The 72,089-nt window shown below is 41.1% G+C and overlaps 2 protein-coding genes and 1 pseudogene across 4 annotated transcripts; 2 read left to right on the top strand and 1 right to left on the bottom strand.

Annotated features, from left to right (window-relative positions):
- The first annotated feature begins 5,085 nt into the window (after positions 1–5,085).
- LOC308417786 lies at positions 5,086–6,245 on the top strand (annotated as a pseudogene). The gene has a single exon. The product of its transcript is annotated as an uncharacterized misc_RNA (transcript).
- Positions 6,246–7,844: 1,599 nt separating this feature from the next.
- DDIAS (DNA damage induced apoptosis suppressor) lies at positions 7,845–18,443 on the bottom strand (the record flags this gene model as incomplete). Its single annotated transcript, XM_080911666.1, has 4 exons — positions 7,845–10,139; positions 11,243–11,360; positions 12,147–12,308; positions 18,331–18,443. The coding sequence occupies 4 exons, from the start codon at positions 18,441–18,443 to the stop codon at positions 7,845–7,847; spliced, it is 2,688 nt and encodes an 895-aa protein (XP_080767792.1).
- Positions 18,444–27,061: 8,618 nt separating this feature from the next.
- On the top strand, positions 27,062–70,095 carry PRCP (prolylcarboxypeptidase). Of its 2 annotated transcripts, none has more exons than XM_080911636.1 (9): positions 27,062–27,226; positions 47,456–47,596; positions 51,339–51,440; positions 54,565–54,746; positions 55,411–55,562; positions 56,693–56,862; positions 62,957–63,121; positions 64,069–64,256; positions 69,140–70,095. In XM_080911636.1, the coding sequence occupies exons 1-9, from the start codon at positions 27,071–27,073 to the stop codon at positions 69,345–69,347; spliced, it is 1,464 nt and encodes a 487-aa protein (XP_080767762.1). In that variant the 5' UTR covers positions 27,062–27,070; the 3' UTR covers positions 69,348–70,095. The 2 variants fall into 2 exon arrangements, with proteins under 2 accessions (XP_080767762.1, XP_080767761.1); XM_080911635.1 differs by having other exon boundaries at positions 55,411–55,568.
- The last annotated feature ends 1,994 nt before the right edge of the window (positions 70,096–72,089 follow it).

The following is a 72,089-nucleotide window of genomic DNA, read 5'->3' as shown; positions in this document are numbered from 1 at the left end:
ATCCACCATATAAACAAACTCAAAGAAAAAAAACCACATGGTCATCTCACTAGATGCTGAGAAAGCATTTGACAAAATTCAACACTCCTTCATGTTAAAAGTCTTGGAAAAAGCAGGAATCCAAGGCCAATACCTAAACATAATAAAAGCAATATACAGCAAACCAATAGCCAACATCAAACTAAATGTTGAGAAACTTCAAGAAATCCCACTAAAATCAGGGACTAGACAAGGCTGCCCACTCTCCCCCTATCTATTCAACATAGTACTAGAAGTCCTGGCTGGAGCAATTAGACAGCAAAAGGAAATCAAAGGGATACAAATTGGAAAGGAAGAAGTAAAAACATCACTATTTGCATATGACATGATAGTGTACTTAGTGACCCCTCAAATTCCACCAGAGAACTTCTACAACTGATAAACAAGTTCAGCAAAGTGGATATAAATTTAATTCAAACAAATCAGTAGCCTTCCTCTACTCAAAGGACAAACATGTGGAGAAAGAAATTAGGAAAAAGATACCCTTCACAATAGTCACAAAATGAAATACCTTGGTGTGACTCTAACTAAGCAAGTGAAGGACCTGTATGACAAGAACTTCAAATCTCTGAAGAAGGAAATTGAGGAAGATCTCAGAAGATGGAAAGATCTCCCATGCTCATGGATTGGAAAGATCAACATTGTAAAAATGGCCATCTTACCAAAAGCAATCTACAGATTCAATGCAATCCCCATCAAAATTCCAACGCAATTCTTCATAGAGTTGGAAAGAGCAATGTGCAAATTCGTCTGAAATAACAAAAAACTTAGAATAGCGAAATCCATCCTCAACAACAAGAAAACATCTGCGGGAATCACCATTCCTGACCTCAAGCTATATTACAAGGCAATTGTGTTAAAAACTGCATGGTACTGGTACAGATAGGCACATTGATAGATGGAACAGAATAGAAGGTTCAGAAACGAGCCCTCACATATATGGTTACTTGATTTTTGACAAAGGAGCTGAAAACATTCAATAGAAAAAGGACAACTTCTTCAACAAATGGTGTTGGTTCAACTGGCACTCAGCATGTAGAAGAATGAAAATAGACCCTTTCTTATCTCCTGTATAAAGCTCAAGTGCAAGTAGATCAAAGATCTCCACATTAAACCAGGCACACTGAAACTATCAGAAGAGAAAGTAGGGAACACCTGAGAACACATAGGCACAGGGGAAATTTTCCTTAACAGTACACCAATGGCTTGTGCTCTAAGGCCAAAGATCAAGAAATGAGACTTAACGAGATTGCAAAGATTCTGTAAGGCTAGGGACACTGTCAAGAAAACAAAATGGCAGCCAACAAATTGGGAAAAGATCTATACCAACCCCACATCTGATAGAGGTCTAATAGCCAATGTATACAAAGAACTCAAGAAGTTAGACTCCATAGACTCAAACAACCCTATTAAAAAATGGGGTACAGAGCTAAACAAAACTTCTCAATTGAGGAATATCGAATGGCTGAGAAGCATCTAAGGAAGTGCTTGACATCCCTAGTCATCAGCGACATGCAAATCAAAACAACCCTGAGATTCCACCTCACACCAGTCAGAATGGCCAAGGTCAAAACCTCAGATGACAGCAGATGCTGGTGAGGATGCGGAGAAAGAGGGATACTCCTCCACTCTTGGTGGGGGTGTAAATTGGTACAACCACTCTGAAAATCATTCTGGCGGTTCCTCAGAAAATTGGGCATGGTACTACCTGAAGACCCAGTTATTCCACTTCTGGGCATATACCCCAGAGATGCTCCAACATACAACAAGGATACATGCACCACAATGTTCATAGCAGCCCTATTTATAATAGCCAGACATTGGCAAGAACCCCCAGATGTCCTTCAGTAGATGAATGGATACAAAAATTATGGTGCATTTACACAATGAAGTACTACTCAGCTATTAGAAACAATGACTTTATGGAATTTTTAAGAAAATGGATGCACGTAGAGAATATCATCCTGAGTGAGGTAACACAGTCACAAAAGAACAGACATAATATGCAGTCACCAATAATTGGATACTAACCCCAGAAAGCTCTGAACAGCCCAGTAATAACTCACAGGCCATATGAAGCTCAAGAAAAACAAAGGCCAAAAAATGAAAGCCTCAGTTCTTCTTAGGAAAAACAATTGTATAGCACTCTCTCAGAGTGTGGTACACTTGGACCTTAAATCATTAATAATCCAAGAGCTAAGAATATAGCCTTGTGGCAATTTTTTCTATTCAAAGATTATTATGCTTAATCTATACTCACCAAGAAAACTGTTTCCATGTTATGTTCTGTCCTACATGTACTTTATGCTTCTGGAAACAAGTGGGATTTCAATGCATGCTATCAAACCTCTAAAAGAATTAACACTGACAAAAATATTCATATCGTGTTATGTCAAAATGCCTTAAAAATCTGTATATTATCCCTCTTTTTTAAAAATAAAGTTGTAAGAGAAAAAAAAAAAAAAAAAGCCTATCTGGGTTTTCTTGTATCTAGGAGCTATGGTAGGCCAAATAGAGGCTCCTAACCCTGGTGGTCATTGTGTCTAATATTCTCAGGACGGTGCTTCTCCACTGTCCAGCATGGCAAAATGAGCTGCCTTTCTGCTTATCCATTTGCTGGAGGGTCACTGCTCCCCCATACAGTGGGTCTGAAGAGTGAAGACTGTGGACTTGGAAGGAGGAAAGAATTGCCTGGCTTACCTTTTTGGTTTCCTGTCCCGTAAGCGGGAAACTTCAGACGATGGACTGTTCAGTCTGATCTGTGTGACGTCTCTAGTTGTGCTCTTGTCTAGTATCCTTTTCTTCCTCCAGAGATGTCCGCAGACATTCTTGTTTCCCTCAGAGACCGGTAATATTATTATTTTTCCTCTGGCTCCTACAAAAACACTCTCTAGTCCACTGTTTTGTCAGGAAACCACCATGTTTGTTTTTCAGGAACCCAGAGAGAACCCTGTTACTCTTGCCCTTCTCATCCCTTTTGGCTTTAGCCCTTTACAAACTCAACATATGCCAGTCCTAGTCACTCAGGCCCTGCACAGCCTCTTCCATGTAGTCATCTCTTCCAGTGAATCCACTGAACCTTCCTACAAGCTTTAGAGTTCCTGATGAGCCGAATTTCTTATAAGCATTCCTCGAAAAGACACTTGCATGCACATGAGTCTGTCTGTATGTGCACTTGAATGCGGGTGCCTGCAGAAGCTGGACAGGATCACCGGGTTCCCTGGAACTGGAGGTACAGGTGGCTATGAGTTGCCCGATGTGAGTGCTGGTTCTTCTCCAAGAGCAGCAGTTGTTCCTAAACTGCTGAGGCACTTCTGCAACATCTTAACTAAGCAATTTAACCTTATTATCATAGAGTGGGATAATTTGATATGGTGTCTCCTGTTGACATAATATAAATGCACAACATAAAAGCACAAAACACTTCTGTACAAAGTCTGAATCTAAACAATCTTTAGAGGCGACTTACTGGAAATACTGGGACTGGAGGACAAGGATAGTATAGAGGATCAAACATACAAATCCAATGTAGGACACATTTCAAAAGTTATTCCATAAAAGACAGCGATATGGAAAGTAACAGCTAAGGCATTGGAAGGACATCAAAGAGACAACCAAATACTAACACTCTAAGGTCATCTATCACAGAACATAATAGTCTGGATTATTTGATTATATACACTAAGCCTAGCTTATTAAACAGTGGGCTATGAACCCATTCAGGGTTGTCCAATTTAGTGTTGGGAGTTAAACAATTTTGGTAGCACTAAAGTTTCAGGGGAAAAAAGCGAAATTTATAAGAAATCCAAGGTGTTTCTCACAGTGCTTGGCTGTGTTTGTAACTTCAAAGACCAGTAAAACTTTGGCTTTGAACATATACCATGCACGTTGACCTGTGCATGTTATGACATCCAATGGTAACAAATGTGAACTAGTATGAACTAGAGTTTCCATTGCTCATAAACAATTTCCTGCTCTTACAGTTTAATTATAGAAACCCAAGACAATACTTTCCTATGATCACTCTTAAATAAGTGACAAGTTAATGTATATTTAGATTGCAATGTAGAATGTTTGAAATTGCTGAAACTTGGGTTTCTCATTATCAAAAATATTTGTTGTGCATCTTTGTGGTGTATGCACATGTAGTTACAAAGGCTAGAAAAAGGGTGATGAGATCTGAATCCAAGTCTCTTAATTATAGTGCACACGGTATTAGCCACGGTCATGTCTCCAAAGACTGTTAAGTGACTTTTAGCCTTGAATTTGTATAGAATTTCCAACCATCTCTGAAATAATCCTAAAAATATCTGCCAGTTTTTTTGTATTTATAAAAGGCAGCATGCTCATGATTAACAATTCTAAAATCAGAATATCAGTTGTGAGAAACACTAAAAATGCTTAGTACTCTAGTACCTCATACTCACTTAGGTTCTGACCTTCATGGAAAGACAGACATCTGTACCACTGCACTTCCTGTGTAGTACTGACCTGCTGGTATATGTCTTATCCAACAGATTAGAACACTTGAGAATGGATTACCTTTGTTAGCCTTGTATTAGAACCTGAGTTTAGCAGTTGTGTCCCCCACCTCCCTTTCTGTGACAGGGTTTCTCCCTGTAGCCGTAGCCGTGGCTGTCCTGAAACTGGCTCTGTAAAACCAGGATGTCTTTGAACTCAGAGATCCACCTTTCTCTGTCTCCTGAGTGCTGGGATTAAAGGCTTATGCCATCACCTGCTCCCCTCCCCGCCTCCACTGGTTAAGCAGTTATGTTCTTATTTTAGCTAACAAAGATTTTAGTTTATGTAGAAGCCCATGATCCATGCTCCTGAGGACAGGAAACTGCTTTTGCAGTGGCATCATTGGCTGCAGACTCAGTTGAGAAAGAAGTACATAGAAGAAACTCAGTCGCTGAGTGGTCAGGTAGCCTCCTCTCGGCTTTTTTCCCTCCTGCCTAAGGATCTCCTATGGAGAGCTTCAACAGTGCCCAAAAGAAAGGCTGCAGGTGATGCCAGTAGGAGCCAAAGAGATGATCAGCCTGACTGTCTGCTATGCCTGTGCCCTTTACAACAGAGTTAAAACCTAAAAGAGCATCAACTTCAAGGAAAACAAAGACCACAAATGTCGTGGAAGAAAATAAAGATGCAGGTACCATAACAATTCCTGAAACCAAGCCAGAAGTTGGTAAAGATGCAACATGGAAAATGCTGAAAATGGAGAAGCCAAAATTACTGAGGCACCCATTCCTAAAATGGAAGCTGAGGAAGTAAAAGAACAGATAAATAAAAACACTGAAATTGGAGGAGAAAAGAAAGAAGCAGTGGCAGCAGAAGGCAAAGATGATGAACTAGAAGCCAACATTCAAGATGTGGATAAAAATGAAGATGGAAAAGAACAGGCGAGGAGCCAGAAGATGGAAAAAGGGAAGAAGGCCTAAAAGAGAAACCAGGGGCATCTGAATGTGAAGATGCAAAGAAGGCTAAAGATGATGAAAAGAAAGGAAACAATGAAAAAGAAGAAGACAAAGAAGACAATGGGAAGAAGGAAGAAGAAAAAAATGACAAAGAGGGGGAAGCTGAAACAGGAAGAACAGAAAGAAGAAACTAAGGAGGGTGATTGGAAATGCAAAGAGGAGGAAAACAAGGAAGAAGGAAAGGAAGGTCAGCATGAGGAAGAGGGAAAGGAAGGTCAGCATGAGGAAGAGGGAAAGGAAGGTCAGCATGAGGATGATGGAAAGGAAGGTCAGCATGAGGAAGAGGGAAAGGAAGGTCAGCATGAGGAAGATGGAAAGGAAGGTCAGCATGAGGATGATGGAAAGGAAGGTCAGCATGAGGAAGAGGGAAAGGAAGGTCAGCATGAGGAAGAGGGAAAAGAAGGTCAGCATGAGGAAGAGGGAAAGGAAGATCAGCATTAGGAAGGTCAGCATGAGGAAGAGGGAAAGGAAGATCAGTATAAGGAAGATGGAAATGAAGGTCAGCATGAGGAAGAGGGAAAGGAAGATCAGTATAAGGAAGATGGAAAGGAAGGTCAGCATGAGGAAGAAAGAAAAGAGAAGGGTGATGAAAAAGAGGAAGATAGAAAGGAGGAAGAAGAACAAGAGGTTGCTGCAGGTGAAGGAAATGATGAAAACAAGATGGAGGCAGAAGCTGAAAATAAAGACTTCAAACAAGATGGAGAGAATGAGGAGCCTCTGAGCATTGTCTAAAACTGCCCTCTGTGAGATCATAATTTGGTAACACGTACCTTCCTGTTGTAATGCTAATAGAGATAAATATTTTTATCAGATATTTTATAAACAGTGCTTTTCCTTATCATCATTCAATCTCAGATCATCACCATACAGGTTATTAGTTGCAAAATCCCTAACATGACACCTTTATTCATTTTGTGATTATAGTAGTGCAAAATATAAAATGTAAACTTGCAACTTTGTGAATTTCATTGTGTGTAAGTTATGTATTAAATCTTTGAGTTTCAATTTTATTCTTATATGTGGTAATTTTGCAGAGTAAGTGAATTCCAAAAGAAAGAGTTTGGCACAACTTTGCTGTAGTTCTCTAGGTTGCATTTATAAAGATCAACTAATTTCAGGCAATGCTAAGAGTTAGAATTGCCATTACCAAATATAACTGTATTAGTAGCTTGGAAAAAAAATAAAATTTTAACTTCATTTTTGAAGAAATTTGAATGTTTATTTCAGGAGGGCAGTTTTGATTATATGTGTATGCACAAAGTTTTGCTGGATTTATCGTAATTAAAAAAAAAGAAGTACATAGAAGGTTTTGGTGACAAAACACTCCACCCATCCCCCCCCAAAAAAACCACTAACAGCTTAGACAGGAAACAGCTGCTGAAGTGGAGTTCTCCACAACTGAGGGCTTGCAGGGTGTGAGCTCTCCACAACTGAGGGCTTGCAGGGGTGTGACTCCACAACTGAGGGCTTGCAGGGGTGTGAGCTCTCCACAACTGAGGGCTTGCAGGGGTGTGAGCTCTCCATAACTGAGGGCTTGCAGGGGTGTGAGCTCTCCACAACTGAGGGCTTGCAGGGGTGTGAGTGGAAAACTACATCTTTTCAAAGTGGAAGAAGAATGAGTGTGCCCATGCTTCGCTGACTATACAGGCCACACAAACTTGCATATTTTTTTTCTTTTTTGGGGGTGGGGGCCTGGTAGGTCACAAAGGGAGCAGGCAGACCTGGAAGGACTGCAAAAAGAGGGTGATCTGGGTGTATGGTGTAAAATTTCCAAATAATTAATAAAAAAAATTATGACAAAAAGATTTCGATTTGTAAAGAGTTTATTTCTTCTGGTTGTCTATATTTTAACAAATACTTTTAAATATACAAACCCCAACATATTAATACAGTCAATGTAAGCAAAGTGCTCAGTTATCTAAATCATAGTATTCTGGGGAAAATTCTGGAGGAAAAAAAAAAAAAGCCACAGGGGAAGCCATGGAAGATCCAACAACACTCAGTATAATCCGTCCTCTATGAATGACTTTCCGTAAGAATTCAAAACAAAGACTCTGTGTCAGTGAGAGCAAATCTTTCCAAACAGATTTGCCATTAGTTAAAACTCCTGGGAACTGGGTTCATATTACTTTATATGAAAATACTTTTGGTGACCAAGTACTTTTTGTATCAGACACTAAAAGTATGAAAATGGAAGGCAGCTTCCATTTGACTTCTGAAAAGCCATCCCCAAATAGACTTTTCCTACTTTCAGCCTGATCATTTGTAATCACACTTAGGACACTTTTGGTTTTGCAATTATTGGTAGAAATATAGTCTTAAACTTCTTAATTAAATGTTGGTTTTATGTGTGACTTTTATCAGTTTCTTCCTTGGTAACTCTTTTTCGTCAGGGGAATAATGGGCACCAAGGCATTTTCTTAAACACGTGACTCTGAATCCAAGAATATCTGAAAGAAACACTTTTTTAGTGGTGGGGGGTACCCATTCAGCCTCATCATTTTCAAGGCACTCAGCAGCAGGGTCATGGTTGGAAATCTTTGGTTGTGTCAAACTAGATATAACAGGACTTTTAGGTTTCTGGATAGAACATTTTATATTCTTTAGACAGGTTGGGGTGGCTTGATATTTGCCAGTTAGAGGAGAAACTTTTGTGTTTTTATAATTAGCATTAAGATTTGGATATAAGGAACGCAGTGTTTTGGAAGCACCATTTAAGCCAAGAATTCTGTGGTGGAAGCCTGCAACTGGAGTTGACTGTGAACATGGAACAAAGTCTTGGCTTTCTTCAAAATCACACTCTGAGTCTGACTGAGACCGTGGTCTTGGACACCCTGAGGGTGATATGCTTTGCAAGGATAGTTTTTGTGAAGGCTGGCTGCAGTTCTCATTTATTGGAAAATTTTCTGTGCAAGATGCTTCCAGTGGTAACAAAATATCCTGTGGTAGTTTGGTAATTTCTGTTCCAATGTCCTTATCTTTAGCAATACCATCAAAAAGATCAGCAGAAGCATTGTAGCTACCTTCATAATCAGCATAAGAACTTTGTGTTAAGTTACTATTGCTAGGCCTGTAAGGCATTGCTTTCGATGTATTTAGACTTTTTGGGCTACTGCTAAGGGTCTCTAAAGGATATGTGAGTTTCCGGCATATTGGGAAATTGTCATCTTGCTTTTCCGACCATCTATAATTCTGCTTATTTTCTGACTTGTGAAGATCAGAAACATCACTGTATTTTTTAGAACAGTTTTGTACTGCCAATTTTCCTTTTGTTTCTGAATATGTTTTGTCTCTACATCCAGTAAAATAGCTGTTGCTGAGATCAGAACAGTCACTTACTGAGGTACTGGGCCTGCATGAAGTTTCCTTCCTTTGTTGCAGGATCCCACTAGTCCTCTTTTGGGTAACAGAGGCTTCCATATCTTTTGAAGATGTAAACAGAGCTGATGAGCAAGTATCTGGTAGAAAATACTCGAAGACATCGCTCCCATTACTGCCTATAGAGACAGCCTCTGCTTGCTTGTCTGGTTTTGATTCTCTTCGAATTTGAGGACTTGAATTAGATTTACTGTTGTAAAAGAAGGCCTCTTCAGAGTTTTCTTGCATCATTGCTTGTGATGACCTTAAGCCGAAAGGTGGTGTATTTAAGGCTCTGGTATTTCTCCATGGAGTCAATGATAATCTGCTGTAGTTTTTGTGGCATTTATCAATGCTATTATCTATACCCTGTTTCCTAGTCTTAGCTTCTGTCTCAGTTACAGCAATCTCACTTTCAACAGCTGCTAGAAACTTGTTCAGGCTTTCAGAGAATGGTAGATCATCCCAAATCAAGGAGTCAGAGTTCTGGGAAGTACTCGAAGTTTCTTCAGGTTTCAGTGATGACAGTGAAAATGCAGAAGACCTCTGTTGCAGAATGGTGGTAGTAGTTGCTTCATGATGCTGGTAACATGGGATATCATACTGGGAATAATCATCTTTTTCTGTTTTACTATAGCATTCTGAATTATGTTCCTCAGAGGGTTCTTGCATTTGTGAAGAGAAAACATTCGAGTCAGACAGTCTACTTTCATGACAAATTGGACTCAGTAAACCTAATTCTTCACCCAACATTCCTGTTGTATTATTCTTGTCCAAACAAGGCTCTATAAGCTCTGAATGAAGGGAATCATGGCAGTTCTTAGAAGTAGTGACCTTGGAAAAGGAGATGTAGTGTCTGTTTTGGTGAGGAGTACCATTGGCTATAATTTGTTCTGAAGCTGGAAAGTCATCATTAGATGTTACTTGTGAATCCGTAGAAGTCAGTTCAAGAGATGGCTGCCAGAATCTGAAAAAATCCTCTCTGCTACTAGACTCCAAAACCGAGGATGTATCCCCAGAGTCATGTACGCTGTTGAGATCACTGTCGGAGTGCTCTGAGGTAAGTGACTGGCTGCTGTGTCCCTGAGAGCCACAGTGATGTTGCTTTTGTAAAAGCGGCTGAAAGTAGTCAAGGACAGTGAAGCCTGCAATCTGTGGGTCAGGCAGAACCATCTGGGAAGCCACCAGTGTCCTGACTTCTCTGCACTTACAGCAAGGCTTCTGGAAGTTCCTGGGATCTGAAATGTGTCCACATACATTTCCAAAATTCTATGAAAGAAGTAAATGAATTTAAATGAGAACAAAACAACTTTCTCTTGGCTCAAGGAGGGAACAGAAAGAAGGAATTCAAAGGTTGAAGGAAATGACAATCTCAGTAACTCTAACTCCTTTACTATTACTGAAAGAATAGCACATATCGAAGACTATGAACTTAGGCAGAGACTTATTTTCAGTTTCAGCAGTTATAGGAATGCTGGGTTCCTAGATATGCTTCCTAACTCCTCCATGCCTCATCTGTCTCATTTATGAAATAAATACAATCACACAATACTTAGCAAACAGCAGTAACTCTGTTATAAATGATGGTACTATTATATCTGTGAAAGAACAGAAAAAGGAAACTAAATTATGTAATATTTTAGCAAAGTAAAGTTCCTTAGCTCTTGGTTTATCTTAGTCTTTGGGTTTTCCTTAGTGCCCATTTGGTAGTGCCATATTCTCTATTCTCTCTACTACACCCCATTTAGAGTATAAGCAAATTCACATTTTTACTTTTTAGTTTAGATCCGTTTGTTACTACTCCCTTCAGAGTTGGTACATTATATTTAATCTGAGAACATTCTTCTGAAGTTATTCTTTTTTGAGACAGGGTCTTATTGTGTAGCCCTGGGTGGCCTGGAACTTGCTGTGTGGCTCAGGCTGGCCTTGAACTCATATGTAACCAGCTGTGCCTCCCAAGTGCTGGGAGTAAAGGTGTGGGTCACTGCAACAGGCTTTGATCTATTTTAGTCAGTATTCAGGTATTCACCTTTAAGGTTGTTTCTCTCCTTTTATAGAAGATATGGGTATTTATTAGGTAGTCTGTATAAAATTTAGAGTAAAATAAAGATAATCTTCTAAAACCAAACATCTAATATTTCTAATTCATAATAAATCCTCCCTTTTAAAGCTCTGAAAACACTGAATTGGACTTCTTTGGCTTTTGAAATAGGGAGTTGTAACCTATAATGTTTAAATAGATCACATGTAAACTATTTTTATAGTTTCAAGTGCTTCTATAGGCTTTCCTATCTATGTACTTCTAAAAACAGCTTGGGAAATTACAATCATTTCAGTACAGAGGACATTTGAAAGAAAGATGCTTCAATTACCGTTACTCCAAACACAAAGCTTTGTCCAACAAAACACTTTTCTACTGCTGTGGTCAACAGGCTCTGAGTTCTATCGCTGTCCAGGGCTTCTAGGATTTTATTAGAATCCTCAAGGTACCTTTGAAAGAAAGTAAAGTTTTGTAAGCCTTGAAATTTTACCTTGCAGTAAAATCAGAAGACACGATTATTTTCAAATATGTCATGAACCTTGTCAGTTACACAGAAGATTAAAATATGATCATGGCAATTTGTTCCTACTAGGTTTCTGCAGCACAAAAGGAGAAAAATATTTAAAGCTCCCCCTCCCAAACCCAACTTATCAAGTGTGACCAGATGCCTGCAAGGTCTGGGAAGGAAGCTTAGTGGACTAGCACATGTAAAGTTTGCTCTACTTCAATATGCAGCTCTGAATGGGGAAAGCACACGGTTATTTACTCTTCAGAGTCCGTGATTATACTAAGTGAAAGCAACTGTGAAAGGAGTGGTCTCTGTGGTCCTTCAGTGTGCCCTAATGTACGATATCAGCACATTTCTTCAGAGAAATGACAACGTGAAGAGGGAAGGTTGACAATGAGAAAACATTTCACTTGTGTGGGTTCTTAAGGTCTCTAGGCTGTGTCTTATTAGGTCAGGCTCAAGGGATGGATCTGCAGTGTCTAACCTGGATTAGTTCTGTAATACTTTAATTACAGAATGGTTACTCCAAACTTAAAACATGATTATGCATTTTTGAGAAAATTTCCTTCTCCAGCAGATATCTTTTAAGGAAACTGATGGCCTCAGATAAAGTCTTAAAAAAATTTTTTTTAAGTAAATGCAAAATATCCTCAATACAAGTATTTCCAAATACTATTAGCAAGATGAACAAGCAGTCAGGTAAAAAAAAAGTTTTAAAGATTCTTACCTGTGTAAATCAGTAGCAGTGAGTCCAAAATAGGTATCTAAGCAGCTCCCAAATACAGTAATGACAAGTAATTCGTTGGATTCTGCCACTTTCAAGGACAGTTTGTATCTGTAATTGGTCCTTTCATTGTCACCAGTAGAGCCACATTTGGGACAAGTAAACCTAGAAAAGTGGGAAAGCATAGAGTTTGCAACTGTTTGTATACAAATAATCTTAATAAAGGGTGTTGTGTGAGAGAACTGGCCCCCACTGTTCTGTAGCGAGGGGCAGCTTGGAACGCCAGGAGGAGGGAGTACACTCGTATACTACACTCAAGTCAGCAGACTTCTCTGTAGATATAAGTAGTACTAAGCTGCTAAGAAACTGATGGGAAACAGCATAACAAAAGAATAACCCTAAACTAGGAATTTATTTGTATTTTTCTGAAAATTGTTAGTTTTTAAAAGATTTACTTTTTCCCCGTGTCTGTGTCTGGACCTGTACTGGGCATGTGAATGTAAGTGTCCTTGGAGAGCAGAGGTATTAGATGTCCTGAGGCCAGAGTTATGACCTCTCCAACTCCTCCAAATTAATTCATCAGGATAGGTTAAGAATATTAGATTATAAAAAATACATAACAAAAGCACACAATAAAACTTGTTTTCAACATAATATGCAATTGTAGCCAAAGGGTAGTAAAAATACATATCAAGTATAAATTTAATGTTCTATACTGCTTGGTCTTGGAATAGTTATTAATGTTTAAAATCTTGAGGGCCTTGTGTGTAAAATCCAATGCAGAGGAAAGGTGGAACTAGATAAATGAAGAACATTATGGTACAGATTTTATCAAACTAATGTGTCAGTCTCCCTCTTACTGCTGTAACTACAACTTCTACTTACTTGTATTCTATTCTTCACTGCTGAGCTACAGATCTAGGTGAAATTTACTACTTTAGTTTGTAATAGCTGATAACTGTTATCTTTATTTTTCATGTTCTGGAATACTGACCTTTTAAGCAATGGTAATTGGAGATAAAAGGGGTTCCCTGAGCTACACTGTCTGGTCCACAGCTCTGACTACCGTCCTGGCCCCAGGAACACCTTTCTTGACAATCCCCTGCCTGCGGGGACCACCTGCTGGTCCCTGAGCTCCATACTCCTGCCTTTAGCCCCTCCTGGCTCCCCAGGAGTACTGCTATCAAGAGGAACATCTAGTCAGATGGCTAAAGGCTATTCTCAGAACAATCAACAAGAGCCAGGACGATATGACACCACCAGAGTCCAGCTTTCTTACTACAAGCCCTGGATATCCAAACAGAGCTGAAGCACAAGAAAATGACCTTAAATCCAATCTTATAGAGAGGAAATTAATAAATCCCTTAGATGCCAGAACATACAATCAAATGGTGAAGAAATGAATAAAACCGTTCAAGACCTGAAAATGGAAATAGAAGCAATAAAAACAAACAAACAAACAAAAACACAAACTGAGGGAATCCTGGAGACGGAAACCTAGGGAAGAGGACTACAGCCACACCCTTACCAGAAGAACACAAGAGATGGAAGAGTCGCAGGCATAGAATATGCAATTGAGGGAACTGATTCATGAGTCAAAGAAAAGTTTAATCTAAAAAGTTCATGGCACATGACATCCGAGAAGTCTAAGATACCAGGGAAAGATCACCCTTGAGAATAATAGAAACAGAAGGAGGAAACTCCAGTTCCAAGGTCCAGAAAATATTTTTAACAAAATCATACAAGAAAATATTCCCAAACTAAAGAAAGAGATGCCTATAAACATACAAGAAGTTTACAGAACACCAAATAGATTGGACCAGAAGAAAATCCTCCTGCCACATAACAACCAAAACACTAAATGCACAAAGAAAGAATATTAATAGCTACAAGGGAAAAAGGCCAGCTAACATTTAGATCTATTAGAATTCCACCCAATCTCTCAACAAGCTCTAAGAGCCAGAGGGCCTGGGCAGATGTCTTGAAGACTTGAGACCACAGATGTCAGTAATCTACTATACCCAGCACAACCTTTAAACTTTATCTACCCACAAATACAGCCCTACAAAGAAAGATACTAGAAGGAAAACTCTAACCGAAGGAGGTTAACTACACCTAAGAAAACACAGATAATAAATAACTTTATATCAAAAGGGGAGCGCACACCAACCAACACCACCACCAAAATAACAGAAATTAACAACCACTGGTCATTAATATCTCTCAACATCAGTCAACATCATCTCTCAATTCTCCAATGAAAAGACAAAGGCTAGAAGAATGAATAAAAAAAAAAAACCAGGATCCATCTTTCTGCTGCATACAAGAAACACAAATTACTGTATTTCTAATAAGCTCCCATGTAAAACTGATGAAAAAGCAAGGGCATAGAAAATATGTTCAAATCAAAGGCTGGTGACAATTATTTAAATCTTGAAATAGTCTCAGACAGGCCAAGCTGCCCGGAAAGGACTCTTCAATCTGTTGAGTGGCCTGCAGGTTTGTAATGTGTGCTGGGTTCCAGCTTCCACCCATGCTGGGGTAGGTTTTAGTGATAGAACTGCCTTTGAGTCATTTTTGCTGCCTCTCTCATATTCCCTTAAGTTATCCCAGTAAAATCCACTGGCTCACAGAGCTGGAATCTGGAGGAATCCTTACTTTGGTCTGTCATCAGTTCCATATCTGGGGTGAGTAGACATTTCTTTCGGTCTCTCCAGGAATAACAGTGCCTAACAACAAGCTATGATTCTCATTTGCAGTCAGACAAATCAACTTGAGTGTGAGACAGATCTTAGACTAAAGGAGCTACTTACTTGCCCTATTAAGTTACTCCGTAGACAATCAGCATGTTTGACCTGGTTATATTTCTGACACATAGTATAGACAGCCTATGTGGCTAAATCTTTAATAATTTTGGGACAATATACATTATATTCTGAATGAGTGCATGTACACACTTGGTGGCTAAGTATTTATATAAAGACCTTAAGTAACTGCTATATGAATGTCTTTTCTGTTTCATAGAACTCTTCCAACTGAAATCTAACTTGGACTCCTAATGCAAAAACAAAAATGCTGAAACTAAGGTGAGGTCTCAGAGACTATTACACTTAGACATACTTATGGCCACTACTCTAATCTCCCTTGTCAGATAATGTTGAAAGACTACAAACTACAGTTTCTGTGTTTGTATGCATGTGGGTGTCTCTGGAAGACAGAAGTTGCTGTTGCTGTCTTCCTCTATTGCCCTCTAACAAGCCCTCAGAAGCACAGAAGTACAGAAGTACTTGTCCAGGGACAACACTGAAGATATGTTTGACCTCACAGTTACCAGGATGAGCTTCTTTTTGGCTACCATGCCTTCAAATTCATCTGCACTAAATTTGTAAAGCCCCTCTTTTTAGAAATGTGGATCTTTTGGTGGCCAGGGAACTTGATCTTGGGTCCATGCAGGGCCTCAACCACATGGTCCTTATTCTCCAGCTAGTGTGAATGAACATGATGACCTGGGCAGTGTGAATCACAGCCACTGTGCCCCAGGGCTTCCTCAACATACTTGTCTGGAGGCTGGACTGGGACAGCATTGAGATAAGAGATATGGCTATGAGTGTTTGCAAGGTCCCTTGGGGAAACCCATATAGGCAACAGGCTGCACGCACTCCCAAGGCTGCTTCTGTTCACTGTCATAGAGTATAAGAGGAACACCTATCTTATTCTGGTTTGAGATAAAAGTTTTTCATTGAATCTGGAGCTCACTGATCAGCAAGACTACCTGTCAGTAAGCTACAGGCATCCTGTCTCTGCTTCCTTGGAGTGGTACTGTAGGCACACAACTGCTTTTTACAAAGCATGGTGTGGGGTTCTGAACTCTGATCCTTGTACTCTGATGCTTGTACAGCAAATACTTCACTGAGCCGTCTCCTTAGCCCTTAGGATGTAATGGAAGTATCTCTACTCCTTGATCTAAAAGATTAAAATTACAGAACCCTTACTATGGCTGCCATTGCTAAGGATTTGGGGTTGAAACAGGATTTGCAGGTATAGTTGGGGAACTCATCACAAACTTGGTGGCTAAAGTAGTGTTGTAATGAGAGAGAAGAATTTCTGTATTCTGTGTTGGCTGATTTCTACTAAGAAAAAAGGAACACAGAAGTGAAAACAGAAAAGGTTAAGTATCATACTTGAGCTTTGTGGTATTATCAATGTAATATGAATAGGCACAGGTTACTTTCCAGTGAATTAAATTTCCACAGGTAAGGACCATGTGCTATGGGGTTTTACCCATCTAAACAGTCCAGTTGGAGCTCTTTTCCTGGGGTTTTTAAGTGGGACTTTGAATATAAACTGCACTGTTCAGAGGCAATGTGGTGAGTATGAACGTACCATTGTTTGGCCTTGGATTAGCTGAGTGGGATTCGGGGCCAGCCACTTCACTTTCCTACATCTCAGTTGTCTACAAATTTGTCTATCAACAATGGCGTTCATTCCATAAAAATCTCTCGTATTAAAGGGACGAATGTCTGCAAAGCTTTTGGCATCATGCCCAGCACACAGGAAACATAAATTGTATAAACTGGTAGCACTAGTCCTAAAAAGCTAACAGTGGTGTTATTATTATTCAACCCAAGTTTTGTGAAAGATTAAAGATAAATCCTTGGTCTACTGGGTGATCTATATAGGCTTGTGATCCTAGTACTTGGGAAGCAGAGGCAAGAGGATCACAAGTTCACGGCCAGCTGGGCTATATAGTGATATTCTAGCTCATTTGGAAAAGACCACAAAGTTTAAAAAATATTCCACAACTGTATATCACATCTGTTACTGATATTATACAAATGTCCTGTGTGTACGTGATCCAAATAAAAATTCCAAGAGGCAGATGTTTTTTGTCCAGTTTTAGGACCAAATTATGTTAGTGATTGGGCAAGACTACAAAGGTCTGACTGGATGGCTAGAGCTTAGATTCTCCCTACTCGGGATGCTTAGCTAGAAGGACTGCTTCAAGTTTGAGGTTAGCTTGGGATATACCGTGAGTTTGGGGCCAACCGAGGTCACAGAGTACAATGTTATCTAAATCTCCCGCCATCCAAACAGAACGGGGCAGGGGTAACGTCAAACTCAAGCATTCTGGCTCCACAGAATAATGTTAACCACCGCAATTTACTGTAATAGGAAAAATAAACTTGTAAAAGATTTTCAGCAAAAATAGGTGCCATTTTAGAAGTCCTCATATTATACTAGATTTCTGTGTTATTTTTATATACCTATTCCACACTGTAGATAATATTATTTAATCTTACAAGTATGTAATTACACTTACAGAATCTATATCTCCTGCCTGGTGTTGTACCATTAGTAGATGTTAGCAACCTATCTGCAATCTTATGCAGCACGATCTTGAAACATTCCATAGTGTTTCTCCCCATACCCCATCCAATTCTAACTAGACAAGTGACTAGTGAAAATTATTAGCTCACCACTTTTATTTAAATATTACTAGGCATTACTACCATCTTAATCTTATATCTAGACACAAAGTTATCAAAGATAGGTAGTCTAAATCTTGGGATCTCAACTATACTTGGCTACAATGATTCTATCATGGTATTCATATTTAGTTGAACAGATTACTAAAATTTGAACACATCTGACCTGAATTTCTGAACTTCAGAGTACTTGCAAAAGTTTCAGAGCACTGACATAAGTTGTAGACTTTGAAACCAGGTTTACCATATCAGAGCTGTGAATTCCAGAACAGCCTCAGCTGCAGAGAACCACTCACTAACAAATATACATTCATTTTGGAGCCTTTGTATTTCAAGTCCAGATCAGGAATACTCAATCAACAAGGTCTATTGCAAATATTCTGAAATCTCTAGAGTCCTGGAATCTGAAACATGTCTAGTTCTGAGCATTTCATGCATGTATTAGTAAGCATGGTGCCACCTACTAAGTTTACATATTTATATATATGTAAAACCTGTGGACCATGAAAAAACACAAATACTCTTAAAACTTTCCTCTAGAAATTGGATTACTACTTAAATCTATTTTAAGACTAGCAGAAGAACCAACTCTGAAATTTTCCAAGATATTCTGATGCTCTGGTATGGAGAATTCAGTGTGCATTTGCCGAGTCATAGAAAGTATCTTCTTGTATTTCCCCATATACAGTTTTTCCTTTTACCTTTTGGACTCAAGGATTATCTTAGAGAAACACCTTTGGCATGATGGGTATATAAAACTCGAATTCTGGAGAGCAATTACTGAGGCAAAAAGGAATTTCCGTCTTCTGTTCATGTGTCTATAATTTGTCCTACGAAAGAAAACAAACATGAGGTTCAATGCAAATGTTAAATCACACACGAATATCATTCTCCCACATCCCCAGTGGACATCTTTACTGTTTAGTAGATCATTAACTTCTCCAAGTACAGCTGGAATTTCATATATCCGAATATAATTCTTATGAAAACCAATCAGTCAATGTTATTTTTGTTTCATTACCAGTGAAGGCAGTGTCAATATTCTGGCTTTTCTTTTTAGTACTGGGGGATTAAATCTGAGGACACATGCATGGTAACCAAGTACTGAACTATATCCCAAGGCCTGCGATGATGCACTGAAAAACTACTTTCTTTTTGGCTGTTCAATTATTAAAAGAATTAAAAGAAACACTGAATGACTACTAAGTAACTAGACTATTCTAGTAATTTATTCGAGAAATCACTTAACTTGTTCAAATTTTTTACAAAAGATACAGAAGTTGTGGTTACAATTTTAATGGGAAGGATTTTCCATGAACCAGCTTCTTTCTCCTCCCTGTACTTTTGGAAGTTCTTCCTATTTTGTCCAGGGTCTTGAACTCTTGGGCTAAAGTGATCCTGAGGAACTTGCATTATTTGAGAAAACAGCTGAAAATGTCTTTAGTATATTTATTTTATTGAGTAGAGTTTTACAGTTGAAGAGAAAAAGGAGACATTTAGCAAATAAGGATGGTACCTGGTCTAAGAGGTCAGGGTGGTTTGTTTGTTTTACAATCTTTGTTTCTACAAGCATGTTGAAGACATAAAAGCAATGCTCTCTTCTTCTGTAATTTCATTTTAAATTCTTTAAACTGTACATTGACTATTTCCCCTCAATGATTAACTTATATTCAGCATAAAATAAATGCTTTCAATAAAGAAGTCTATGTTTTTTTCAGTTATATCAGTTTGTAAAAACGTGTGATGTTCCTGGGACTAAAATCGCTAAATTCTGACAAAGTGAAATTCAGTTAGGCCTAGCTGTTCAAGGATCATTAATAGAAATGTGTTAACTGTAAAGATTTCTACATATCCTGTGTCAAGACATAGCATTTCCATGAAGATAAGATTTTCTCACTGCTTTTTTCCAAGGACTTCTCACTGGGTACATAAACTAGACTTAAGGGTAGACCTCACACCCAGCAGTTGATGGTTAATACAACATGAGCTTTGTTTGGGCATTTTGCTTGTATATTATGGTTTCTGAATTTTCGTGGTGTTTGTGTGTGTGTGGGGGGGTGCACATGTGTGTGTTTTTCTTGTGCATTTAAAAAATTCTTTTTATTTGCTTGTTTCTTTTTCTGCCGTTTCCCCCTTCAATTGAAAATAACGTTTTTTTCTCATGTAATATATATTGACTACAATTTCCTCCCCTCCCCTCCCAGTTCCTCCCTACCTCTCCTCCCACCCCACACACTCCCTTTCTGTCTCATTAAAAAACAAAATGGGCTTCTCATAATAAAATAAAATACAAAAATTAACACGTTGGACAAAACAAAAAAAGAAGGAAAAGTGCCTGAGAGAAGGCCCAAGAAAGAGAAACCCACTCATTCACACACTCAGGAATCCCATGAAAACTCTAACCTAGAAGCCATAACATAAACAAAGGACCTCTGTATCCTCTGTACATGTCATCTTAGCCTCTGAGAGTTTATTCGTGACCTGAGCTCATCATCTCTGGCTCTGGGAGCACTCTTTCTGTTCTTCCTCTTCTATAAGTTTCCCTGAGCCCTGAGGGGAGGGATTTGATGCAGATCTTTTATAGGGCTGAATGTTCCAAGGTTTCTCATTCTTTGCATATCTATTTGGCTGTGGGGTTTTCTTCTCATCTGATTCAGGAGGAAGCTTCTCTGCTGATAGTTGAGCAAGGTACTGATCAGATAGTAGCAGGATGTCATTAGGAGTCATGTCATTGCAACCTGCTATCAATATTACTTAAAACAGTAGTACCTGGTTTTATAGTAGACTTCTGGGTTTGTTTGTTTTCTAAAGAGAGAGAAAGGTGTGGCGTTGGTTGAGTGAGGAAGAGGGAAAGATCTGAGATGGAGGAGGAGAAATCATGATCAGAATATAAAGAATGATACATAATATATAAGTATATATAATATAAAAAATGTAAGAAAAAAAGTTGTTTTCAACTAAGATAAAATTTCCCATCAAAGCTAAAAAAGGAAAATTGTATATACTAGTTAAATATATATACTCAGGGAGGGAGTGTAAAAACCCCAATCCTTTATTATGCTTGTTTTGAAACCATGAGGCAGCCATGTTGATGAGACTTCATAGGTGATGCTTCTGACATTTCAGCCATGTGGGTACTAGGAATTGAACATGAGTCCTCAGGAAAAGCAGTCAGTGTTCTTAACTATTGAGCTATTTCTTCAGACCCCCCTTTTTTTATTTTGTTTCCTTGGTATTTATGTTCTAGTCATTTCTTAAGGGAGCAAAGAAAGGTCTTGCTTCTTGCCTTCTGCTGTACTGAACGGTTCATATTTCTTTGCTGCTTTCCATTCATCCACACTAGTGCAGAGTTCAAAAGCTGTCAGTCCCAGCACTAGGGTTGCACACATGCACACAGCCAGATTTTATATGGTGCTGTGGATCTGCACTGAGGTCCTTAAGCCTGTGTAACAAGGGGTCATACACTGAGATAACTCTCTAGCCCTGTAGGTTTGAAACTGTGATTATGTCGTGGGCCAATCTTTAGGAGGTCCAATACAGATTCTATATTCTCTGCAGACATGCCTCTGCTGTTTAAGAAAAGTAGCCGAGTACCAGGCAGCGGTGGCACACACCTTTAATCCCAGCACATGAGAGGCAGAGGCAGGTCGATCTCTGTGAGTTCATGGCCAGCCTGGTCTACAGAGCAAGTTTCATGAAACAAGGGTTACACAGAGAAACTCTGTATCCAAACTAGAGGGAAAAAACACAACAACAATACACAGCAAAATAAGGAAAAGAGAAGAATATGAGCCCAAGATCCAAACAGTAAACAGTGTTCCTTCATGGACTCTTTCAGCTCCTGCTTCTAGGTTCCTGTCTTCGCCTCTCTCTGTGAAGGACAAGCCAGATAAACCTGTTCCTCCCCTCATCAGAAGATTATTTATAAATTGTATTACATAAATACTTTAGACGGGTGGATTTATAATTTAACTAAGACACTGTGCTGTATTGTGGGTACATATGTTTTCCCCTCAAGTACTAGGGATTGAACCCTAGACCTCATCCACATTAGGCAAGCATTTCACCACTGAGCTACATTTACAACCTCTATTTGAGACATAAATTTCCCAAGGCTGGGCTGGAATTTGTGATCTTCCTGACTCAGCCACCAAGTAGGTGGGATTACAGATCTGTGCCACCAGGCCTGTCTAGATAACACAACTCATCAATAAGGGAAAAACTTAATATAAGCAAGGCATTTTGGAATTAACTTTTAAATTATGCAATAATGAATTGCTATATTTTAAGGTTGGCTGTTGCCTTTTATTTAAGGGTTTATTGCCCTCTAGTGGATCAATTTTGTATGTTAAAAAACAAAACACTGTACCTTAAGACTTGAAATGAAAGAGGTCAGTCAGTTTATTATTAATTGGTGTTTTATCTGGTAAACCCACATGGTAAAAAGCCACTCCATTCATATGGTAACCAGTCAAGAGTTTGTTCTTCTCTGTCCAATCATGCTTCCTTCATGATAGTCTCTCTCTCTCTCTCTCTCTCTCTCTCTCTCTCTCTCTCTCTCTCTCTCTCTCTCTCTCACACACACACACACACACACACACACACGTGTATATACTACTTGACTGCAGTGAATGTGTATTTGACAGATAAAGTACAAGGACTGAGTGACTGAGTAAGCACTAACACTGGGATAACATTATAGACGTCACAGCTGGCCTGCCTTGTAATTTTTGATTCTTTCTCTTTTGTTGGGATGGCTGATGGCGTAGCATTACATTTCTTTTAGCTCTATCAGTCAACAAAACATGTCCCAACTTAATAAGCTCAATATATCTACATACGGTAATATACTGTACAGTTGCTAAATGCCAACTGTTGTATACAGGACAGAGGCAGAAAGACACAGTTCTTTCCTGGTCACTAGATTTAAGTTCTAGTATATGAGCTGACAAAAGTGACATGACTGTGATAAATTGTAAGTGAAATATACACAATACCATGAGAAAAACAGAAGAGGAATACTGATCTGGTTTGTGCTTGGAGGTGGGGGTGGGGTGAGGAGAGAGTTAGGATAATATAAAAAAGTATTTTTCTGTCAGAGATGGTATTAAACTATCATCAACAATGTTACATATCTAAAATATTTTCTAAATGCATTATTTCTTGGGGGAATGATTTATTTTATTTTTTATTTATATATATGCATTTGTCTCTATATAGGTACACCTTTGTGCAGGTGCCCATGAATCTCCTGGAGCTGGTATTATAGTAGGTAACACTACTGGATGTGGGTACTAAAAATTGAGCCTGGTTCTCCTTAAGAGCAGCTAGGCCTCTTAATAGCTAAGCCATTTCTGCCCTAGATATATAGCTTTTATAATAAGAAAAGGGTAGTAAAAATACTAGCTAGGAAACTTAGCAATAACACACAAGGAAAGCGCCTCCTAACCTTATGCACATAAAAGTAGAAATAAGTCAGTAGGAGAAAAGTGTGTTATGGCACATAGAGAAGAACTAATTTTTCTAGAGACTGCCTAAGTTGGCGTCTAAGAAGGCTCTGATAGGCTTAGTCTTAAAGCTCTGTGGGGGAACTACACCATAACCAAAGGTGCTTCTAATTTATCATGGAACAGAACTAAATACAGCTTCTCCCTCCTTCTCTCTTTCTTTCTGTCTCTCTCTCTCTCTCCCTGTATGTGTGGAGTTATAACTGCATGTTAGGATAAACTGTAAACAGAGAGGCATTAATGAAGGGCTACAGGGTGGATCAATTAATATGTAGAACATCCTCTTCACTCCAGACATAGTTCTGATGAGGGCACTGAGGCAGGAAAGAAAGGAAAAATGTAGGAACAGGAGAAGGGAAAGAAGCCCCTCTCCTTGGAATCTAGTTTGCCTTTTTTTTTTTTAAACCTGAGTGCAAAAACTCAAAGCTACTGTACTGATAAGCCAAAGCTGAGTATGTAAATATATATTCTGAAGACTTTTCAAATATGTATTAACTTACTTCTAGCTAGGATTTATGAGTTTTAACAGGATCACACCTTTTTTTTTTTCACCCCTAAATCTAAGCAGTGCATCTCATAAGACCATCTTACGGTTGGAATTACAAAAGCCTCATAAATTACTTCCTTGGATTCATGTAAACCAGCCACAAGATCATTTACAGCAAGACACTGTAAACACACGTTAGCATCTCCTGAAGCTCACCGTGTCTTGGAATTGTAGTTCCGTTCTCTTCCTAAATGACTCTATCTAACTACTTAGTAAACTCATCAACTTTGCTCAGTCCTTTCTGAGGCACAGTCAAGGATCAGGTTTACCTAGTGGGGGCCCCTAAGGAAGAAGAGAATTTCTCAGGCTGCTGGTGGATATGCACAAAAGGCAGAAATAACACTTACAGCAGAAGGCGAAATACTGTTGAAACATTAGCCAGGAGAATTTTGGAGCACACAACACAGCATTTCTATGTGTGGTATCATTTCTGGGCTATTTCTAACAGTGACAGAGAAGGGAGCATTTGAGGTAGAATAAAACCAAACAAACCAGGACGTGGTATTCAAGAACTGGAAGTTAGTTGTGGATCAGGCTGATAACGTGTTCTATTCATCAATATGTATCAATGAAACAACGCAAAGACTTCCACATGTCACTTCTTAAAGGAGAGTCAACTGTATTTAGAAGTCTCATTAATTTGAAGTTTAACAAGTAACAAAAACTGAAACCTGTTACGTCTTTCTTGTCACAAAAGTCTCTCAATTTTAGTAAGTAATACTATTTCTAACTAATCATATGGCCAGGTACCTAAGACTCTCGGTCTCTCCCCCACACGCCATGTCATACCCAACATGTACACACACACACACACACACACACACACACACTTTTTTGAGACAGCATCTTTCTATACAGTTCTGACTATCTTGGAACTCACTGTGTAGACCAAGTTGGTCTTGAACTCAGAGATCTATCTGCCTCTGCGTCTCACCAGCCCTGCTTATTCCTTTTTAATATTTATTCTTTTTAAATTTCATACAATAGATTTCACATTTCTCCTCCCCCACCTTCCTACCCGCCCAATTTCAGGTTCTTTCACAAAAATAAAAAAACAAAGCTGGAAATGGTGGTATAAGCCTTTAATCCCACACTCAGGAGGCAGAGGCAGGGTGATCTCTTTGAGTTTGAGACCAGCCAAGAACACATAAAGAGACCTTGTCTCAAAACCAAAACCAACCCAAACCTATGTGCTTAAAATACTAGGACTCCTCCCTCCCTTCTGCCTCCCCTTTCTAAACCATGTCATATCCACCAACTTAATATCAATTCTTTAGAGGGGACGCTCCAGGTCCATGGTTATTTCTGGACCCATTTTTTTTTTTTTTAAGAGATAAGATTTTCCTCTGTAACCCTTAAGTCTCTTTGTATCCCTGGCTAGTTTCAAACTAGATTCTCATGACTTGGCCTCCAGAGTGCTAAGAGTATCCACATAGGTCTCCATACTCAATTTTTGCTATTCTGTTTAATTTTATCCAAGGGGGGGGGGCGATGATACTTACCCTAGGACAGCAGTCTCTGTTTTTAATTGAAGTCATCCAAAACCTGGCCCTTCTTGGCATAATGGGAGGCACTTAAGTATTTATCTGAGGAATAAATAAAAAATGACAGAGTGCTCCATGATTCAATTTTGAAAGCTCAAGAAATGCTTTAAATCCAAGATGCTTTTAAAAATGTTTTCAAAGTCAGCCTTGGTGGGACATAAACTATAAATCTAGCACTTGGGTGTTAGAGGTTAGACGTTCAGTTCAAGGCCAGCCGTGGGTCTAAAATCCTGTTAACTCACACACATAAAACAAACCAAAGGCTTTACAAACTAAGAGCTTAATTAATGAGTCCGAACAAGCCTTGGGTGTGGATGGACTAAAAAGTTTGGGAAGCTGAGACGGTGGTGCCTTTGAGGAACATGCAAGATAACTGGGGTTGGGGATAATTCAGTATGTCACAGAACAGAGAGTGCTTATTTCCTGCACCGAGGGAGCGGCAAACAAGACCAAAGAGCTTTAAACCTAAGTTAAGGAATGTGGACATAAAACATCTGGACAAACAGAAGCATCTAAAACGAGTTAAATGGTGAGTATCTTGGCCAAGAATTTCCACCTATCTTCCTGGTCTTACGGAGAATGGATAAGCAGGGGAAACAGCTGGAAGGTTACTGTCACAGCATGCGACAGCCACAGGTTAGATTATGGTAATGGCACTGGTCTGTGAAGAGTTGGATTTGGATCTCAGATGTGGATTCGAGAGATCAAGGAAAGCTGAAAAGTTTCCATTTCTGGATTGTATGCATTATTCGGCAAAATGCTTTCTCTGAGCAATCAAAGTAATCTGAAAAAACAAAACATCTTGGCCAGCACCTGGCAATATTCTGCATAGTAGCCTGCTGACGTATTTTCATGGCCCAGCTGAAAGTTTCTGGGCTTCCGGGGCTCTACAGCATCAGTAGAGTGTTGATAAACATTCGCCGAGGAGTGTGAAAAGGACTGGCTCCCCCGCTTAAGCTCGTATCCCGCTTTTACCGCCATGAAATAAAGCAATATGGAGCGCCTCGTCGGGAGCCTCTCGACCTAGAGCCCCCAAGAATTCCTTTCTTCAGCTTCCCACCTGAGCAGAGGACCCAGACAAGCCCGGGCAAACACGAAGGGACTCCGGCCGCACAGCCCGCCGCTCTCCAAACGCCTGCAATCGAATCTCCCGCGCCCTCTTCCGCCGGAAGTGCCGTCTTGACGGAGTTTCAGGAGAGCCAATCAGAAAATGCTCCGCAGGGCGCGTCGCTTCTATCCCGGCCAGCGACCCTTCTTGTCAAGCCAGGGGTAGCTGTCGGTTTGGGGGGACGTGCTTCGTCTACTGGGCGAGCCGTAGTTCTCCCGGCGACGTGCGGGGGAAGCCGGGAAGGATCGAGGCGTGGGAAGGGGTGGCTGCGCCCCTCAGACGGACGCCGAGGGCGCGGGAGCGGGTGTGCCGTCACGCCTGGCGACAATAGATTCTCTCCTCCTCCCCCCCTCCCCCGCCCAGTGCCATTATAAAGGATTTGCTCAGAGCTGAGGTGTTACCGTGGGGCTGAGGTTGATGGGACAGTGTGATGGCGACAATAAAGGCAGAGATTATGGCGTAACCTAGAGTAGCGATAGGGCTTGGGGAGCCATAGATAAGGATGGGGCAAAGCCCTGCGTAGTGAAGGCAGACGACGAGTGTGACCTCAGTGGAGGTGGGCGGGGAGAAGAGGATGCGGAGTGGCAAGAGTGGAGGCAACGCCTTTGGGGCCCGGAGCTGCCTGGGTTTGGATTTCCCGGGGGCGGAGCTAGGAGCTGGGCCCGGCTTAGTCTGTGCGCCTTGGCCGGTGGCTCTCTTTCTTTAGCCGCCCACACCGTGGCTGCCGCTCGAGCCATGGGTTGTTGGGCTCTCCTGCTCCTGCCTCTCCTATCACTCGGGGCCGCCACAACCACCCGGCCTAGGCTAAAGACTCTCGGCAGCCCGCTCTTGTCAACTCACCCCACACCCGACCCTGCCAGTAACTACTCTGTTTTTTACTTCCAACAGAAGGTAAGCGGAGGCTGGGGAGTGAGGGTTTTAGGTCCCACGTCCCAACCGTCCCGTACCTTGCTTGTCTGTTACAGCTTGATGGAGCACCATTGCCCACTCCAAAATTCAGACTCTGATACTTAGGACTTGACTTGGTTTTAGTTCACATTTTCTGGACGGTGGCCTTAAGCCTTAATTATTCGAGTGTTCCCCCAACAGAGACCACGAGGAATTTATTCTCCAGTTCTGGAGGTCCAGGATACATAATTTTTAACACATCATCTCAGAAAATGCCTCAATCTAAACTTTTTTTTTTAACCTTGGCCAAAACCAAATTATGGAAACCTTTGACCCCATATCTCTCAACTCAAATTCTAATGTATGGAGGCTAACTTGACCTTTAGGTCTCAACACAAATTCTAACATACCCATTACGTAATATAAGAGTGTAAAGCGCCAGCCTATTCGCTTCACTAAACTGCCTCACTCAGCCGAAATGAGGCTGAAGGTCTGTATCCAGACCGGAGGTGAGGGCAAGGATCAGGTCTCTCTGGTCTTTCACTTGAGTTCTCAGTTTTAAGATGGGCTTCTCCAGTGCCTTTGTATTTGGCTGCACCGTGAGACATCACCCCGTAGGTCTGAATGGAAAAGTACCTGTGTCCTCTGATATGACAAGGATATACAATTCTCTCTCTATATATAGTTCTAGGAGTCTCTTGAGGCCTGAATGCACAAGTCACTGGATTAGAAAGAGTACAGTAGTCTGATTTTGGCTTTAGAAATTACACTAGGATTCCGGCCTCACTCTGTAAACTTGGACAGGTTCCAGTTAGTTTCTGGGCCAAGTGTCTTGGTTGACGGAAGAAGGCTGCAGTGATGACTAACTTGGCAGAGTTGCTGTCCTAAGTAGACAGTATTGGTGCATGGTTACTGATAGGAAGTTTGACTAGGAATTTGGGGAAGAGTGAAGACGTGGGGTTGTAGAACAAATTAATTTTGAAGTAAAAAAAAAAAAGACCTAGAAAATTGAGTTTGGGTCTCTAAAACGAAAAGAAAGAAAACATTTGAATTTTAGCTGAGGTAGCAGAAGTCTTTCTGGGACAGCCCCTTTAATCTCTGGAAGAGCCAAGAGTTTTGCATCTGGCTCTTCAGGCATCAAGGGACTGGGAGTTTGAGCATATATATAACCTCAAAGCTCACCTTCACAGTGACACACTTTAACAGGCCATATCTCCTAGTAGTGCCACTCCCTGTGGACAAAACGTTGACACACATGAGTCTATGGGACATAGCTGGTCAAATCATCACAGCTAGTTGATTTTTCATTTTATTCAGCAAGACTTTATATTCTGGGCTTGTAGATACTTTTACTGCCATGTCTTACTGATGTGCTGGGAATTAAACCAAGGCCTTTTTCGTGTTAGGCAGGCACCAACTGTGCTCAATATCTCCTTGTGTGTGTGTATTTATGTGGTATATGTGTGTCTGTGTGGATATCTGCATGTGTTTACAGTTACACATATGTGTGGGTGTTTGCAGAGTTAGTTTCTTCCTTCATTGTTTCCCATCTAACTTTATGAGAGAGGATTTCTCACTGAATTCAGGCTCGCTGGCCAATGAGCACTCAAGATTTTCCTGTCTCTGCCTGCTCAGGTCTGGGATTATAGGCAGAAGCCATGCCCAGTTTTTTAGAGTGTGCATATGAGGGAGATTCAGAACTCAGGCTCTTTACTGACTACACTATCTTCTGAGTCCCCACTTACACATTCTTAATACAAGTTTATTCTTAAATATATAGCACAGCTCCAAGACAACATATCATCCTAGCCATAAGTGGCAAGAGATATCTTAGCAAGCAAGGCAAATGTTTAAATAGAAATAGAATCAAGGGTCACCACAATCCCAAGCACAAGGAACAGCACATTTTGCCAGATTTCTTAATTCTACCTGTGACCAAAAGGGCTTTCTTCAACCTTTGCCTTTGTTTCCCTGAATTTCTTATCTCTTCTCTTTTCAGCTTGAGTACTTTATCTGTCTTGTTGCCCAGACACTGGGCTATGTCTGCATAGCTGTGACTGTGCCTGTTTTGGAAGCTGCTGGTCATTCCCCAGCTGTTCCTCGTAGCTTCTGCTCAGTGTTTCTGCTACTTTTTGTCTTGTTCCAGTGTGGGCCTCATGGGCCAAGCTCATCAGCGGCCCGGGTATGTAGACGACACACCTCCTTTCAGTTCTGCTTTCTGTTCCTGTTTGGTGTCCCCTTCCCAGCGTTTACCCCAGTGGCCTGTTGTCTGCTAAAATGCAGCTGTAAGCAGCTACTTGGAAGAAGATAATAATCTCTCACTTCTTCCTTGTGCTCTTCTTTCTCTCACACTGGCTTCTGCTGATGACCTTTCCCTTAGGCCCAGAGTAAAACTAAAGTTGTATGAGTTCTTCACTGTTGCTGTGTTTGATGATAGAAACGTTTCTAGAAGGAGTCTTGGAGATCATGGAACTGGCCTCTTAGATGTGATAGATTGACTTTAATCTACATTATGGAGGGTGGATGATAATTGAGAACAGAGAGGTTCTAGAGAGACAAACTGCTTTGAGAATGAACTTTGGGTTTGCCCCATCTGCGTAAACTGATGCCTTACTTGGAGGTAGCCCCTATTATAGTTAGCAGACATGATAAATGTACTACACATCTCACGGGTTGTTCAGGAGTGAGTTGATATGTGTAGAGTGCGGATGTAGCACAGTGCATGTCGCTGGGCAGCCAGGAAATGCTAAGCAATAATTATCTTCCTGTTGCTTAGTTCTTTAATTTTCTTCCCTTTATTCAGAATAATACACTTAATGCATCATTATAGCTAAAATTGTTATTCTGGAAAACATGAAAATCTCTTTGAACTTTTTCTGCTACATTTTATTTGAAAATCTTTGTTTTATAAGTTAATAGACTTGTTACATAGGAATTAATGTTTTTCTTTTGTGATATGGTTTTTTCTTCATGTAAACATGTAAAAAGAATAGCAAACAATTTCTGTTTTTTTTTCTATACAATTTTGAATTTTGGCAAAATGTAGAGGGAAAATTTGGTAATAGATATTGTTGGAATGGCCTTTTACTATTAAGACTACTAAAATATATTTTTTTTTGTAGTAGGTGAGTGTCTAACATTTTATCAGTTAATGTTAAAATGTAACTAACTACAAATTAACTTTAGGGTTTTAACTGTTAGCACCTTTTGTGCTTTATGAGATCTAGACACAGACATTTCAGTGTATATTCTAGATTCAGCCCTTTAATTGTGAATGATCTTGGCCAGTTGCGTAAACTCTCTCAACTATCCTGTACTAACATTTAGAATGACGTCAGCCATGCTCATCTCTGATGCACCTTTAATTTTGTCATGAGAGCCTCCAGTCTGTAGTGCTCTGCAGAAGGAGCTGCAGTGTGGCACAGATTTGGGATATAACACAGTGGTGATTGCCCTTGGTCCAGTGCAGTGTTTTCATCTCCACTTTGAACAAGATATAAGCCAAGTACATTTCAGCTCAACAGTTGTCATTTCTACCACTGCATATTTGTGACTTCAGTTTGCTTGCTTATAGGCAGATTGGAGAGGGAAGAATATCAGTGAGGACGAGCCCTTGTGGTATGTCTTAACTGTCTTCACTTCTGACGCCGTACACAGTGCTACACGGTAGCCAGGTGTTTACTCCCCCTGCACCCCCACTCGGATGGGGTCCTGCTGAGATCCTCCTCCCTCAGACTCCCCTGAAGAGAGGACTAGAGTTTGGTTCTCAGCATCCATGAAGTGGCTCATATAGCCTATGATGCCAGGAAGATCTGATACCACTGGCTTTCCTACACAGACAACACACACACATGCACACGCATACATAATTGCACCTAAAGATAGTTCTACATTGATAATTTTTATTATATATATATTGAAAAAAAATATGGATGGAGGAGAATTATAAAAATATTTTGTTATGGCTCACAGTATTTAAAAGTCCTAGTTGTCCTTTGCTAATTGTAAGTGAATGAACATTTACTGAGTATATATTCTGGGGCAGATACTATGTATCTTTCTTTTGGGCAGTGCTTTACCCATGCTAGGCAAGTGCTCTGTCGCTGAGCTACATGCTTAGTCTTTCATATCTAATTGGATATATCACAACACTTTCTTGAAATGTAGGTTTTAGTTGAAGTTATAGAAATTGACTTGATCAAGCTATTAAAGGATAATAATTGTGCTACTTTTAATATCTCTGCTCTTTTTTTTTTTTGACATTATGATGCCTATTTGTTGTAAGTAATAATAAAAATCCCTGGTGAATCTGCTTATTTTCCACAATATAATTTATCCTTTATAACAATCTCGTAAGATTGTTGTCCATTTTAAAAGTGAGACTCCTGGAATTTAGAAAAATCAAAGGAAGACACATCTTGTTTATTCTATTTGTAAAATAACTGCAACTAATTTGTGGTGTATTTATAAAGTGGGGTCTTATTACTCTTAAAAATTATGGTCTCGAGGCACATATGGTAGTATAGAAAAATGTTCATGCATCAGTGGTAAAGGAAAACAGATGAGGGAGTGCATCGTATTGCACTAATCCGTTTCCCACCGAGCCAACAAAGTGTCTGAAGGTGAGAACTTTGTAAATAACAGAACAGTGTTGCGTATGACAGCTTAGGCAGCAGTACGGCACTGAGTCCGGTGACTGCGTCCTCTCACTGCAGGGCCTAACCTTCTTTTATAACAAGTCTTAGGAAATCTCATTTCCTGAGTTAACTTTGTAGAGGAGTGTGACCCCAAATGGCCTAATTAGCTTCCACTAGGCTCCACCTCTTACAGCTTTCACTGCTTCCCAACATCTTTGCTCATGGCCGTACTCTCAGCACGTGAGTCTGTGGAGGGAACAAACAACAGCCAAACCACTGCAAATGTGTCTTTAAGTTCTCCTGTTGCTTATTGGTTGCTTGTTTTATTCTAATCACTATTCTCGTGAGTAGAGGGAGAATCTTCTGTATGGTGATGAGGGACACAAACTCAAGAGATAGGTGCATGTATGGTGAGAACAAGTCTAAGGCCAGTGTGGCTAGGGTGCATGTGTCAGGAAAGAAGTGGGGAACAAGTAACGGGACAGACTACATGGGGACCTTGACTATTATAAAGAATTGAGTCTTTATTAAGGATTAGGTGAGAAGCCTTTTGAATATTAACAGCAGAAGAGTGACGTGTTCTGACTGGTGTTTTAACAGACATGATCTGGCTGTTAAGAACAGACTGTGGAAGGGATTCAGCTCGAGCAAGAGGAGTAGGCTACTGCAAAAATTAATAATAATTCAGATTACACTGTTGGCTTGAATTACTAGCATTGTGGTGGAAGCATGAGAAATGCTCAAGTTCAGGGGTTTCTTTGAAGATACAGTTGATGGATTCGCTGTGGGCTAAGAGATAGTGGAAGTTGAAGATGGTTCCGTGGTTTATTGACCTGACCATGTTGGAAGATGAAATTGTCAGGTACTAAGACGGGAAGGCTTAGGGGGGATACGTGCTTGGGGTTGGGAGGAGATAAAGAACTTGTTCTAGGTGTGCACTTGAGCCGGGAGTTCAGAAGAAAGGTAGAGCAGGAAGCACAGTTGCAGCTGTTTTAATATTCCAATGAGCTATAAAGTCAAGGCTGCAAAAGCACAGCAGAGGAGCTAGTGAAGACGCTGCTATATAGACGGATGTTCATCTTGGCTGAGGATGGTGAAACATGCTGCACTTTCTGTACTCGGGAGGCAGAGACAGGAGGATCACGTGATCCCAGGCAGCCCAGACAGCCAGGTGAGATGTGACCATCGAACACTTGCATCGGCCACAGGATTTAAGCTGTGTAAGCAGGGGAGTGAGGCCGAGTGGGGTTAAGGGCAGTAGTGAGGCCTCAGGACTGAGGGGCTCATGACAGAAGTAGTGAAGAGCAATGGCTGATTGGAAGTGGGATGCTGGACACTCACCACAAGGTTGGTGTGACCCGGGATGACAAGGTCTAGGATTTGAAGAAGTGCAAGATGGAAGAAAATGCAACAAGACACCTAAGAACAATTTCACAGGTGTGTGGGGTGGTAGAAAGCATGGAGGTAAAACTGCCATGGACGAGATATGGACAAACAGGGTCACTGGTGATTGCACAAGAGAGCTGGCAGCGTTGTCTAGCTTGACAGTGACATTTTAACGCAGGAATTGGGGAGGAAAAAATGGGAACATAGAAGCAAGGAGCATACCTATCCCAACTCTGGGGGTACTAGGAAGATATTGAGAGAGACAGAATTTGGGGGTGTCTGAAAGGATGTTAAAATCACAGAAATCAGTCCAGAGTAGGCATTAGCTCTGACCCTTTGACTCCCCCCCCCCCCCCCCTTGTGTCTGCTTTTAGTTCCTTCTGGCTGAAGCAGGAAGGCATTCATATACTCACTTCCATGGTTTCTCCCATGAGCCCTTCCCTGCCCATCTCCATTTGGTCCTCCCTAAACCCATGCCTCTTTCCCCTCACCCCCACATAATCCTAGTAGTACAGAATCGACATCATCTGAGCCAGCACTATGTGCCAGGCAGTGTTCCGAGCACTTTACACATATTAACTTACTGATTCTCAACGGGAGCCTGGCTCTCATGCCTGTAGCTTATTCATGGGGAAACGGAACCATAGTGTTATCTAGTTTAACCACCATTTCAGTTTGCCTCCTGGTATTTCTCTGTGACATTTCTTGTAGGTCTTACTCAGAACCGGTCTCATTATTTTACCAAACATCTGATGATACATATATGTACATCAGTCATGGCTTTGGAGACAGCAAATTGACTTCTCCCAAGGAGCTTATTTTCTGCTTGGGCAACAAAAATATAACAAACAAACATTAAGATTACACCTGAGGGACTGGAGCAATGGCTCAGTGGTTACGAGCTGCAGCACCCACATGGCCGTTCACAACAAATCCAGTCTCAGGTCCAGTGCGTTCTTCTGGCCTCCAAAGGTACTTCACACATTCGGTATAAAGACCTACATGAGGGCAGAAACACAAAATAATAACAAAGAAGATTACAACTTGTAACAGTTATCACGAAATAGTCGGGGTGGTTAGGCATGATGCGTGTGTGGATGTGGGCTACAGCAGTTGGCAAAGCTAAGCACAGCAGTGTCTGGCGTGCCTGTGTGTGAGGACAGCTTCTCTGAGGGAAGGACGCTGGACCTGAGCAGAAAGACCTTAAAGCCTGAGCGGTCAGTTGCTCTTCTTTCTTTTGAACTCCTTGAGCCTATGATGCTTGAATTGATTCCACTTGTAGTCTATTATTTTCGTTTGTGTACACCCTGTTGTTGTAATTCCATTGATGTGACACCCTAACTTCTGGAAGAGGACAGCAGTTGGTTGTCCCTGAAGATCCCTTTCCACTGTTCTGTGGGTCACATTAATTTTGTAAATCAAGCCGCTTTCCTGCTCAGAATGTGCCCTGGCTCTTTACTGTTTTCTGCATTAAAAACACTCTCGGAGCCTGTGTTGATGGCTAATGCCTGTAATGCTAGCACTTGGGAGACTGAGGTTGGAGGGTTGTGAGTTCACATCAGCGTGGACCACAGGGAGGCATGGGAGAAGAGAATCCTGAAGCACTGACAGGTTTTCACTGTGTGGCTGCAGCCCACTGCTGAGTTTCCAATCTGTTCTCCGCACATGTTCTCTCCCTTCCTGCCTCTGTTCTGCAGCTCACATTGTTCCCTTCCATTGGCTCTGTTAGCCTTTCCTGCCTTTATCAGTCTCATCCAGTCATCTCCCTGTCTAAAGCTCCGTCGAAGGCACTGCCACAGCCAGGAGTCATCCCACAATCTGGAGAGCCCGACTGGCCAGCACTTTATCCTCCTATGGTGGCGGGTATCTTTTTCCTTCCTTGTGTTATGGTGCTTGTTTTGTATCCTTCCAGTAATGTGCCACCCCTGTCTTCTTTAGGCAGGCTCTCAGTTCTGTAGGCAGGCTAGCCTTAAACTGATCCATCTGTGTCTACATCCAAAGTGCTTGGATTACAGGTATGTGCCACCACATCTGACTTCTTAACCCGTTTTAAAAAACTAGAGCATTGTCTTGGAAGTCATCCGTGTTCTTCTGTGGGATGCTGCATGTTAGTGTACTTAGGATGCTGTCTTCACAAATCTTCTTAGTCTGTTTCATTTGCCTTCCCTCTTGTGCACTTTGACAGGCATCAAAATAAGGAAGAGCCGCATGTCTGGGGGATGGTGATAGTCATAAGTTTATATCCCAAGGGTCTGCCTCTTCTTGATGAGCAGCACCTGAGAGTAGGTCTGTTTTCATTCTGTTCCTTTCATAATCTACAAGCTGCGGGGAGAATTTTATTTCGATCCTTCCAGCTCACCTACAAAGATTCAGAAGGTAACAGCTTAGTTCCAGGCATTTCTTTGGTATAGACAGTGGCTGTAGAAAGGGTAATAAAATGAGAACATTGGGAGAAGGTGGGCTGAGAAGACCCTCAGTCAGTCAAGTGCTTGCCGAGGAAGCATGGGGGCCAGAGTTTGATCCCCGGAAACCCTGAGTGTGGCAGCCTGCATGTGTCACTTCCAGCCCTGGGGTGGTGGAGACGGTGGATCCCTTGCACTTGCTGGCTGTCCAGCCTTGCCCGTTTGACTGACTCCAGGCCAGTGAAAGACCTTGTCTCAAAACAGGCATGCACCTCCATACAGTCATACTAACCGATCCAGCTGCAGAACGACATCGGGAAGTGTCTTCTCTCTCTGTGAAGGTGATCAGCAGGAAATGTCTTCTTAATGTATTTTTCAGCAGTAAAGAAGAATGAAATGGAACTGCGTATAAACCGCATTCTCGCTGTCCATGTCTCTGTTGGACACTTGGATTGGTTCTGTAACTTAGCCGTTGTCACCAGACCTGCTGCATTTGTACGGTGGTTAACTGTCTCCTGGTCAAACTTACTGGGTAGTTAAAGGAAGCATGACCAAGTCTAGTTACCTATAGATCTCCATTTGCCCTTGCACGGATTACTCACTCAGTCTGCTCTCCAGTGCTACCGCTGGTGAGAAGTTGTCTTCAGCAGTCCACACCTCTGCCCAGCCCATGATGTTCTTCCTGATCATGTGATAGGTTCTCACATCATTTAGGAAAAAACAGGTTGTTAATGTCAGATTAGCTCACAGAAAAATGAATGATTCCCAAGATGGAAAGAGAAGGCTGGGTACAAGTCTACACCAGGGTGAGCATAAGGTATCAGAAAAGAACCTGGGATCTCAGAGGAGGCCAAAGTCTATGGTGAAAACAACTTTCATTGCAGGAGGATGGGTCTGTCTGAGGAAGAGACTTCGTATTTATCTTTTAAACAAGATCCACAAAGAAAAGGGGGGCGCCAGAAGCAAAAAGAGTCCCTCACTCTACAGTTTGGGTGAACGTTCTCACCAGCGGAGAGTATTTTGTTACCACTCACAAAGTTCACTGTAAACATTGCCCTCCTAGTGACAATAATTTTATAAAAAGGTTTTAAATAAGGGTACAAAGGTTTAAGCGGGAAGATGGTGGCAGAGGAGGGAGGAGAAGATGGGATTGACAGGGGCTTAGCCAAAGCTAATATGCAGGAGAAGCCAAAAGCCATCCCGACACCTGCTGGGTTAATTTAAAACCTAGAGATGTTTGAATGGAGGTATCCTGGACACATGGATAATGCTACTGTCAGATGCCACATTTCCTTTGTGAAAATCCCAGTGTGGGGTGGGCTGTCTCCCTGTGAGTTGTTCAGGATGGCCCTTAAACATTCAAAATATAGGTGAATGTTGGTTGCACACCACAACTACATTATAAGACCCTGTAGCTGGAGAAGCCACATGTTCTGGTCACAGGCCTTGGAGAGACTGGGAGAGCCTTCCTTCCTGCTAGCTACCCTTCACTGTGTCAGAGGTGCCATACAGGCTGCTGGGGCTGGATGGTCATCAGCAGGCTCTCTTAGTGTGGACCCCGTGTACAGGGCCTCCAGTTGGCCAGACCCACTCACTAGTCTAGTAGTAGTTTGTTATGGGAGACATCAACAGGAGAGAATCCATAGAAAGCCCTTGGCTAAGGAGGTCATATTCCCTAGTGGGGGCACTACTGGTGCTGTTCTGCTAAATGGACGTGATGCCCCTGTCAAACCACACCCTGAATAATCATGTTCATGCTTCTAGAATAATACTGCCTTCAGCTTTGCTCAGAGAAACTTCTCTCTTCAGTGGACAGCAATAACTGCAGTCTCATAACTCATTAAAGGGCTGAGAATAAGTGTCTGTTGAAAGCTGAGCCATGAATCTACATTGCTCTCTCCTAGGCTCGGGGAAAATTGCAGAAGATGGGGTAAAAAGAATGTAAGCCTGAGGAAGGATTGGAGTCTTTTGGGCATGACATAGCAATTGGACTTCTGAAATTACAGAAACTGTGATTACCTGCACAGGGTGGTGCTCCATCTTTCACCTTTCATGGAAGAGCTTGGAGCTCATGAAAATCCTCCTAGGGCTTATAGGGGAAGGAGAAACATAGTCTTTAGTGGTGTAGTCACAGGTAAGGTGCCCACGTTCCTATAAGCAGTCCTAATGCTTAAGTCCTAATTGCTTAAAACCGGGTCATTAAAAAGGAACTGGGTAAAAGCAATTGTCATGGAAACAGGAAGATATCACTCTGAATTCCTCAGGCTTACACGCAGCTGAGTATAGTAATGCCTCCGTAATCACAGTACGTCTATGGAGACATAGGAGCTGAAAAAAGGAAGATCCCTGCAAAACTCATGGTCAAGCAGCTGAGCTCACACAATGTTGAAAAACAAAGAAACCTATCTCTGGATGTGAGGATTACCACCCACAGTTGCACATTGATTTCCATGTGAGCTGTGGTACATGCCTGCCCCTCTCCAGAGATGTGACGTCAAAGGAGAGGGGAGGATTCTAATTGGAAATAGAAGGGGGTCAGTGGGAGTATGGCTGCAATGGGAGGGATAACGGGTGGATATGATGCAATGCATCACGTACTAGATGAAAATCGTGTGGCTATTGGTCAGAATGCAAGACTCCTTGAAGACCTACACCCTTCTTGGCTTTTCTCCTTTAATGTAAATTTTGGATAAAACTTTAAGAAAAGAAAAAAAAAACTCCAACTCTACTTCACACTGACTCTTCCAAAATTACTTTCTATGGCAGTCGTGAATCCTAGCATCGTCCATGTAGAAGTGGGGTGTCTGCAAAGACCGGTTCAGGATGCTGAGTGGCACATAGTGTGTCTCCCACTGACTCTAATGGTTTACAGACTTCCTTCCTTGACAATTAATGCCTGTTTTTAACAAGGGCGGGTGGGTATAATACACATTTGCTTCTATCTTTCCTTAGACGTTGTTTATCCTCCCTGGCTTTCCCTCAGTGCTCATGTGCTTGTGTATCTGTGGGGCGTGGTGAGGGTTTTCTGACTTGCACTGCCTTGTCATTGGCAAGAGGAAGGCAGGATCTCATCTCTTCTGAAGATGACTAAAGGGTCATTCCCACATGGTGAGCTCTATGAGGTCAGAGGCCGTGGGAAGAAAATGTCACTTGCCAGTGGTGATAATTACCTTCTCATTGCAGATGGCCAGCACTGTAGTTTTGAAGGGAGAGGTCCCTTTATTAAGTATAAATGGTAGAGTATTTATTGTACCTTAGGTGACCTCAGAATGTGACACTTTTTTGTTGTTGTTGTTGTTGTTGTTGTTTTTTTTCCTTTCTACCTTGGAGTTTATAGTCGCATAGGCATAAGACATGCTCATTTTATTTTATTAGGGTGTTGAGGATGAAGCCCGGGGCTTTGTGCATGCCAGGTGTCCCCTGTTTGACTGACGTCTGCAATTATCTGTCAGCATAAAACTGGTGTGCTTGAGTGTTTACTTTTCCTGTGATTTGGCACCAGACTGTAAGCACGGGGACCACACTGACCACGTGGGCCTTGTTCATCCTCACGTCCCGGCTAATTGCCAAACAGTGGTTAGTGAAGGAATGTGTGTCTGGTGAGTGTGTTTAGCTAGTGACGGCCATTTGTTTGTGCACCTATTAACTCTGGGCAGCTGCCGGCCAAGATGTTGATGTAGTGCCAGAGCACCTGAAAGTAATCAAAGGAAGCCACAGGGTCCCTTTTGAACTCTCTGCTATTGTTCTGAGTTTTGGTTTTAGCTGAGGATGTCCTTTTTCCCTTCCTTTATCTTTTTTACAGTGCTTCAAACAATGAGTGGTCTGTGGAGTGTGTTTTTAAGATGATGATAAGAAGTCCCTGCAGGTCTTTTGTAGTAAATCAGTATTGAATTTGACGTTGGAGTTCCCCAGAAGGAAAAGAGCTCAGGATTGCTTTCTTTAGTTGCTTCCTTGGGCAGATCCTGTTCCTGTGGGGACTTTGTAAATTTCATTTTCTCCTCATGTCCTCTAAAAATCATACATTTGTTCAGTGTAACAAAATAATATGTTTTCAACACAATCATCTATAAAAAGAGCATTGTATGTTTTCTAAGTTATTGTTTGTCACAAGTGCCATTTCCAGAGGATTCTCTCCCGGTGAGGATAATTTGTATTTTATTGTAATGGTGGCCTCATATAATTTTTGCATATTCCTTTCTTAACACACACAGGTTTTTGGTTGAGGATAAAGGTCAGCGGTAGAGCAATTTTCTGGCAAGCACCGTGCTTGCTGTCTAACCCCCATTTTGTTGTGGCAGGGACCATACTGAAATAAAGTTTATCACTGTCCTAGTCCCCAGAGTGTTTGTCCTCTGTTATCATGCCACATAGGGTCATCCATCTATATAGACTTTTGAATCTAGATTCAGCATTCTAGAGAAAACTGGCAATGTTTGTTTTTTTTTCTATATTACCTTCTCTTGTTTTCCAGGCTCTTTAGATCTCCCTCATCCTCCTGAATAATCCCGCTTTCATTTTCTATGTGTGTGCCTGTCTATATCTCTGTCTGTATCTACATCTACATCTGTATGTGTGTATATATATATATGTATTATGGAAATCTAGGTTGTGCATATGATAGGAAACCAGTAACATTTATCTGATGTATTTCACTTAATTTAATGATCCCTATCATTCATTTCTTTGCAAATAATATAATTCTATTCTTTATGGCCAAATAAAATTTCCTGTGAATGTATACCATATTTTCATTACTCATCTGTTGTTGGACATCCTAGCTGATTTCATGTCTTAACTGTCGTGACTAGAGCCATGGGTTTTAAAAGAAGAATCATGAATGACTAATAAATATGTAAAAATATGTTCAACTTCCATAGTCATTATGAAAATCCAGATCAAAATAACATGGAGACTTCATCTCAGAATGGTTGTCACCAAGAAAACACAAAATACTGCAAAGGTGGTGGCATTTTACACTATTGATGGTTATGAAAACTGGCTTTTGGAGCAAAAAAACTATAAGACTGAAAGTGAAAACAGTCTTTCACTTCTGGAGGTTACAAGTTCAAACAAGATGTGGTCAGGATTGGGTCCTTGTTGGGGGCTATCTTAGCTACTTTTCCATTTTTGGGATAAGACACCAAGACAACTTCATATAAAAGCAGGGGCTTCATTTGGCCTTACGGTTTCAGAGGCTATAGAGTCCTTGAGTGTGGAGCAAAGGCACAGTGGCAGGAACAGCTGAGAAATGATCTGCGAGTAGGAGGTAGAGAGACACAGTGGTAATGAATGGTTCCAGTCTTTGAAACCTTAAAACCCACACTGGTGACACACCTCCTCCAAGGCCACGCCTTCCAATCTTCCCAGATAGTTCCAACTGGGGACCAAGTATTCAAACACAGGAGCCTGTAGGGACCATTCTCACTCCAACACCACAGAGGCTCAAGGGAGAGGATTTTTGTTTTTGTTTCTTCCATGCCTCTCTCCGGACTGCTGGGGTTCATTGGTGACCCTGGGTATTTCACAGTGTGCAGCTGTTTGGCTGCACTGCCACACGGCCATCTCCGCTTGGTCTGCATCTGCACACTGCGTTCATTTTGTGCTCGTTTCCATTTCTTTATAAGAATTACCTCATCGAGACTGCAAGTTCAACTTCTTATATCTGCAGGGATCCAGTTCCTAAACAAGGTCCCGTAGAGGTGAAGATACGCATCTTTCAGGAGGTGCTGCTTAATCAAGTCCAGCTTCCCTGAGTCTCTTAAGTCGGTCTGGGCTAGTGAAGTTATGCCTATAATATTTCCCTAGCTCTGTACTTTCAGGGAACAGTGCTCAAGTGACTTGTCAAACTATATGCTATGCATGGAATTTAGACGGGGTATATTTAAAAGGAGATATTAATTGAACGAGAGTGTGATCCGTGTTTTGAGGACTTTAGAGATAGGGTTATATGAGGACTGGAACCGGAATGTTTGGATGGAGAAGATTTGGGAAGTGAATACAGCCCCAGAGCTGAAGGAATGCAAGAGTGGATTGTAAGTTACATGCATCATGCCTCTATGAAAATTGTATGGTTGTCTTTCATTTCTTATGTGTTGGGGGTTGTCTTCATCTGTTTTCACTAAAGTAGATTCTAGCCTTTATTTCTGGAATGTGGCATGGCATAAAATTATAACGATGGTGTCAGGAGAATATGTATAGGGACATTTAAAACAAGAGATTATAAAGGAAGGGCTGGTTTGATGGCTCATTGGTTAAGAATGCTGACTGCTCTTCCAGAGATCTTGAGTTCAATTCCCAGCATCCATGTGGTGGCTCATGGCCATCTATAAAGGGATCTGATTCCCTGCTTTTGGAATGTAGGTGTACTTGCAGACAGATTATTCCTACACATTAAAAAAAAAAAATGAATACATTGTAAAAACGAGATTATAAAGGAAAAACAGTAATGTGTCATTTTATATTTAATAAAACAGGAAATGTAAACTTAAATTCTTACTTGGCATCATGTACTGCTTTTTGGCTGCCTTTGAAATACTTGTATGTTGTGTGTCTTTGTCCTGGCGAGAAATTTACTCTTCAGAATGGAATATCTTCCAAGTTAAAACGCTGTGCAAGAAATGCAGGCATTCATCTTCAACCCACTCACTGTGTCATATATATATATGAGTATATATGTATGTATGTGTATATATATATGTATATACAAATATACATATCAGGCATTATTAAATTTATTGGTAACTTAGCATTAGACAGGCAAAAGTCCCTGCCTAGTTAAGTCCTGTTTCTAGCCAGCGAATAGTACCTGCATTTGTCTATGGTGGTGAAGACCTGTATGTAGCTTGGGTATTTCTTACTTTATGGCAGGCAGTGTTGATGACAGTAACTGTCTTGCCCATCCTCCCCTATTATAGCCTCTTTATAGAAGATCTCTACCTACTTACTGTATCTAGCCTTAGACAAATACCGTAAACTTGTCTGCACAAATTTGATCTTGAGAACTATGCACTCTATTTTCATTGTTTTGGGTCATGCTCTTCTTGGAGTTAGGTTGGCTCTGTTTTCATAGCAACTGCAGAATCTCTGTCTCTCTGTCTCTGTCTCTCACACACATACACAAATATAAATATTAAAAATAAAAATGCCCTTAGCATTTAAAAAATAAATAAAAGGAAAGCTCAGAGCTTAATTTGTATTCAACAAAATTGTTAGTAATTTTAGTAAAATAACCTCATACTTAGAAACATGCTGAGTATTGGCAGTATCTGCCTTGTACAAAGGTATTGTGGTAGCTGCTGTCATTCTGAGTTGCCAAAATGGTGTGAAAGCAAAATACTCTCTAGTTCTCTTCTCCTTCTGGCTAATAGGTGAGTGCAAAAAGCTGAATCTCACTTTTTTTTTTAAAGGACTACTCCTGTAATAGATCACTGTTTTTTGTTTTTCATTTCCTTGTCACTTTTGTAATATTGTATTTCTATGAATCTCTTTTTAAAGAATTTTTGTAAAACATAGTATAGAAAGAAGGAACTGCTGTGTCTCTCCTGGTTATTGTAGACAAAAATGTGTCAGTGAGGTGTTATGGCATTGCAGAGATGGCTCAGTGGTTAAGAACACTAGCTGCTCTTCCAGAGGTTCAAATCTCAGCACCCACATGGTTACTCACAACTCCATGATAAAAGCTCTAGTCCGGAGGATCTGATGCCTTCTGTATTCCTGGACACTGCACTCACATGGTATACAGACGTACATTCAGACAAACAAACATACAATTAAGTAAAAAAAAAAAAACTAAAAAAAAAAAAATCCCTTGAAGATAAATAGGGTGTCATTGTATATTTTATATTTGAAGAATAGCTTAGGAAGTGCCCACCATCCGTCCTGTGGACTCTAGGATGTCGTTTTGTTCATTTTGTGCTTTTGTTTGGTTTTTGTTTTGTAGTGTGTGCTAAGCAAGCATAAAGTCTTAGGCTCAACCCTGACACCAAACCAGAGGGTGCAAGCAAGACCTCGGTGATTGGCAGTGAAGTGGAGGGAAGAATAATTCCTGTGTGTAAAATTCATCTTCCTCTTGTCATCGTTTCTTTGCCGTCACTGCAGTGTCATCCAGGAGCACCATTGCCTCTGATTCTTTAAGCTATACTCAGTCTCCAGTGCTCCGTCTTCCTGTTGTGGACACAAATACGTGTCGAACGCTTGAGCAGGCTTTGAACCGCTTTGCTACAATCAAAGGAAATAAATAGGGAGTCAGTCCCAGTGATTTGATTCATAAGACAGGCCATTACCCTCTGTTTTATTCTAGCCTGTGGTCTAGAAGGACTGGCTCCAGATACACAGGCTTCTCCCCTATGGCCGCAGGGTCTGCCTTACATTCCATAGTCATTCTCAATTTTGGCTCTTTCTTTGAGAGCTTGTATCCTTTCTGTTTGGAGATGATGAGAGTGTGTGTCCTTTCTTCAGGAATCAAATGTGCTTGAGAACATTGTCACATCCGATTTGAGAAGCTAACAGAATGCAATGCCATAATCTTTAAACACATCTGCAGCATGCACATCTGAATAGAGGGAGTTCTTCATGTCCTCATCTCTGGATTAGGGTTGCACTCATGAGAGCCTCCCTAAGGCATGTTGACTCATCAGAAATATGACTCTGGTTCCTCCTCCTCCCTCTCTGTCTCTCTCTGTCTCTGTCTCTCTCTTTGTGTGTGTGTGTCTGTCTGTCTGTCTGTCTGTCTCTCTCTGTCTTCATGTTTATCTCCAAGGATATCTTTCATATCTTTAATACCATTTCTGGCTTCAATTATTATATATCTGAGTGCCTAAATAAGATGACTGTGGGTGAGTTTCTAAAATGAAAGGCTGTTGAGAAAGTGTGATTTTGTGTTTGCTTTAGTCAGTTGAGTTAGCTGAGCTGAATGTAACACTGTAGTAATGGCCATCACCAAGGTCAGCACAAGGACCAGCATTCCCTGTTTGGGAATATGGCTGAGTAAACAGCTTATGGCTGCATCCACAGATTTTAGAGGAAGATTCTTGAGTGGCCCCTGGTGAAGGGGAGAAGTTTGTTGTCACCCTATCCATAACTAACCGTACGTTATGAAAATAGCAGGATAGATCTAGTGTATGTCAGAAGCAGGGGTGGGAAGCCATGTTTGCCACAGCATGTAGAAAGGACAGTGTCTGATTCCTGTTAGTCACAGTGTTTGGGAAATACGTGACTTCTCTGAGGGTCACCATCCTATCCTAAGACGTTATGGAAATACCTGGAGATGACTGGAGATAGCTCAGGGCCGGTGCTCTGTGTTCTTTCTTCTCCTCACTGCCCAAGTATCTTTGCCTCTGTAGATTTTATTTAGAGGATGCCATCTTGCTGTCTTTCCCTCCTTGCTCACAGATTCTTTCTATGTTTGCACATGATGAATCAAAGTAGGAATCATCTTTGTAATTCTTCCCTCCTCCCTCCCCTCCTCTTCTTTCCCTCCTTCCTCCCTCCTCCCTCCTTCCTTCTTTCCTTCCTCCCTCCTCCCTCCTTCCTTCTTTCCTTCCTCCCTCCCTCCTTCCTCCCTCCCTCCTCCCTTCATCCCTCCCTCCCTCCTCCCTTCATCCCTCCCTCCCTCCTCCCTTCATCCCTCCCTCCTTCCTTCCTTCCTCCCTCCCTCCTCCTTCCTCCCTCCCTTCTTTCCTCCCTCCCTCCCTCCTCCCTCCCTCTTTCCTTCTTTCCTCCCTCCCTCCTCCTTCCCTCCCTCCTTCCTTCCTCCTTTCCTCCCTCCCTCCTTTCCTCCCTTCCTCCCTCCCTCCCTTCCTTCCTACTTTCTTTCACTCTATTTTAGAAAGAACTGCCGAGAATGACCTGAAATGTGCTTCCTTTTCCAGATCATGCTTGGGAGGCTCTTGGGGCACTATGACCTACTTTGCCCTTTGCACTCAGCTGCACTCTGCCTGCCTTGAGCAGGCAGATAAGATTAGCTTCTGCTGTGATTTCTATAGTCCCCACTGGAGGCCTTGGAAATGTGTGTCTCAGACTGCAGAGGGCACATTGATCATGTGTGTGACCACTGGGTACCAAACACTCAGTCCTGTAGCTGCAGTTGATGTTCTTGATGATGGGAAAGAACCAGGCGGGGGCTGGAAATTCATGTTGTGCAAAGGATATTTATTTCACTACGCAGTTCTGGCTTAATAGTTAGGGAAGCCCTCAAGGGGGAGGGGCGGGAAGCTGTTGACACTGTAAGAAGAGTTCTTGTAAACTGGGCAGTGGTGGTGCACACCTTTAATCCCAGCACTAGGGAGGCAGAGGCAGGGGTAATTCTGGTAATTCACTGAAAAGTTTCATTTCCCTCTGAGGAGCTAGCGTGCTTCAGACTAGGCGTGACATTAATACTGTCCCTCTGAATCACGGAGGCATCTGCCTCTGCCATCCTAAAGGCTCGAGGGTATTTCTTTTGCTTGTTTGTTTTTTCAATTGTATGCATATGTGCCCTGCCCACCAGACCATCTGTGATGGTAGATTAAAGCATCACACTAGAGACAGGAGTTTAGTTTGTGGTATCAAGATGTATTTTACGTTGGTTTTTCCTGGTGTTTTAAATGTCATTAATAACTTGTCTGAATCAGGATCTTTGTATAACTAGCATTTCTCTAATGTAATCATCTTTCTTCAGTAACTTACTGTTAGCTAATAGCTCTTCTTCATCTAGGGACAAACTCTGGAAGCTAGCACTATCAGAAAGTGCTTTTCTCAGCTTTTCTATGGAATTTTCAACCATAATTCCCAGTTATGGTGGCTCAGTTGTGCTGAGCCTTTACTCAATTGTGTTGATATTTTAAATGGTTGATATTTTAAATTTGAACTTTCCTCTTGTTTTGAAATTTTTCCTAAATATGAATGGCTTTCATGAATTGAATATCTCAGTCAATTAAACTGTTTATTTCTATGGTCAGTTTGTTTTTTGCCAAGCTTATTAAAATGTGTGCCTTTAACAGATAGTTCCTTTGTCGCTGACTCCTTCCTTCATTGGCTGATGTGACTCTGTTGTGTTTAAACATGTCTTTGCTCCCTTGTGTGATAGGATGTGTTGGCCTATCCTGTAATTTCTTTGTCCCAAATTCAGTGACTTTGATAACAAGCCTTAGTTCCTCTACTGGCTTTTTGTCTTAGAAATGGTTAGACATCAAAATCCCAACATTTGGAATGTCTGTTGGTATTGGAATCACATAGCTCATAGATCTTTTCATGGTCTAATTAATTCTTGATTTTTATATTAAAAATTTGAATGATGAAAATTCAGATAGTAAGGCATTTTGAAAACTAATGGGATGTGTTGACTATTTGACAAGTACCACATGTCCTCACCACACTATATGTCATGTTTCTGCCCAATTTATCCACTCTGAAATACGTACATATTTTAGTATATCATATTATAACACTATAAGTATACATAGTTTTTATTTTTCCATAAAAATTTATCACATAAAATTAAATCAAATTTACATTTTTTAATTTGACATGTTTTTAAGTAACAGCTTGATTTTATAATTATATCGTTTCTTTTACAATGGAAATCTTGACCACCATAGGAAATACTGCTTCATCTCAACATACAAGCAAAATAATTTCAAAATGCCATTAGTATTAATAAGATCAAATGAACTTTACATTTTCTTTTGATCATTTTTATAGTATAGTTTGATTTCTGTAGAAGAATGTTAATGTCAATTTCACTTACATTGGTGTTAGTGTTTAATGCTAACGTTATCTTCAGTTCCTTTTCCTTGAAGTATGTCTTGCTTGTTTTGCTTTTATCATAGGTTGACCACTTTGGCTTTTCTGACACAAGAACTTTTAAACAGCGGTACCTAGTAGCTGATAAACACTGGCAGAGAAAAGGTGGATCCATACTGTTCTACACTGGTAATGAAGGGGACATTGTCTGGTTCTGCAATAATACGGTACGTACACCTTAGTGATCTGTTGAAATAGTGTCTTTTATGGTGGTAAACGGGAGACAGTATTTAGCTGTATCAATGACCAGGAATTACTGTTTTAATTATAATGTTCTTGAAAAGTACAAAGAATGAGCAGGATGGCTCAGCAGGCAGTGCTCGTGACCTGACTTCTTCCCTGAGCCCTGCTTGATGGAAGGAGAAAACCAACTCCCATTCATTCTTCTTTGAGTCCTCAAGTGTGATGTGGCATGTACCCTCCCCAGATGAATACATAAATGAAATGAAAAGTAACATAAAATAAACTCAATAGTAATGGAAAGATGGCAAGCGTTCAAGAGTGAATGAAAAGTGTCGGTGCAAGGAATTCAGAGCCTGCCTGTGCTGCCATCCAGTTCAAGGTCAGTCTGAGACAGACAGACAGACAAGTAGACAAAACCACTTTTTTGGGGGAAAATTTAGTTACAGCATCAGTGGGCAATATTGTGTACCCTTGGCTTGATTACGGCCTGTAGAAGGTAAATGTGAGGCCGGGGATTTTGTATTCAATGCTATACTTTAAACATAAAGTGAAGATCTGTATTGTGCATATAGTAGATGAACAATAAATATTTACTGAACTCATAAGTAAGACTGAAATGAAACCAACGCAAACAAAGAGAAATATAAAAGTTGTCGAGTTGGGAGGAGGTAAAACAGCTGCAGTGTCATCTAGTTCCCTGTTCTACCCGTTTTTAATTTGTTAGAATTAAAATAGTATAATTTATTAGCTTGATTTACTAACTTAATTTTCAATCACCTTTTAACAATGCATCTTGGAAGGGACACAGACATTGCTTAGACAAGAAGATGTGAAACTTCCATGGAGAAGTGAGGCTGTGAACTGCCCAGTAGGGAGGAGTGCGTCTCTGTGCAGTGTCTGGCAGAGTACCACACCAGGGGCTCTTTAGAAATGTTTGCTGAACCGAACTGAGTTGACAGGAAAGTGTACAGTTATGTCTTACTCATTTGTGACTATTTTCTTCAGATGGCCAAGACCCAAACCTCCTGGGCATGGGCGTGCACCCCTCTGCATGGCACTCAGGAGGGTGGGGTAGAAGACTTTTAGTTTTTCCTGCTTCTATAGTGACACCCAGCCTGCAAAGCTAAACAATCCAAAGAAAAACAAACAAACAAATAAATGTCACAAAACCTTCAGGAGGCAGAGGCAGGTGGATTTCTAAGTTTGAGGTCAGTCTGGTCTATAGACTGAGTTCCAGGACATCCAAGGTTACACAAAGAAACCCTGTCTTGAAAAACCCGAAAGAGTAAATAATACGAGAAAATAATAAGATAAAAAATTAATATGAATAAATACACTTAAAATGTAATAGCTCCAGAGAAAAGACATTAGCTAAGTGCCCAGATTCCTGGGGCTATTTTGTGTAAAACAGTTCTACTTTGTCTCTTTCCTTTTTGTTTTTCATTTGTTGGAGACAGGGTCTCTATAACCTTGGGTTTCCTGGAAGTTGCTATATAAACTAGGTTGACCTTGAACCCAGAGATCTGCCTGCTTCTGCCTCTGCTTCCAGGGTGTTGGGATTAAAGATGTATAGACACAGGGTGGATACTGTTTCCTCTGCCAAATCCACAGGCAGCCTTTCCCGGACAGTTCTGTTTTATCTCAGGCAGCGAGATGTTCAGTCTTGAGCTCCTTAGGCTCTGCAGCCCCCATTGAACACTTGCTGGGTATCCATGTCCTCAGAGAGGAGGAAAAGAGGAACAGTTTTAAACAAGCATCCAAAGCAGATCCTAGAAGGGCAGATTCCAGACTTCCTGGTCCTCGGCATCTTCCTATAAACTAAAGCATTTCAGCTTCATGTTCGCTTCTGACACATTGCAAGCAGAAATTAATAACGGCTGCTGCTGGATGCTGTTGATTTCCTAATGTACGAGATTAAAATCCCAAGGGGGAGTTAATATGCTTACTTATTTTTTAACTCCTTTATGTTGTTTGTGTATGTCTTGGAAGCATTAGGAAGTTTTCCAGAAGTAGTAACGACCATAAGCAGATGGATGTGGTTTCCGTTCTGTCTGCCACTTTGCTATTTCAGTTGGGCAATACTTTAACTCCAGTCATTTGTTCAGTGGGCATAGTAAACATGCCTAGCTTCCATAGTTATGAGGACTAAACAGTAAGACTGAAGAATTTGCTGGTCCATCTTGTTAATCCATGACATGGCCCTCTTTTGAAAGTTAAATTACCCTTGAAATGGATGCAGAAAAATAATGGCCATTTGCATCTTTATCGGTTCAGTTACACTGCTTCCTGGCAAAGCCCGAGATCAACTCCACAGAGCGCTGCTCCTCCTCTTGAGACATGCGGTCTGGTGGGTAAGGCACACCCATGTGGGTTCCTGCTGCAGCAGGTGCAGGAGTTCTTTGCCGCACTCTGGTGTTGAGGGGAGATAGATGGACAGGTGGGCTGGGCTGGGCTATGCAGGGGAGGGAGGCATGAGCTGGGTGTGGCTGGATCTGGGGTATGTGGCAAGAGTGAGCATCCATCTACCTGAAAGAGAAGGTGGGGTCTTACAAACCACAGGTATCAGGCTAGCATGCCCACCATCCCCACAGTTAGCTCCTCTAATTCCTTATAGATTAGTCAAAATAACCAAAGCCATTTTGAGGTTCCTATGCCTTCATTGAGGAATAGTAACATATTAAACATCTACAGCATTTACCAAGAATGACATGGATTTAATCTTTGCTAAACTGTCCAGTGTCAAGATTCTTAGCCTTCCTAATGCTGCAGCCTTTTAATAGTTTCTACAGTTGTGGTGACCCCCTCCCCCCGTCATAAAACTATGCTTGTTACTACTTCATAACTAATTTTGCAGCTGTTATGAATCATACTGTAAGTATCTGATATTTCTTGTGATCTTAGAAGACCCTTGTGAAAGGGTTGTTCAGTTCCTCCCACAGTCACAACCCACAGGTTGAGAACCGCTGATCTAATCAATTAGTGCTGTCTGCGTAGGATGCTTCCTTAGGAAGGATTCAGAGGGCACTGTCCAGTCAAAGAGAACAAGGCAGTAACTGATTAGTGAGGAGCCAGCAGGGCAGAGTAAGGACGTCTAGTGGCCCTTGGTGACTGTTCTGCATTGCAGCCTGTATTTCAGTCTTGGCTGTGCCACCTGTGTGAACTCTGAACCTGTTGTCCCAGTGTCCTTGCCTGTAAAGCCACTGTGCCTGATTCTTGTTTGTTGTCCTAATATAGTGAATTATTACATGTTCGGTTAGAACAGTATCTGACCCATTGCAAGCAGTAATTAATAACAAATGCTGTTAGCTACTGTTAATTTCTCATATATAAGATTAAAACCTCAAGGGGGTTAATATGCTGATTTATCTTTTAATTCCTTTATGTCGTCTGTGTATGTCTTTGAGAAGCAGCTTAGATATCTTTACCTCCTTCCTAGAATACTAACCCTGTTGCCCCTTGAAGACTGACATGTAATATGACTCAGGATCAGAGGGTCAGGATAAGAAGAGATGAGGTGACTATTAGATGAACACGTTGATTATGTTCCACTGTAGCACAGTGAGATACAGCGTTTGTGGATTTTCCCCCTGTGGAACACATGTGCATTGCACAGCTTTTAGAGACTTCTTTCTGGTCTGGTCTGACATCTATTTCAGATGGTTTGCAAAAGTTCAATGCTGTGTTTCACGACACAGTTTGACTTGTGAATTTGTGAACTCTTCCTAGGGGTTCATGTGGGATGTGGCTGAGGAGCTGAAAGCGATGCTGGTGTTTGCAGAGCATCGGTACTATGGGGAGTCCCTTCCCTTTGGGAAGGATTCCTTCAAGGTAAGCACACATTTTTCTCTTAAGGTTGCAGAATTTGGGTACCCTTCTTGGTATTTATTTGTTTATGTTTAGAACATTTTCCACTCTAACAGTGTGAGATCGCTCTAATTTGAAGTGTCTGAACACTTAATAAACTGTACTTTATCTTTCCTTTACACATATATATATATACACATATATATATATATATAAAATATCTATCATTGGTATAAAATAAGAATTTTTCTTTCTTTTCCTTTTTGGGTCAAGAATCAAACCCAGGTTTCCTATGTGCAGAGCAAACGTTCCCACTAAGCTTTGTTCTCAGTCCTAGAGCAAACATTTGTTCTCAGTCCTACCCTAAGACCTTTAAAGCCAAGCAATCACTTCTAAAAAGGAAATTCAGAGTCCTCTATGTATAGAACTGCTGCTGTGCCTGCAGCTGTGCTCCGTGTGGGAGCCTGGTGCCCGAGAAGTTCATCCTCCGGAACTGCAGTTATGGGCGCTTGTGAGCCACAGTGTACGTGCTGGGAACCAGACCCGGGTCCTTTGAGAGAGCAGCACGTGTTCTTACCTGCTGAGCTTCCTCTCCAGCTAGCTCCTTATGGGTAGTTCTTTGGTTTGTTTGTCGAACAGAGCAGGGCCTAAGGTATGGGCTCTACCCTTAAGTTATACACGGACAGCCCCATTAGTACACAGGGATGAACTGGGTTTTATCTGTAAAAGAAAAAGAGTGGGAAAAGTTTATAGACACATTTAAACAGTACCTGTTAGCCTTCTGAGTTCAGCAGAACGAATTAGATACCCACAAGAGCTAAGTCATGGGAATGGCTGAATGGGTTTCCTTCTACTTGGGCATTATTTTCTTTCATGAGTGTATTGTCCTCCCTCAAGTACGTTCCAATTATAGCTCTCTTTGATTGGCAGCTGAGTTTGTTTTGATGGTTGAGTTTGTTCCAGTTATTGCTGTAGCAAACACACACTCTTTCGGTAAGGTGTGTGGTGGGGGAGGTGAGTTAATTTTGACTGGGATCCTTCTCACAGTTGTCTGTGGGATCTAGTTCATCTTTGACTAAATCTTGGACAGCTTGCATGTGTCAAGACTAGAAATTATCTCAGCTGCATACTTGTTTATGAACCATCACATTTATTGTTGACTGTCACATGAGAGTTGTTTCTATTACTTCTACAACCTCAACAAGGCCTTCTGCAAGTAGCAGCTAGTGAAAATGGTATTGGGAAAGGGGAACACAGGCAGGATCTCCGGCTTGAGCAGAGAACTTTGTTGTCCTGTTGGAGGGACAAGCTTGCAAGCTGTGTTACAGTGTTTGAAATGGTGACATTTCCAGACGAGGGCCAAGGTGCATTGCCAGGGCAGCGGAAAGTTAGTTTTTAAGCTCCTTCAAGAAAACCAAGGGATGTGTTCCCTTCCCCCTGGCCAAGTGTCCTGTTAAAGAAATCCTGGGGTAAAGGGGATGGAGGAGGGAGGGGCGCACACCTATCGGTGTCCTGAGCATTCTTCACCTTCGGGCTCCCTGTGGCTTCTTCAGCTTAGGAGCGCCTCAGAGCCCAGTTTTCCTCAGCTAGGCTGCCTGCTGATGCACCCCCTGCTTACAGGCCTTGTGATTTGCTGCTGTTTCAGTTACCTCCTTCACCCCGCCCCCCCCCCTTTTCTTCTTTTTTGTAGTTGTGTTTGTGTTAAAGTCCTGAAGAAACACAGGCTCTGTCCTGATAGAACTGGTTGAACCAGGCCAGAAGGGGAGTTGTTTCCAGGGTCAGGAGAGTTGGTGGCAATTTTTTCTTTTTTTTAATTCACTTTACATCCTGATCGCTGCCCTCCCCCCTCCAACAGTCCTTCTGCCCCTTCCTTCTCCGCTGAGAGGGTGGGGCTCCCCCTACCCTCCTAGGCGCACCCCTCACCCCTGCACATCAAGTTCCTGAAGGACTAAATGCAGCTTCTCCCACCGAGGCCAGACAAGGCAGCCCAGATGGAAGAACGTAGTCCACAGACAAGGCAATAGCTTTAGAAATAGCCCTGGCTCCCATTGTATGGGACCCACAGGAAGACCAAGCTGCACCTCTGTACCTATGTGCAGGAGGCCTAGGCTCAGCCTGCGTATGCTTTTCGGTTAGTGGTTCAGTCTCTGAAAGCCTCCAAGGGTCTAGATTAGTTCCTATTCCCTTCAGGGCCCTCAGTCGTTTCCCCTCTTCCATGAGAGTCTCCAAGCTGCATCCTGTGTTTGGCTGTGGATCTCTGCATCCATTCGAGTGGTGGTGCCATGCTAGGCCCCGTCTGCAAGCTTGATATCATTACTAATGTCAGGAACTGGTGCCAGCCCATGGGATGGGTCTCTAGTTGGGGTGGTTATTGGTTGGCCGTTCCCCCAGTCTCTGCTCCATCCCCTGTCCCTGCATTTTTGCAGACAGGATAATTTCGGGGTCAAAAGTTTTGTGGATGGGTTGATGTCCCTGCCACTTTATTGGGGTTCCTGCTTGGCTACAGGAGGTAGCCTCTTCAAGTTGCATATCCCCAATGTAGCAAGTCAGGCCTCTGACCTGTCCTCTAGATGCCCCCCCCCTCGCCCCCAAGCTTGGCAGCACACCATAGTGAAAACTCTTGCTGCAGTTTCTTTTTATTCAAAAACAAAATTATCCTTCAAACCTCATAAGATCACTGACCCCTGCCCATAAGGCATGAGCTAAGAGCTTAAGAAACCTACCCTTATGAACTCTGTGTGTCTCCATAACTAAGCGTCATGCCCACACACTTGTTTAAATTTCTCCACAAAAATCAGTGCTCTGGCAGAAAAATTAGCCTGGGTAAACGTTCAAGTAGAGCATAGCAGGACCTCTCCTTTAAGGTAAGCATCTTGAATGTTTAAGTATGTTCTAGGTCTTGCTTCCTTATTGCGTTTGAAAATAAGCTTTAAAAGCAATAAAATTACATTTGATTGAAAAATATATCATGTTCTTCCACAGACTTAAAGCTACTTTGCATAAATTGCTTTGATGTGGATGATCTGGGAGTTTAGCTGGAATAATGAAAACTCTGCTCTGAACCTCAGCTGTGCCTCAGCTGCTATAATGCTATAATTTATACCAGTTTTTTTTGTCTTTATTCTTAAATAAATATACACATATACAGGATTCCCAACACTTGAATTTCCTGACATCAGAACAGGCTCTGGCTGATTTTGCAGAGTTAATCAGACACTTGAAAAAAACAATCCCAGGAGCTAATGGTCAACCTGTCATCGCCATTGGGGGCTCTTACGGTGGCATGCTCGCAGCCTGGTTCAGGATGAAATATCCTCACATAGTAGCCGGGTAAGTACATTGATTCTTGACACAGTTCTTAACAATCACGAGGAAATTGGAGATTTGTTTTGGGTAAAACATGCTCCCTGCTGTGTTATATGGACACTTCTCATTAGCAGTGGTCTTATTGGCCAGGCATGGTGGCACACATCTTTAATCTCAGCATTTGGAAGGCACAGACAGGTGGGTCTTTGTGTGTTCGATGCCAACCTGGTCTGCATAGTGTGTTTCAAGACAGCCAGGGATATGTAGAGAGACCACATCTCAAACAACAACAAAAACAATATCAATAACAGTAAAAAACCACCCCAACAATGTTATTTCTAATCACCTTTGTTTCATTTCAATTTCCATACAAAAGCTGAATTTAGAGACTGAGAGATGTTCCAGTTTTATGAGCTCTTACTGCTGTTTCAGATGACATGAGTTTGGTGCCGAGCACCAGTGTCAGGTGGCTCACAACTACCTCTAGATCCAAGGGATGTGACCCCTTCTCTAGCCTCCACAGGGATTTGGACACGCACGTGTGCGTGCGCGCGCGCGCGCACACACACACACACACACAACATACACGTGGACACATATATTTAAAAGAGGAAAACAAACAGAAAGCATGACTAGATGAGTTACATTTCTGTTTTGTTTTTCTCCTCCCATCTCCCGGGTCGTTTAGAGCTCTTGCAGCCTCTGCCCCTATCTGGCAGCTTGATGGGATGGCTCCCTGTGGTGAGTTTATGAAGATTGTAACTAAAGATTTCAGGGAAAGTGGTCCGCATTGTGCAGAAAGCATCCGCAGATCCTGGAGTGTCATTAACCAACTCTCAGGTACAGGTAAGCTTTCATTAGGAGACAGAATTTGCAGTGTGTTGGGTTTTGTTTGTTTTTTAACCTTTAACTTATTAAAACTCAACACTGGCTTTTTTTGCAACTTTGTAAATAATTGTGTATATTTGTTGTTTGTATGTGCGTATATGTATGATGTATTACATGAATTTGTATTGGTTTTTATGTGTTATGTATATGCCTGTTAGTATGGTATGTGATCATTGTTGTGTATGCAGTGGGCGTGTGTGTGTGTGTGTGTGTGTGTGTGTGTGTGTAGGTCAGAGGTTGACTTAGGGTTCCTTTCTTCTACCATCCCCCGCTTTTTCTTTTTGAAACACAGTTTTTCAGTGAACCTGCAGCTAATCAATTGGATAGAGTAGTTTGCCAGCGACCTTTAGGGATCTGCTTATTTTTTCCCCTCCTGACCTGGAGTCATAGGTATACCCCACCCTTCTGGGTTTTCATATGGGCTAATGGGAATTCAAACTTAGCAGATACTTTACTACTGAGTGATCTCTGTAGCCTAACACTGCCACATATTAAACACACACACACACACACACACACACACAACAAGATACATAGATACATATATGTATAGGAAATTATACCAATCAAAATGTATGAATGGATACATTTTTACAAAGTAAGTGCTTAGTACTGATAATATTCAGATCAAGAAAAAACAAAACCACCACCACCAAAAAGCTTTTTTAAAAAAGGTCTCATAAACCCTCTGCTGCTGACTACAGTAACTCTTCACACCTACACAGCGACTCTCTGTGGAACCACAGGCTGATTTTCTGGGTTTTGCATTTTAGTAATGACAGTTGCATAGTATGTGGGATTTTTGGTTTTTGTCTGCTGTATTTTGTGCCATATTCTAATTATTAAGTGTATCCATTTGTTTTATTTAGTTGTAGCTTATGCATTCTTTTTTAGTTATTCTCGCTTATTTCAACAGTACCTTAAACCGGGAAATCATATGAATTTTGCTAAGTTCTATGGGCTTATCTAGTTGTTCTAAAATATTTTATTGAATGTTGGATGTTTTCTGTAGTATACCACCTGCTGAATGATGAATAAGTGATTGGTTGACCTGTAGAGTAGCAGTGTCCTTTTTTCTGCAGGCAGTGGTCTCCAAAAGCTCACGAACACTCTTCGTCTATGTAGCCCCTTGACTTCTGAGAACGTCACAACTTTAAAAGGATGGATTGCTGAGAGCTGGGTGGACCTGGCCATGGTGAACTACCCTTATGCATGCAACTTTTTGCAGCCTTTGCCTGCTTGGCCCATCAAGGTAACAAAAATGTCATTGTCGCCCTCGGCACCTCCTCCTATTCCTCCTCCTTTAAATTTTTCTCTTTTTCTGACATCAAAAAATAAAATCCCAATTACATAGGGACTCTGAAATGTATGATTATGGGATGGAATTCTGGGTTCTACAGCTTCCTGATCATGTGACCTTTGGCACGTTAGCCATGTCTTTTGACCTCAGCTCTTTCATTTGAGAAATGAAGACATATCTCATCAACTACAGCATTGTGAGAATAAGGAGTAAGACCGATAGTTGGTACTGATAGAATCACTTCTATGTGCCAAGTTCTGGGTGTGCTTTGCATATTAATTTATGTCGTTTTGTGATATATGTATCATGCCAAATCCATTAACAAAGCGTTGATAATGGCAGCTTGTGTCATTGTTCTGAGCTGCAGTGAGCTGGTAAAGGCAGTCTAAATGATCTCCATCCCGATCAGCAGGATACAAGACTATCTTTTCATGTGCGGTGCTGAGAGAGTGGCCTGGCCCTCTCACTCTGTGCTCCTAAACGAGGGACTTTGTCCCCAAGGCTCTCTGTCTTCCGCTGTACACAAGCGTAAACGCAAGGAGCTCTGCTGAGGACCGTGCAAATGTTAGATTTGAAGACACTTGACAGACAATTGTACATTATGATAATTTTATGTTCTTTATCCATATCATTTTCAATCTTCCATAATGCTAAAGATTTTTGTTTGTTTTGTTTTTCAATCAGAGTTTCTCAGTGTAGCCTGGCTGTGATGGAAATAGCTCTGTAGACCAGGCTGGCCTTGAACTCAGAGATCCATCCACCTGCCTCTGCCTTCTGAGTGCTGGGATTACAGGCATACACCACTTCTTCCCAGCTATGCTAAAGTCCATTTCATGGTAAAAGGATTATTACATACGCTCATCTTTAAATGTTTCTTTGTTAAGAGTGTCTCTCTTAGTTTTAAAAACAAAGTCTGACAGAGTTCATGGTTAAGATTTGAGGATATAATTGAAGGGATTTCTAAGGTGAGTTTTGTGAATGAAACTACGATTCATCAGGTGAGAGTAGGGTTTCAGGAGTTCCAGCCCAGCCCCCTGTCCTCTCGTGCCCTCTCACACGTGGAGCTATAGCTCTGATCCTCTTTACTTGCCTTGAGACAGGGTCTGGCCTTGGAGTCACCCTGTTGTTAGGCAGGACTTCCAAGTAGCTGGGATTACAAGGCTGTGTCACTAGGTCTGGTTTACAAGTGCTTGTAATTTAGCAGCTCCTTTATGAAGACTTTGTAGATAATAACCAAAACTTCGAAGCATCTATTTTCTACTGGAGTTATTTACTTTATGTTCAGTGTGTTCTACAGGAAACAGTTAAATGAAAATGTCACTTTTTGTATGTCATCTCGGTTGTCATCTTTTCATTTGCATTCTGAGTTTAGCACATGCGTGTAATTGTCTACTGTTAACAGAAGCTACATGCCCATGGAGAAATAATTATAGAGTCGATATGTAGAACAGGGGACGAAGAGAAAGGGAAAATAGGAAACCCTTCTGGCATTTGACACATAAAACCCACTGAGCCTCTTCTCAGCTTTTAAACAACATTATTGTGGTTATTTTTCTTAAGTTGTACGTGGGTACTTCAGTACCCATGTGGGTGTTGAGGACTGCTAAGCAATCGCTCCAGCCCCTGAGGGTCATGTTAAGTATAATGAACTAGACTCAGACAAATGCTGCATGTTTCCTTTCTGTCTTTCTGTCTGTCTGTCTGCCTTTGTCTCTGTCTCCCTCTGTCACGCTGTCTCTCTCTCTCTGTGTATGTGTGTGTATGTGTGTGTGTGTGTGTGTGTGTGTGTGTGTAAACCAAAAGAGGATCAGGAGAGGAGAGAACAAGACCTTAATAGCAAGGAGTGGAACCAGAGAGAGTCGTGGAAACATGTGACATGAAAGCAGAAGGTGTCAGTTAAGTACATACTAAGTACATATTAAGCACATATTAAGTACTGTGAGCCACAGGGCCTGCCGATCATAACTACTCTAGTTTCAGGGCATCTGACTCCAGTACAAGGTATATATGTGGTACACAGGTGTACACATAGGCAAAACACCTATGTACATAAAATAGAAAATGTTTAAAATGACTCCTTGTTTCCAGTTTTCTGAAATGTCACAATTTTGTATTTCTTTATGGCTGAATAGAATTGCATATTATTTGTAAATGCCACGTCATCTCTACCATTCCTCTGTTAGTGGGCATGGAAGCAGATTCAATGTTTTAGACATTCTGACTAGTGTAGCAGTGAGCAGGGATTTGGATGTGCACATGTATCTCTGTGGTGTGCTACCTTACTGTCTTCTGGTTATTTAGCCAAGAGTGGACAAGCTACAGTTCTAGTCTGTCCTTCGAGTAGCTTCCTTACTGATTTACACGTGTGTGCTTTATCGTATATTCCTTATTCTTGCCGGTGGTAAATAAGAGGTCCTCTTTCCCCTTGTCCTCACCAGTGACGGTTGACATGAAATCTCAAAAGAGCTTTAGCTTGCATTTTCTTGATGGCTAAGGACTTCAACAATTTTCAAGTTTTTATTGGCCATTTGTCTTTCATTCTTCCTCCCTTTCTTCCTCTGACTCCCTTCTTTCTTCCTCACCCCCTTTTATCTTTCTTTGCTTTAGCATACACAAGGGGGTTTTGTTTTATTTTATTAGTTTACTTTGAAAGTTTTGATTGATCCACAGAGCATTGTCAAGACTAGTTTCATAAAAGATAATATGCGAGACACTCCAATATACAACAAAGACACATGCACCACAATGTTCATAGCAGCTCTATTTATAATAGCCAGAAGCTGGAAAGAACCCAGATGTCCTTCAGAAGATGAATGGATACAAAAATTGTGGTACATTTACACAATGGAGTACTACTCAGCTATCAGAAACAATGACTTAACCAAATTCTTAAGAAAATGGCTGCATCTAGAGAATATCATCCTGAGTGAGATAACCCAGTCACAAAAGAACAGACATAATATGCTGTCACTGATAGTGGGATGCTAACCCCAGAGGCTCGGACTGCCCCAGAAACAACTCACAGACTGTGTGAAGTTCAAGAAAAAAACAAAACAAAACAAAAAAAAAAAAAAAAAAAACAAACAAAAAAAAACATTATGCTCAATCCTTACACACCAAGAAAATGTTGACTAATTCCGGGTTACATCCTGTTTTACATGTACTTTTTGCTCATTGTAACTAGTAAGACCTTAATGCAGAGTATCAAACCTTAAAAAAAAGAAAAAAAAAAAAAAAAGCCAAGCACTGACAAAAATGTATTTGTATACATTTATGCAAAAATGTTTAAAATTTTTTCTTTTATCTTTGTTTTTTAAAATAAAGTTTAAAAAATGATAATATGCATTTACTAGACAGAACAACTACTAATATTCCCAGTATTTTTAAATTATTTTAAATTACTGTTTTAACTTTTGAGACTATGTATCATTTTCCTCTTTCTCCTTTCTCCCTTAACTCCTCCCATGTACCCCTTCTTTGTTCTTTCTGAAGTTCATGGTCTCTTTTTCTTTAATTGTTGTTGTTGTTGGTGGTGGTGGTGGTAGTGTGTGTGTATTCTAAAGTATATAAATACAGCCTGCTCAGCTCTTACAGTGATACTGTATTAAATATTTTCAGGGCTGACCATTTGGTGTTGGATAAACCGATTGGAATGTTCTTCCCTGGGAAGACTGGTTCTCTTACTCTCAGTATTCTTTGTTTCTTCATCCTTCCTTGTGACCTACATGTATGTATGTATGTATGTATGTATGTATGTATGTATGTATGTATGTATATATCCTATATGTATGTATATATATATCCTGTATGTATATATATATCCTCCTTAAGAAGCAGCCAATAGGCTGGTGCTGCTTATATTTAGGGTGGAACTTCCCTCTTCAGTGAAACCTGTCTGGAAGCACCCTCATCGCCACGGATGTGTTTCCATGGTGATCCTAAATCTACTTAAGGTGACAGTGAAGGTAAACCACCAGAAATGATTGTCTGGATTTCACTGGCACATGTGATAACCTCCCTGTTTCAATCCAGTTTTGTTAGTTAACTCCGCTCTCTTTTCTTTGCCTCTTTGTCTAGGTGATTTGTCAATCTGGTTTATATTTTTTCCCTAAGAATAAACACCTTGATTGATTCTATGAGATTTGCTTGTAGTCTCCATTTTATTAATTCCTGTACTGATCTTTATTATTTCTTGTTATCTGCTGCTTTTGGACTTATAATATTCTCATTTTTTCTAATATTTTAAGGTGTGCCATTAAATTATTTATTTGAGATATGTCTGATTTTTAAATATAAGCACTCATAACTGCGACCATCTAGAACTGCCTTAGTTGTATCCTGAGTCTGGTGAAGTCGTGCTTTGTTGTTCATTTGATTCTAGAATTTTTACAAATATCCTTTCCCATTTCCTTTAGACCCACTAGCTACCCATAGTACAATGTTCTCTTTCCATGTATTCATGTAAGTTCTCTTGCTTTTGATTTCTGGTTTTATTGCACTATGATCTGTTTGAATCTTTAATATTCCATACGATTTGATGTGAGGCCTAGAAAGTGGTTTTGTTAGAGGTTTCTGGGTGGCAAGAGCACTATAATTCCAGTGAGGGACACTGAGAGAACGGCAAGACAGCTGTAGAGTGAGCTCTGACGTTAAAAATCCTTTAGGGTTAAGTGCAGGGACAATGAGTGAGATAAAGAAGAGGAAGAGAAAGGAAGAAATGTAAGGAAAGAAAAATTAAATAAAAGAATGGAAAATAGGAATGAAAATATTACACTGGGGAAAAAAGAACAGGACAAGGAAAACAAAGAGGAAGAACAGTAAAGTTTCTCAATAACAAGAAAGTTTAAAAACAAAATTAATTAATTAAGTACAAGAAAGGAATTAAAATTATACAAATTAGAATTAAAAAAAATTCAGAATATACTGAAAGTAGAGAGTATGGAAAGAAGGAAACACAGGGGCCAAAGAGTAAAGAACCTAAGGAGAAGAAGTAGTGATCCCATAGTGAGGTAAAGTGGATGAATTTAAATCAGCAATGGCAAAGTTGTAAATATACAGCAAAGCAGTGCCTGCACTGAGAGTGAACAGGAGGAAATGCACAAAGGAAAAACAACAGAAAAGGAAGGAGAACGAAGATGCAAAAACAAAAATTAGGGGAAAAAAAAGATGACGTATTGAATGTTATATGATGAGATCTCATCTTTAAAAAAAAAAAAACAGAACAAAACAATAAGCAGTGTGTGGTGGGATCCTTACAATCTCAATCCAGGGATATGGAGACAGGTGACTCCTGAATCATGATGGCCAACCAGCCTATCCTACTTGGTGAGTCCCAGGCAAGGAAATGAGATGGATAACAACTAAGGAATGACACCCAAGGTTGCTCTCTGGCCTACACATACACACATTCACCCACATGCATGCACAAATACACAAAATTTCATAAATTTTGTATCCTTATGAAAATATAAAACTTCACTCAGAAAAGATTTAGTTATTTTAGACTTTGCTCAGCGCTGAAGAGATGATCTAAAATCAGATGCATGTGGGACAATAGTACAGGGGCTGAGAGAAAAAGAGCTACTCAGTGTACTGAGGGCTGAGAAAGGAGTGCTTTAGTGCTCCCAGGCTGGGAAACACACACAGGAGTAACGTCATGGAAGAGGGAATATTTGAGCTGTTGTAAAGGGTGAATCGGTGAGCCATTTGTGGATTTAATGAGTAGGAAAGGGGATTTGAGTGAAGAGGGAAAGTAGTATAGCGAAGAATGGTTCACCTGGCTACTGGAGTGAAGGCAGGGTAACCGTGACCGGGATAGGTAGAGAGCGCTTTATATACCATGCAAATGACTGACTTATTTCCCTACCCTACGGAGACAGTTAAAGGTTTCTCCTTTGAGTGACGAGATTATTCTTCAGAGACAGGACTTTTTAAACACATTAAGATGTTTATCAGCATTTTATAATAAAAATCCAGATAGCCTTTAGTCTTTGTTACTAACCCAATTTTCTATTCACGTCAGCCTCTTCCCATGTTTATCTCTTAGGAGGTGTGCCAGCATTTGAAAAATCCTAATGTATCTGATACAGAGCTGCTGCAGAATATTTTCCAAGCACTGAATGTATATCATAATTATTCAGGCCAAGCAAAATGCCTGAATATTTCACAAACAACTACAAGTAGTCTAGGCTCTGAGGGCTGGAGCTTTCAGGTGAGCATGCCTGATTTCCCTGAGTTCAGTGTCCTTTTTCCTGAGACTGTGATACTGTAATGTGTTGTCTGACATTTTCCACCTCACTGCCTCCAAGTCTGACCAATGTGAAGTTACCACATGACCCCCTTCCTCCTTCCTTCGTTCCTTCCTTTCTTCCTATATCTAGTTATCAGCAAATATATAACGAATGGAAAACCACTGAAAACAATGGTTACAATCTCTTATGTTTCAAAGATATAAAAAGAGATAATTTCTATGACTATTACCATAAAATATAGCCTGTTAGGTGGGACAGAGTAACACTTTAATAGACCTTGACCAGTCCTGGAAAGGAAGAGTTATATGGGCACAGGAGAGAAGCGGCTGTTAGGGGGGACAGAGTAACACTTTAATAGACCTTGACCAGTCCTGGAAAGGAAGAGTTATATGGGCACAGGAGAGAAGCGGCTGTTAGGGGGGACAGAGTAACACTTTAATAGACCTTGACCAGTCCTGGAAAGGAAGAGTTATATGGGCACAGGAGAGAAGCGGAGGCTAACTTGACTCAGTCTCTATTCCATCACCTGCACAGTAAGACTTTCAGGGTTTTTTTTTTATAAGGGTTAAATGTGGTCAAAGACGTGGAAGAAGACTTTGCAGAAGGAAGGAAGGAAGGAAGGAAGGAAGGAAGGAAGAAAGAAGAAGCACAGTACACATGCTGTGACTTCTCAGCTGTGTCTTTCTAGGAGAAACGGGGTTGTGTGGTGGAAAAGTTGGAGGTGTGGTGGGATAGGGGGCTGAAGTTCCATTGCATGACTTTGACCCTGGCTGAATGACCTTGACCCCGGCTGAATGACCTTGGCCCTGGCTGAATGACCTTGATCCAAGCTAGTTGAGTAACGTTTTGAATTTTAATTTTCCTCTTTTTGCTTCATTTTCCCTTTGTTTCCTGCTTTGCTTCTCAGGCCTGCACAGAAATGGTCATGCCCTTTTGTTCTAACGGTATTGATGACATGTTTGAACCCTTTCTGTGGGACTTGGAGACATATTCCAATGACTGTTTTAACCAGTGGGGAGTGAAACCACGGCCTCATTGGATGACTACCATGTACGGTGGCAAAAACATCAGTTCACACTCCAACATCGTGTTCAGGTGAGTTTGCTGGCTGCTGGCCAGAGACAGAACTAGGACAGGTAATAAAGCAACACTGGACATGGCGGTGATGCTATTCCACTTTGCTGTTGTCACACACAGGGTAGGTGCTCAGGAAGCGTTAGATGAGGAGCTGATCCTAATGAATAATGACTAGCGACTGGTACAGTCCCACTTGGGTGACTCTTCATTGCACAGTGGTTTTCTTGGGAGGATTTCTGTTTTCTAAAATAGGTTATTTGACCAATGGTGATTTTCAGTTATTTGTGTAGATATTCAGAAGGACCCCCCACTCCCATGGAGAACTAACATAATTTCTCAGGCAAATTAATTATTGCCAGTGATTAAATGAGGCTGAGTGTTGGGGATTTTACCCAGGTATGTGGAGTCTCTTAAGAAAAGAGTATTTTATTTTATTTTTGGATTTCCTAATGGCTGACATAGTCTTCACATGTCTGAAATCCAGGAGCATGCTAGGTCTCTCAGCAGCCCTAAACGCTGTAGCTAAGTCAGCAGGTGCTTCGGAAGACCTTGTAAATCAAATGCAGTTCGCTCCTCTGGTGGCTGCCAGGACTTTTTGTTTTGCAAATAGAGTTGAGCTTATTAATTGGAATACAATCCATCTTCTGTGTGTTTTCTGTAAAACTTTATCCTGTAGAGGGTAATTAAGACTTATATTTGGCATAAAATAAATACAAATAAAAAAATACAAACAAACAAAAACCTTCACCCACATGTGAGCACCTTTAGGTCTGCACAGCAGTGAAAAGAACAATGAACTAGGTCAGCAAATTCAAGTTTTATGTCCTTACTACCTGCATATAATGTAAATATTACTATATTATCATAATATAATATACAATATTATATTATAGTTTAGAATACATATGTAAAATATAATGATTAATATATTATAATCAGTACAATACAATAATCTATATTAGAGTATTAATTATGGCATTATTATATATAATGTATATGTATAATATATAATATATAAATATAATAATTATTATATGATACATATGTAGTATATGTGATATTGTATTATACATCATTTTATTATATGTGATTATATTTTATATATATATATATATATATATATATATATATATATATATATATATATATATATATGCTTAACAAAGAAGGCTATCAAGGACTCCTAGAGATTACATTGTGCTTTATTAACTTTAAGTTTTTTGAATGCTAATGAACGAAAACCAACAGCTTCTGGGAGACAGTGGATTATGGCAAAAACATGCTGAACTCAATCAGCCTGTTTATATTAAGGATGTCCTAACTTCAAAATGGACGGAATGGAATGTGTTATGTTGGGAGCGAGGTTTTGTCTTTGTTTCAACAGGGGAAGAAAAGCTGGATTCCTTCAAATTTAATAAAAATCAGACTTGACTGAAGGAGACCTCCTAAGGATCCTAACTACAGACTGCTTCCCAATGAATATTTACCTAGCATGTTCCTAGTTCTTAGTTCTAGTTCCGTGTCACCTGAAGGTTGAGCGTCACCCTGTTCACTTTGTCCTTATGTGTCCTTACAGCTGCTCTCTCGCGGTGACCTCTCTTTATGACCTGCTTATCACTACTTCTCCTAGACCCTCTGTGTCATGGCCTCTTCTCTTCCTTCCTCATGGCTCTCCTACCTCTTTCTCCCTGGGACCCTTGGCTAGAATCCAAAATTCAGCCTTCCTCTTTCCTCTGCCCAGTCACAGGCTGATCAGCTCTTTGTTGACCAGTCAGAAGGTGATGAAGAAGAATGTTTACAAAACACTGAGATGGTTGATATTCCGTAAAAATAACAATACCAGAGTTCAGCCTGTACTCAACTCTTTGCTATTAAGAAATCAGCATTTGAATAATACAAAGACAACTCTTACACAGTGCATAAAAGGATTGGCCCTTCCGAGACCAATGCCAAGAATGTATCATTTACTTTGTCGTTGGTGGTGAGGTTCTCTTGAGCCCGTAAACATTATAGGCTGCTGCCATTGCTCTTGGGTACCCTCCAGAACATGATGAGACAATACCACAACATTATTGAGTCATAGAACATGGCAAAATCAAGCTGTATAGACCTGGAAGCTTCATCCCTACTGGCTAGCTGTCATAGTGCTGGAAGGTGTTTCACAAGCTACTAGAGGAAGAAACCAATCATTTTCAGTTATCAATCATACGTATCCAGCTGTGAAGCCTGTGAGCTACCATACTGGTTCTACACGATATGCCCAATGGTGACACAAAAGTTATGGGAGTTACCAGCCACTTCCTCACTGGATTTAAGACCAGCTCCACCAGGTGAAACCCATATCCAGCATCATTATCAGCTGAGAACCTATTGTAGACATGCCATAGAACCTAGGGAATTAATTAGGTGCAAAAAGGGATTAATGCACCTCTCAGCCCTTACCTAATATTTTCTTCTTAATCAAAAGGCTTCATTTTCCTATATTGGGAAGGATAACACTCATTTTGGTTTTTGTGACAAGGTTTCATGTAGTCCAGGTTGACGTTGAACTCATTATGTAGCTAAGGAAGACCCAGAATTACTGACCCTCTTCCCCCCACCAACCTCTCTTGTTGTGGGATTGCTGGTTTGTGCAGTCATGCCCAGCAATCCAGCGATGACACTTTTAAGCCAGTGTTTGGAAGAAGCACTTTGAATCTCTCCGCCATTCATCCCTAGCAGTCACTAAAAGCCAGAGAGAAAAACACTCACAGTGACTTTATGTACATATGTATTTTTCAGTGACAATCATTGTGTGTGTGTGTGTGTGTGTGTGTGTGTGTGTGTGTGTGTTTGTGATAGAGGGGGGGAGGGAGAAATCATGGGCTGATAGCTTTATTAGGACCATTATATTGTCCAGTTCTAGGCCCCAAATTTCCGGAGAGGTAGTCACTGCGATAGAGCCACAGTGGTGTGGGTCAGCAGGCCAGCTGTCCCATACATCAGTGGTAACCAGTGAACAGTTGTAATGATAGGTAATGATATCTGGATCGGCCACAATGAGGAATGAGGAGGAATGGGGCAGAAAATGTTGAAGATGGCTGAACACACAAGTTACATTTCAGATGCATCCTAAGGTGCCATAAAATTGCAAGCGTTCACCATAAATGGCATCATTCCTCAAATACCACAGTCCCCACCAAAACCCCAGATGATTTTTTTTGTTTTTGGTTTGGTAACAGAATTTCAATAAACTGCTGTTAAAATTCCTATAAATATACAAGAGACACAGAATAGCCAGTCTTAAAAAGGAAGAAAAAAAAGTAAACTCCCTTATTCCAAATATAGAAAAGCAGCAGCTTCCAGGACATTGAATTCTGACTATCACACAGGCATGTATCTAACACAATCCCAAATATAATCAATCAGTGAGAGAGAAGAGAACCTTATATAGTATATTATATATAAAGTTGACCTTTATATAGACTAGTCAATTAGGCTTTCTCTATTGTTGTTGGTTTGGTTTGGTCTGGTTTGGTTTGGTTTACTATGCCTGGCCCTCATGAAACTAGTCAACAAGGGAGGGAGAAGAGGGGCTGCAGAAACAGGAGGGAGGACAGTAAGACACATGAGACAAAAGGGGAGACAGTTGAAGGATGGAAGGGTACAAAGGAGTGGTGAGAGCTTGGGAAGAAAGGGGGGCTGAGAATCAACAAAACCAAATTTTATTGAAAATGATACTCTGTATGCTAATTAAAATTTTTTAAATAATAGAAAAAAACAAAATTTTTCTAAGTGTGTGGTCCTCTTGCATCAGGCTACCAGTGCTGAGATTATAGCTGGGCACTGCCTAATGAGAATAAATTAGTAAGCTTGAGAGCAAAAGGGCACATGACCCAGCCAAAAATAGGTCAAAAGCCAGATAGAGTGGCTCACACCTGGTGATTCCAGCCGCGACAGGCTTGAGGTGAACACAGATGGCTACACAGAGAGTTCTGGGCTAGCCTGGGCAAGAATGAGACTGTCTCCAGACAAGGAAAGAAAAGTGATACTCTTAATAAAAAAGTTTCAAATACTATATCCATCCAACCTAATAACACATGGAAAGATCAGTATCAGTTGGGGGTGTGTGGAAATCCACAGTGGTGTAAGATGATGTCATTATGCAGCAAGGGAGGCCCAGCCTATCATTAGATGAGAAGGAGAGGGAGGCAGGGAAGAGTCTAGGAAGGAGAGAGGAGGAGGATCAAGACAGAATCAAGATGGAGCTGGAGATCCAGGTGGTCTTAATTGGCAATAGGTAGATAAGAATATTTTCAAGGGTTTCTTTAGGTCAATTTGTCTTATCTAGGTGGGTGGTTTATATCTTTGTCAACTGGTTGTAAGCTTATTGTGTGGATGGATTGTGGGCTAAGAATTTAACATAAAAATCTGATTGATAAATTATTGATTATTGAGTCATGATTTTACTGGGCTTCCGGGAATGCGAGCAAAGTTTTTGGCTGGGAGAGAGACAGCCAGGGCTAGCGGTTCCAGCTCAGTGGCTCACAGCTCTTCGCAGGAACTGGTAGCCGGAGATCCATTTCTTATTTTTACCATAACACAGTGAAAACTGACAAAGCCCAGGGGTAAAGCACTCCTCTGATCCTACCACCAAATCTATAGTGGAAAAAGATCTGAATCCCATGTTGGTAATGGGAGGAGGGTAAAATAGTAAAGCCACTTTGGAAAATTGTTTGGCAGTTCATGAATAAATTGATATCACATGTCTCAGAAATTTTATTCCTGGGTATACTCAGGGGAGATTAAGATGTACATATACATGAAACCTTGAAAGTGATATTCAGATGAGTAAGGCTCACGAGATCCTAAAGGTGGAAACTTATGAGTACACTAATTTTTCTTGTTTCCCTCCCTTGCAGCAATGGTGACTTAGACCCATGGTCAGGAGGCGGAGTGACCAGAGACATCACAGACACCCTAGTAGCTATCAACATCCCTGAGGGGGCTCATCATTTAGATCTTCGAGCCAACACTGCCTTCGATCCTTCCTCTGTACTGTTCTCTCGCTTACTGGAAGTTAAACACATGAAGAAATGGATTACAGACTTCTACAGTAATGCCAGTTAGCAGTCCTGAGCAAGTTTAAAAAAGCAATTGCTTTGTTTTCTCCTTTGATGTTCCCTCCACTCACATACCCATTCGCTTTTATTTTTTTATATGTAATTTCTTTCTCTCATTATATTTGTTGAGCCAAAGTAGAGACACAAGAGCGTGACAGGTGGGCACAGCCATCCCACCCAGGTGACTTTGTGTCATCATGGCAGCTCACACAGGCCATCAGATCTAACATGAGAGAAGAAACTTCTCCCACCAGCCAGGAGGTCTCCTTGGTTTTGAGGCTGAAGTCTCTCTGGCCCATTGAAAGTCTCCATTCCTGCCACAAAAGGGAAGCAGAAGTTGGACTCAAAACACTGCTGCTGGTAGGATGTGGGACGCCAATCCCGGAAGCCAGGCTGCTTCCTTCCAGCTCAGTGAGCGACTGTGAGCTGGGTGCAGGAAGGAACAAGGCAGACCTACCTGTGTGCTGCCCCAGTCTCCCTCCAGCTGTTGGGAAGTCAGTGTGCCTGGGCTGGCTGCTCTTGGAAGCCCTTTCTCTCTCTCCCACGTGGCAGCTCGCCTTAGTTCTGGGACATTTGCCACCGTGGCACTGCCAGGAAGGAATCTGGCCCTCTCCTGCTCTCTTTGTCTCCAAGGTCAATTTTGTGGTGATCTGGCTGAATTCTGCCAATTTAGGAAAAGTGCTGGTTTTTTTTGTTTGTTTGTTTTTTTTTTTTACTTGAAAAACTGAACAAATTCTGTTAATAAAGATCCTTTAAAAGTTGACAAATCTTTTATTGACAAAGTAGTGTGTTCTGTTTAATTTGTAAGGAGATTTTGTTCCAGTCATTGTTACCAGTATCATTAAAGCCTTAAGTGTCAGCACTCCAAGCAGGAGGTGCATGGGGACTTTCCTATGTGGCTTCCAGAAGACAAGCAGCCATCATTCAAGCAGGCAGCATATCTCACATTAATAAATGGCAATCTTCCCATTTCCAAGCGCTTGGAGCATTCAAGCGGTTCTCACACTGAGACCTTTCTTCTAAGGGACTTTTCTAGATAAGGAAATAAGAATCCACACTTCTGAGGGACACAGACTATCAGTTTCTTCTGGGCAGGAAGACCTCTCCCAGTTCTTATTAAGTTCTTAGTCATGTTCTTACCGTGATTTGGAGACATGTCTTGCTTTTTAGAAACTGTCCCTAGATACCTGACAAGGTTTTATTTTATTGTTGTTTTCTTGGTTTTGAGATTATAATATAATCAAAACATTTCTGTTTTCCTTTTCTCCCTTTAAATGGTCCCATATACCCTCCTAGCTCTCTTTAAATACATAGCCTCTTTATTTTTTTAATTATCATTGCATACACATACACATATGCATGTACATATATTTTTCTAAATGCAACCTGCACAATCTACATACTGTTACTTTGATGAATGTCTTAGCGCTGGCCAGTACTGAAGAGTGAGTTGGTGTGTGTCCCTGGGGAAGGTGTTTCTCCAGCTCCTAGCTTTCAGTAGTTGCCTGCGGTTCTTAGCATAGGGTGGAACTTTGGCATTGTCCTTATTCAGCCCATGTTTAGGCTTTGGAACTACTTAGTAGAGAGCATTACTAATTTTATTTTAGGATTTTAGGCTGTTTTCACAAAATTAAAAATTATCTTTTAAAAATTGTTCTTTACATCCTGATCACTGCCTCCACCCCGTCTCCCACCCCCACACACAGTTCCTCCCTCCACTCTTCCTCCTCCTCTTCTCTGAGAGGGTGGAGCACCTCCTTTCAGACCCTCCCTCAGCCCCGGACAAGTCTCCTCAGGGCTTGGCATCTACTCACACTGAGGCCAGACAAGGGAGCCTAGTTGAGCAAATGTATTCCACAGACAGGGAACAGCTTTAGAGACAACATCACTGCAGTTGTTGGGGGGCTTATATGAAGACCAAGCTGTACATCTGGTACATATGTGGGGGTGGGGGGATAGGTCCAGGTGTGCATGCTCTCTGGTTGGTTCCGTTTCTGAGAGCTGCCCAAGAGTCCAGATTTGTTGACTCTAATGTTGGTCACTCTGTGGAGTTCCTGTCCCGTTGGGGCCTTCAGTTGTTCTCCCAGCATTTCCACAAGAGTCCCTGAGCTCCATCCAGTGTGTGTGGGTATCTTTCAGTCAGCTGCTGGGTGGAGCCTCTCAGAAGAATTACAGTCCTCTCTGCAAGCATAATGATCGTGTCTGGGATTGGCGCTTGCCCATGGGATCGGTCTCTAGTTGGGCTGGTCATTCCTTGCCCATCCCCTCAACATCTGCTGTAATTCCCCATCTCTGCACTTCGTCCAGAAAATCTTTTTACTAGTTTGGAAGATTTAAAATATGTTGACAATTCATGTTGTATTAACTATTAGGTGAAGTTGCATTTTTCTGAAGAAATAAACTATAAAAATTATGCAAGTATAATTTGGTTCTGCTTCTGTACATTTTATGTCTGTGAGCCTTAACAGATATTAGCTAATTTAAATGTTCTTATGTTTAATTTTAACATGAAAGAGAGTCAAAATACAGAACAAGTCCTATTAAACCTTCATTCCTGCATGAGGTAAGAGAGTCAAAATACAGAACAAATCCTATTAATTCATTCCTGCGCATGGTAGATCCACATGCAACCCCTGGTACTGAGGAGCTCCAGCAGGAAGATACATTTTGTTCAAGAATTCAAAACCATTAAAGGCAACCAAGTGAAGGCCTACTGTAGAAACAAACAAGAAAAAGTATTTTAAATATA

This window comes from Micromys minutus (genome assembly GCF_963924665.1).
Source record: "Micromys minutus genome assembly, chromosome: 2".
Taxonomy (NCBI): Eukaryota; Metazoa; Chordata; class Mammalia; order Rodentia; family Muridae; genus Micromys; species Micromys minutus.
This window is presented reverse-complemented; position numbering and strand designations above follow the sequence as displayed.

What these genes read in the sequence shown, in the direction of transcription:
- PRCP (XM_080911635.1), top strand. Translation starts at nt 27,071, where the DNA reads ATGGGTTGTTGGGCTCTCCTGCTCCTGCCTCTCCTATCACTCGGGGCC. An exon ending in TTGGGAAGGATTCCTTCAAG is followed by an intron (nt 51,441 to 54,564) that starts GTAAGCACACAT and finishes ACACATATACAG; the next exon opens with GATTCCCAACACTTGAATTT. An exon ending in TGCCTGCTTGGCCCATCAAG is followed by an intron (nt 56,863 to 62,956) that starts GTAACAAAAATG and finishes TTTATCTCTTAG; the next exon opens with GAGGTGTGCCAGCATTTGAA.